The sequence below is a fragment of the Vigna unguiculata genome, chromosome 2 (genome assembly GCF_037176805.1).
Source record: "Vigna unguiculata cultivar grain cowpea cultivar isolate G323 ecotype 2 chromosome 2, ASM3717680v1, whole genome shotgun sequence".
Lineage (NCBI taxonomy): Eukaryota > Viridiplantae > Streptophyta > Magnoliopsida > Fabales > Fabaceae > Vigna > Vigna unguiculata.
The window spans coordinates 25,679,940-25,752,028 of NC_140793.1; the positions used below are offsets into that span (position 1 = coordinate 25,679,940).

The 72,089-nt window shown below is 29.5% G+C and overlaps 4 protein-coding genes across 4 annotated transcripts; 2 read left to right on the forward strand and 2 right to left on the reverse strand.

The window, feature by feature from the left end:
• The first annotated feature begins 4,678 nt into the window (after positions 1 to 4,678).
• Positions 4,679 to 6,237, forward strand: LOC114168732 (metalloendoproteinase 1-like). Its single transcript, XM_028053648.2, has one exon. The coding sequence runs from the start codon at positions 4,826 to 4,828 to the stop codon at positions 5,960 to 5,962; it is 1,137 nt and encodes a 378-aa protein (XP_027909449.1). The 5' UTR covers positions 4,679 to 4,825; the 3' UTR covers positions 5,963 to 6,237.
• Positions 6,238 to 11,502: 5,265 nt separating this feature from the next.
• Positions 11,503 to 12,648, forward strand: LOC114173995 (metalloendoproteinase 2-MMP-like). Its single transcript, XM_028058714.2, has one exon. It carries the CDS (start codon positions 11,539 to 11,541, stop codon positions 12,493 to 12,495), a length of 957 nt encoding a protein of 318 aa, XP_027914515.1. The 5' UTR covers positions 11,503 to 11,538; the 3' UTR covers positions 12,496 to 12,648.
• Positions 12,649 to 16,693: 4,045 nt separating this feature from the next.
• LOC114174074 (metalloendoproteinase 1-like) lies at positions 16,694 to 17,975 on the reverse strand. Its single transcript, XM_028058822.2, has one exon. The coding sequence runs from the start codon at positions 17,947 to 17,949 to the stop codon at positions 16,888 to 16,890; it is 1,062 nt and encodes a 353-aa protein (XP_027914623.1). The 5' UTR covers positions 17,950 to 17,975; the 3' UTR covers positions 16,694 to 16,887.
• Positions 17,976 to 37,501: 19,526 nt separating this feature from the next.
• LOC114166962 (metalloendoproteinase 5-MMP-like) lies at positions 37,502 to 38,823 on the reverse strand. The gene has a single exon (XM_028051845.2). The coding sequence runs from the start codon at positions 38,771 to 38,773 to the stop codon at positions 37,697 to 37,699; it is 1,077 nt and encodes a 358-aa protein (XP_027907646.1). The 5' UTR covers positions 38,774 to 38,823; the 3' UTR covers positions 37,502 to 37,696.
• Positions 38,824 to 72,089: the final 33,266 nt, after the last annotated feature.

Genomic DNA, 72,089 nt, shown 5'->3' on the forward strand with positions numbered 1-72,089 from the left:
CATGATATTCATGATGAGGAGATTGAAGTAATGTAATACGTTAAAACCCTCACAAAATGACTCTTAGAAGAAAAGAAAGTAAGGAGAAACAAGAGAAGTTATAGAGAGATAAAAGAAGAAAATAGAAATAGAATATAAATTGATTATAAGAGAACAAAGATATCGCTATTCATACATCTTCTTGTAAACAAAATTATAATTTACTAAAAAATGTTTTAATTCACTAATTATCATTTTTAATACCAATAAAAATTATCAGACAATAAGAAATTTAATTAAATTTTATTTTCAAACATAAACTTATAATTAATTTAATAGAGTATATTAGTAAAAAAATATTTTTTGGGACCTTTTCTTTCTTAAACATAATTTTATAATTAATTTAATATAAATATATTAGTACTAAATAAATTTTTTGAGGCATTTTTTCTTAAACACAATTTTATAATTAATTTAATACAGAAATATCAGTAGTGAAAAAAAATTTGAAACTTTATTTTGATAGAAACTTAAAACGAGTGTTTTACTCACTTTACCTTGAGCCGGTCTTTCATGTAGTTCGGTTTCACATAAATAACTTAAGCAATGATTTTGGTAGTCAATAGATTCGTTATTCTACTTATATAGTCATGACCTATTCATTTGCCATGGCTATGTTTTTCTTTATTTTTGTAATTTGTATTGCCTTTATTGTTCTCAGTTTCAACCTACTATTCATTAGACCTTTCTTACATGTCTGATTCTAGTTTTGATGATTATCCTGTTTTGTATGATTTTGGTGTGAAATCTTTGCATCTTTTTGTCCAGGTTATATTTCTTGTGTAAAAGGATTAGAACACATAAATATTATTATTATTATTATTATTTATTTATTATAAAAAAAGCAACCATATAACATTTATATTCACAGTAGTGTAACACCATGTAAATAACACAAGTAAAATATATAAAACATTAAATATCAGGACATGAAAGAAAATTTTGAGACAACCACATGACTGCATTTTAAGAAACTACGGATGTTATCGATTTTAATTTAAGTAAAGTTTTATTTTATTTATTTTTTAAATTGTGCTTGTAACACCTGTCAAGAGTTGTTTTTTTCCCTTTGTTTTGCTTTATGTATAGATGTATATTATAAATATTTTATCACAACTTTATATTTCAATAATGGTTAATATAGTAAATTTTTTCAAGTTTAGCTTTTGTTAATTGTGACATTTTGAGAAAACAGAAATGAAGTTTTTGACAATTTTTAAAGAATTATTGTGATTTTTTTTTCAAAAAGGAATATGTATGAAAAAAAAAGAGAAAAAAAAAATAGTATAAATGAAGAATATGACTCAAATATCACCAATATAAAATCAAATTTAATTGTAATAAAATTATCATCTAAATATTTGTTATTTTTAAGATTTTTATTTCAATTAAAATAGTATTTAAGAGCTCAATCTAATATCTGTTCGTATGCTTTATAAGTTAGCAAAACTGTTATTCTAATCAATTACTTGCATTAATATTAATGATTTTTATTTTATAAATTTCACTTAACAAGTTGATTTTGAAATAAATGCATTATAAAATATGTTATTAACATTTATTGTAACGTCCCATTTAATTATTAAACGAAATTAAAGGAAACGTCACGCAAACGATAGTGCAGTAGCGTAGTCTTGGGGTCTTTAACCCAACCCCTACAACCTGGGCACACCACGTTGCCAACGGAAACTAGATTCAAGTTTAACAAAGAGTGTAGAGAAGAAATGCATAAAGCGATACATGGGCCATAGCCCTAAAGAAAACATGAAGAAAATAACTCTAGTCCAGATGGCTAAGCAGCGGAATCATCATTCCCTTGTTGGCCACGAGAACCTCGCCGATCTGCTCCCATCAATCAAATTGATGATCATCGCAAGAAAGAACAACCACATACAATACAACCATACAACAAAACGAGTAAGCTAGAGCCAATAACATATTCATCATACAGTCAATTATATTGTCACCATCCCATATCCATACAACAACCAAGCATGTCATGACTCTTCATTCAATACATTACGACTCGACTCGACTCATCCGGATACGTATAACCTGGTCGAATTCAGTGGATGCTTGCACTTGTGGTGGATACCTCTGCTCACCCCCGAGCTATGTGTTACAAGTGTTACAATGAATCAAATTTTCCTCACCACAAGGTTAGCCCTTAATGAATTTCGGGCCTCCTGCTACTCTCACCACAGGAGTCAGTCCGCTCTAGGTGAGACTAACTGACTCCTCAGAGTGTCAGGATACAACCTTACCTTAAATCCTTACCTAGCTATACAGATGGGGCACCACCATGAACACCCACTAACAGGGGCCATGGAATTACGTCCCAGCGCGACCCTTAAAGTCTCACCTAGAGACCCCAAGGATTTATGCACTCACACAGACCAAATACTATCATACAATCACAATATTCACCATGCAAAGATACCCTAATTATATCAACCTTTAAAGCCGTTACCTTTCACATTTCCAGATCCAACCCATTTCGACTCATCATAATCCATCCATGTACATAGAATCCAACTCATCTCATTATCGTGCCACTTTAACAACACCACTCACTTAGTTCACATGCCATCTTTCATACCAAACCCATCATTTATAATTCATGAATCATGTTACGTGTACCCCATACTCCATTATATACATATCACTCATCATACATTCATACCCAACCAAAACAGATCATCCAGAAATAAACAAACATCCAATCACAGCACTGTCTCGCCCAGCACCTCGCTCAGGCGAGACAGTCTCACTCAGGCGAGTCCCCCCTTCCGCCTAGGCGAGGGCATAAAACAGGAACAGGGACAACGCGGGATCTCGCTTAGGCGAGACCCCTCTCGCCTGGGCGAGTTGTCTGCTCGCTCAAAATTAAAGAGTTGGCCGCCTGGGCGACCTTGGGCGAAAAAGGCTTGGGCGAGCCTCCGCTAGACTCGCTTGGGCGAGATTACCAGGTCTCGCCCTGGATTCACCTGCAGCAGATACAATTTTCCAAACCCTTTAATCATACAAGATATCCCACGCACCACAAATAACGATTTATCCATACAAACATCCAGTAGGCTCAAACAGATCAAAGGCAACCCAAAAATAGATTAAGGACAACTCAAACTCGAAACCCTAACTTCCCGTACCTGGAGGAAGGGTTAACGGAAGCCTTGGCGGCACGATAGCTAGCACTGTTGTCCTGGAAACGGCTAAAGAGCTGGAAAACAGCGGAGAAACAGAACCAAGGGGAATTAATACGAAGTCGAAGTCCTAACTGGAATAATGCCAAGGAAAAAATATACAAGCTAGAAGGGGCACTTACGCGGAATAGGAACTGAGTTTGAGCTAGCTCGAAGTGGACCTTAGGGCAAACCCTAGCAGAGCGTTCTGTGAGGGGGAAGGGAGAGTGACGGCTGTTGAATCTTCTGCAAGAGTGCAAAGTGAGGGTTAAGGCAACCTGAAAGGGTTTTATCAATTGGGCCAGCCCTAGGTCCAAACACAAGAGAGTAGCCCTTAACTTTAGGGCAGAAATGGCCCGCCAAACTTTGATGGGCTTTACATTTAGAGTATGGAATTCTTCATAAACACTTTTAAGTTAAAAAAAATATTTAAATCTAACATTTTCATAAGCTAATTGATTAATAAAAACAGGTTAACCATACAAATTTAGAAAAAAAAAAGATATTTTTTATACAAATTACATGTTTAAATACTTTTTAAAGGTGTTTGCTAATAGATCCAAAGTAAAATAAACAGAAGACATTTAGGTTCTAGAACTAACATTGTCAAAGCCCGCTCTGACCAACTGCAGTCAAACATTGGTCTAAGGGGCTGCCTCGTTGCTCTTATTTTCTAATTTCTCCTTCGCAAATCTATCTTTTCCTTTATTTTCTTCAACACGAGTATACTTGAGTATTAAAAATTAAATTAAAATAATCACCATACACCAGATATAAATCAAATTTGAAACTATTACTCAAAAGAAAAGTATTCACCAAATCTTCCAGAACTGAAACTGAAACTCGAATTAAATAAACCAACCACAACTCGGTCAATAATGAATTAAACTACCCTACCATCAGTACGTATTCGAGGTAGTTTACATTTGAAATAAATGATTATTACTTTCTTTCTTATAATCAGAAAAATAATTTATATACAAGAATAAAACTAAATAAACCATTTCTAAAATATTGTTCTGTTATCTATAGTATTTGTCTCTTTATATACCTACTTTTTCTTTATTTAGAATTCTAGAGAATATCATACACATACCATTACGCTAACATTAATCGATTTTGTATTATTTAATCGATAATAAAATAATGATTAATGACATTTGTAGGCATCCAAGCCGAACCAAATAATTGGAGGGAATCTTTCAAAGTCAAACAAAGCACTCCTCTTTATTTTCGTTATTCAATATTGACATTATAATGCATGTTGGTTCTTGCAAGTAATAAACTACGTGTTAATCCAAATTTTTTTGCAATTTTTTTTATAATAACAATAACTTTTAACCCTAAATTTCTTGTCGTCGACGAAAAACCACCAGGGTGCGACGACGTTTCCTATAGTGGCTTCTTCCGTGTACTTACCATCCCGCGGGAACCATTCACACGACTCAGAACTTTTCAACGAATCATTGTCAAACAATTTCGGTTGGCGAATACTTCAAGGTTCACAACTACCATCACCTTATATATATATTCATGTATCTGACAAACGTATTCCAAATCTTAAGATTGTTCTTATTTTTTTTTCATTGAAACAACAACACACGATGAACACTCTCCAACAACGTTGCTGTTTCAACTTTCTTCTAACAACGTTCGTAGTAGTTTTTCTCAGCACAACACTTTCACCAGTCTCGGCTCGTTTATTCCCCAACGTGTCCTCAATCCCAGAGTGGAACTCCTCCCACGTGCCCCCAGCCGGCGCGTGGAACGCGTATCTCAACTTCACCGGATGCAGTCGGGGGAAAGCCTACGACGGCCTTTCTAATCTCAAAAACTACTTCCATTACTTCGGCTACATACCCACCGCGCCGCCGTCCAACTTCACCGACGACTTCGATGATGAGCTCGAAGAAGCCATCAAGACCTACCAGAAGAATTTCAACCTCAACATCACCGGCGAGCTGGACGACGCTACGATGCAGCAAATCGTGCGCCCAAGGTGTGGCGTGGCCGATGTCATCAACGGCACCACAACAATGAACTCCGGTAAGTCGAACACCAGTTCCACTCCGAATTTCCACACAGTGGCGCACTACTCGTTCTTCGATGGCATGCCACGGTGGCCGGAGGGTACAGAAGAACTCACCTACGCGTTTGACCCTGACAACGGCCTTGGCGACACTGTGAAGGGCGTTTTCAGTAACGCGTTTAAGAGATGGGCAGAGGTTACCACAATCTCGTTCAGAGAAGCGTCGTCGTATGCGGTTGCGGATATCAAGATAGGGTTTTACAGTGGGGATCACGGGGATGGTGAACCGTTCGACGGAGTGTTGGGGACGTTGGCGCACGCTTTCTCGCCGACGAACGGGATGTTCCACCTCGACCAGGCGGAGGACTGGGTGGCCACCGGCGACGTCACCAAGGCCTCCGTGTCGAACGCCGTGGACTTGGAATCCGTGGCGGTGCACGAGATAGGCCATTTGCTCGGCCTCGGACATTCCTCCATCGAAGAAGCCATCATGTACCCTACGATTTCGGCGAGAACGAGAAAGGTCGACCTCGCCCAAGATGATGTTGAAGGGATTCAAGTTCTCTACGGTTCCAATCCTAACTACACCTTCACACCCTCTACCTCTTCGCGCGAGAACGAATCCAGCGACGGTGTTCGCCACGTGAGGACCACGTGCGGCGTGCTTTTCTCCTCTCTCTTGATCTTCCTAGGATTTGTATCGCTCCTGTGATTTTTCTCATGTTAGTTTTGTACAGAGGAGTGCGTTTGTTACACGCACGGACATACATACGGATACTTGTATAGGGTTTCGTTGTCGTCCGAGTACGTACGGTATACTTTGTACCATGATTCATTAGCATTCTTCATTCTTTTTTTCTTTTGTGATAGTTTAATAAAGAATGATGATACACAGAGAGCGTTAATGAATCTTTTTTTGATTCCAAATATGTTTTCGGATTCTACGAGTTAATGAATCTAACATGCGGCGTTGCATTCTATCTTCAATATGTGTCTTCTCTGCATTGATTTGAGTGTTTGGATTTTCCACTTAATCTCTTTCTGTTGTTTATTAAATTTACCTTTTATTTGTTGTACTCTTCTCTATGTGGAAAATATTCTTTCTACACTAAGAAAATAGTTTTTTTTTTTTAAATAAAGAAAACTTTGTTCAAAGTATATCATTCTTTCGCAATAGAAAAATATTATTTGCTAAAAGCTGACGCAAAAAATGAAATATCTAGGCTAATAAGAAAATTAGGTTAATATTTCGTCCAAAAAATAGAAGCAATGCAAACATTAATGTCCGCTACAATTATGGATGTCGTAGTTAATTACGTCACTATGATGAAGTTAATTTAATATTTGTTAAATGGGGTCGATTTAATGAGTGTTAGGTATATAAAATTTAAATATTTATAATATGTAAGGATAGTCAAATGACAGTAAATGTAAAATTTATAATATTTATAAAATGTTGTGTGAATTTAATCAAACGTTTGAAAGATATTGTTTAGTTGCAGTTAAATTAATTTCTTATTCATTAAAAAAAAGTTATTGTAGTATTAGTGTTCTAGTTTATTTTGCAGAAATGAATTAATACAATAAAACTAGAATTAAAAAGGTAAAAAATAGAAAAAAAAGTACAAAAAAAAAATACATAATAATATAATATTTATACCATTTCTAATTAAAAACCAAGTACCTAAAAATCCAATGAGTCCCGAATATGGAGATTGTTTCAGTTTGACAACATTTTATTAAAAATTCAACAGTTAAAAATCCAAGTCAAATGTCCATATTTTTATAATTTGACAACATTTTGGAGTAACTAATTAGAAGCTCCACTTAAATATTACAAAAGTAAATAAAGTGTTAAGTGATAAATATGTTTTGAATTTTACACACACACTCTAACATCCCATTTATTTAATAAAGTTAAATAAAAGATATGTCACACGATATAATATAAGAAGCAAGGATAAAAGAGTATAACGTCATTCCTACAGATATTCCAATTGCTTAGAGGACGAATAAAAGAGATACACCACGATGCCAGGTACAAGGTAAAGCAAAAAAGTGAAATGACTTAAACAAATTCTCGGAGAAAACAATACATGGGCCTTGGCCCTAAATGAAGAGCCCAATGGCAGAAGTCAACCCAAAGGCTAAGCAGCGGAACCATCACCTCCCTGTTGACCACGGGTGTTCCTCGCATCTGCTCACATCAACAAGTTGATGATCATCGCAAAAGAGAGTACCACACAGCAGGACACACAACAAAAACAAAAGGGTAAGCTAGAGCCAAAAGTGGTTTTGTCATGCAAATAGATATACTTCCACAGTCAATTATACACACGTCATCCAATCATGTTACGACTCCTCAAATCAATACACTAAGACTCGACTCGACTCATCCGAATACATATAATCTGGTCGGATTCAGCGGATTCTCGCACTTCTGGTGGATACCTCTGCTCACCCCCGAGCTATGTGTTACATGTGTTACAAATGTTGCAATGAATCAATTCCCTCACACACAATGTTAGCCCTTAATGAATTTCAGGCCTCCAGCTACTCCCACCACAGGAGTCAGTCCGCTCTAAGTGAGACTAACTGACTCCTTAGAGTGTCAGGATGCAATCCTTACCTTGAATCCTTACCAAATTATATAGATGGGGCACCACCATGGACACCCACTAACAGGGGCCATGAAATTACGTCCCGACCACTGAAGCACTACCATAGAGTTTCACCTAGCACTAGTGCAGAATTCCCATTTTACCTCGCCTTATATGCCTCGGTTGGCCAGGAACCGAAGCATATAATGGCGCGGTGGCATTTTTGCAATTACAGCCAAGTTTTAGGCCAAGGATTTACGTATTGACCACATACTATACATATTCAATCAATCATGAAATATTCACCACACATGTCAATATCATATCAATCTTTGTAATCATCCCTCATTCATATCTCATATTTAGTCAACCACAACTCATCCTTCCTAAAGCCATGAAAATAGAATCGTACATCATGCCAATACCATGCCAAGGAACATCATTCATTTTCCATGAATCCCTCCATATTTCATATCCACTCCATAACCAACTCATCATGTTAAATTTTTTGAACCAATCTCATACAAACATCATGCTCACATCATGCCAAAACTCATGAATCATAATTTCCATCTCATTCATACAGGGTCACTCAATTCATATAGTTCATACCCAAGATAAAGCATAACAAGCCAAACATACAATTAAGGCCCCAACAACATAAAAGGTACAGTTGCATAAAGAAATCCCGTGCCAGTCTCGCTCAAGCCACAGGGTCTCGCTTAGGCGAGACTGTCATTAGGGAACCCTGCGAGGCTCGCGGATTCTCGCTTAAGCGAGCCGCTACTCACCTGGGCGAGCATGTCCCTCGCCCAAAAGAAAGACTTCCTCGCCTGAGCTATGCCTACAGCACAAACCTCAAACCCCCACTCGTCCTCGCTTAGGCGAGCCTCTCTCGCCTGAGCGAGATGGTGTCTCGCTCAAACGAAAGCTCTCTGCCTGAGCGAGAGCTCGAGCGCGAGTCTGAGTCTGTCTCTACAAGTCTTGCCTGGGCGGGGCCTGGTCACCTGGGTGAGAGTGTCGGGTCTCGCCATTGTTCATCCTGCAAAAGCCATATTTCCACATCCAAACAATGATGCCAACCATACCATACATTCATAGCAACATATAAGCTCGAAAATCACGAATCACAAGCAAGATAACAACCATCACACCAAACAAGAGGGTTCTAGCTTCCCTTACCTGGACGAATGCTAGCGGAAGGTACAAGCACACATTAGAGGATTACTATAGATTCAAGAACTGATTTGCAAGCTGGAATACTGACACTAAAATAGAAAATGAGATTACTAAAAGAGCTCTAGTTGGAACTGCAACAACAGAGTTAGAAAAGAGGAATTATTAGTTGGGTATTGACTTACGTGTAATAAATGGAGTTCTCCTAGTTCAACGAAAAATGGGAGTCAAACCCTAGCAAAGCACTGTTGGAGGGAGAAGAGAGAGTGAGACTGTTGTTTTTCTGATAGGTGCAGAGAATGAGAGGAATAAGGCTAGTTTAGGAGTTTTGGGTACCCTATGGGGCAGCCCTTAGGCCCAAAAGTTAAGGCTCTGCCCTTTAACATAATACCAGAAAAGTAGGTCTTACACACACCACTTGAAGTAAAGCATAAAATAATGAATATCATCTCTATCATTTGCCTAGGACTTATCATCCATTTCAAATGTCATCACTTTAAACATGGATTTTAGGCTGCAAAACATACCATTGACAACAACAAAAACCAATACTAAACACATAACTTCAATTATCTCATTTGCACAAAGTGCAAAATATTTAAACAATTAATCATTTACAAAGTGCCCCTTGTTAACAATCACAAATTCATAGTATGCATTTTGAAAGAAATATTTCAATAAAAAAAATCAATAACAAACCTCAAATCAATCCGAGTAATTCAATGATATATATATATATATATATATATATATATATATATATATATATATATATATATATATATATATATATATATATATACACCATACTAAAGTATCTTCTATAATTACTGCTGCTGCCACGTTTGCTCCTCTGCTATCATCGCCTTTGCTGTGGAAGAAGACGAGAAGAGGAAGAACGAGGTAAGGAAAGAAAAAGAGAAAACGTAAAAAAAAAAAAAAAAAAAAAAAAACTCATTTCAAAAAGATTTTTTCAAAATACATTTTATAAATTCCAGAAAGTTTAATCTAAAAAATTGTTTCAGGCATTATATACATCCCGTAATGTTTGTTTTAAAAGTCCCATTATATAAAGTTTGTTCCGTAATGAATTTCATTCATTTCAAAAATTTTATTCTGGAAAATTTTTTCCAAAAATTTCATGAGGGGCTGTAAAAGTTTTCAAAATGATAATCCGGAAATCACTTTCACAAGCCATTTTCCAAATTTGGAGGGGTGTGCAAAGAAATTAAGGTGGGATCAGGAAGCAAAAATTGACTTGTGTACATCAGGAGAATATCTGGCTAACATGTATGTACAAACAATTTTGTACTTCCTGCACCTCCATCCGTAGTAAAGATAGAAAAGACCAAATTACCTATAGTTTTACCCCAATCTTCCTCCTTTCACCAGTACTTTGTCGCTGATTGCGGGTTTGCACAAGCCGCTGTCCGCCACCGTTGGAGTCAACATTGCCGCCGTGCATTGCCACTGCTGGAGTCAACATTGCCCCGCTATTGCACTGTTGTTGTCGTCGAAGAACAACTGTGTTTGTATTTTCTTTTTACATTCCAGAACGCATCTTCGGGGGAATTTCCCATATTAATTTGAACAGCACAATTATTAAGATTACTTTGTAAAATATGTTGAAAGTATGTCTTTTCATTCATATACTTATCATATACACTTGTTCTACAAAACTAAAAACTGGAGAACTTTAAAATTTTATTTTGACTTTTCATCTTCAACTCTAACTATCCATTACATTTGTACCAATTTTAGTAAAGATTAAATTAGAGATCAATTTCTAAACAGAAATCAATTTTTTGGTAACTAAAATTATAAGAATTAATGTTAGTAACCAATTTTAATATAAACTATTATTTAAGGATTTCTTTTAGTGTTAAAAGCTGCCCATTAAGTCTATAAAACACACAAATAAAATAAATAATAAATTAAAAACATGAAAGAAATTAAATGTTTGACCTGTGGCCGATTGATATGAAATTTCGTGTTGGTAATATTTAGAATTTATTGGTTAAAATGGATGAGAACAAATGACAAAGTCAACCATGATGTTTCCTGGTGATTTTGCACCCTATTTCCAGACAAATTTATTAAAAAAGAGAGGCTAAAATAAGGCACAAGAGTGCAAAACAAATACTTAAGCTGATGTACACAAGCATTGCAAACAAAGCACCATAATAATTAAAATGTCAATTCTTTGTATTTTAATTTTTTTTCAAACTACTCTTATGCTACACCTTCTCAAGCATAAAAAATATTTTTTAACATATCCATTGAGTATCCCACTTTTCTTCTGATAAACGTGTGACACTTGTACTAAGAAGTTACCAGCTAGTTTCGATGCAAAATATGCGCAATATTTTAACATCGAGTCAAAACAACATCATTCATATTTTACAAAGCACGTCTTTTTCAACTGCACAAGGTATGCGATTATCACCCATAACAGAGTTCTTATAAATTCTGGTTTCGCTCAAACCCTCTCTCAGACCAAGCCGACACAAACATGAGATTAAGAGCACTAAGAAGCTTTGTGTTCATTTTAACACTGTCTTCTCTATTTTTCGATGTATCTGTCTCAATATCTTTTCCACCAGCCCTTGGACAACAAATAGCAAGACAATTCCCGTTGTGGTTTAGATTCATCAAATCGAGTAAATTGTTTTCCTGGTTCTGGAACAAACTCAAGTCATTCCTCATCACCTTCAAGGACCTAAAGCTTGGAGATACATTCCAGGGTTTGTCTAATGTGAAACAGTATTTAGACCTCCTCGGCTACTTAAACTCCACTTCACATTCAAACTTCACCGACAACTTCACACTCGATCTCCAATCCGCAATAATCACGTTCCAGAAAAATTTCAATCTCAACGTCACTGGGAAGCTCGACCGAAACACCACCAAAGTCATATCAGAGCCACGATGCGGCGTTCCAGACATAGTCAACGGCACCACCACGATGAACTCGGGAGTATCCAACACGACGGCGTTTAATCCATGGTGGAAAGAGGGGAAGAGAGAACTGACCTACGCTTTTGACCCCGAGAACAACGTCAGTGACGGCGTCAGGTTTCTGTTCCGAGATGCCTTCGAGCGGTGGTCGAATGTGACGGCGTTGAAGTTCACGGAGACGGCGTTGTTGAATGGTTCGGACGTGAAGATAGCGTTTGTGGTGTTCGACGGAAGAGGTGGAGCGGTGGGGGTTGCGGACACGGACTATAGTGAGCATGTGGGGAGTGTGTATTTGGACTCGGAGGAGGAGTGGGTGGTGCGTGGTGAGAACGAAGATGGTGACGTGGACTTGGAATCTGTGGTGATGCACATGGTGGGTCACGTGCTAGGGTTAGGGCATTCCTCTGTGGAAGAGGCTGTTATGTACCCTATCGTGTTGGAGGAGAAGATTGATTTTGCGTTGGATGATTTGCGGAGGATTCACCAAATATATGGTGTGAACTCTAAATAAAACTGCTGCATATTAGGTTTTGTTCAGTTATGCGTGTAGAACTAAAAATTAAAGAAAAAGTAAGAGAGATAGAAGAATTATAAATACGAACACTTAATAGGTTTTGTGTATATTTTGTTGTTATTGTGAGGGATATGTAAGCTTAGAATTATATTGGGTTATATTTTATATGAAATTTTAAATAATTATTAGATTGTGTAAAACAGAAGAATAAATGTTATCTAAGACTTAAGAGGATATCTCGTCTAATTTTTTTTTTCTTGATAATGATATCATGATTCTTATTGTTTTTAAGTTCTTTTTCTTATTTTCTGATGCAGCTTAATGTAGGTCATTGACTATTATTTTTTTTTAAAGAATTAATCCAAACTAAGTTAAATCAGAGAATAAAAAATGGAAATTAAAGTTTAGTTTTTTTAAATGATTTTTGTAATGGAAAAAAGATACGGAGAAAGGTAACCGGTTAAAAGCATTTAGCTTTAGAGAACTTGCCGTTGTTGAATAATTTCCTTGTGGCATTCTTTTCTTATATATTATTGAAGGTGAGAGTGTTTGGAATTAACATTTGAAGGATCTAGCGCATTTGGAATGATGATCGTGGCAATGGTGTTTACCTTGGAGAAGAAGTTGGTTTGAGTGGAAAAAAACAATGGTAAATATCCTCATAAGATATATATTTAAGTAGAGAAAGGGAGAATGAGTGGCAATGGAGGTATGATAAAACACAAGTTTATACTGTGAATTCAACTTACACAAAGCTTAAAAACAATAACTTTGTTCAAGATGAGTTTAGCTATAGTGGATTTTGGAAAATCAAAGCACTTCCTTCTGCTCAATTTTTTGTATGACAGTTATCATAAATAAAGTAGTCACACGAAATAATTTGGAAAGGAGGGGGAATAGAGGTTGGTAGCAGAATGTGTGTCTTATGCGGCACTAATGAGGAAACCATCAACCATATGTTCTTTAGTTGATGTGACTTCATACTTTGGAAGATGTGCGACTCTTGGGTAGGGAGATCATCAATATATCACATGAGTGCTCAAATTCATTTTAGTCAATTCAAATTCTTAGGTCTTCATATCAAATATAGTAACATGTGGGGTTGTATGTGGATGGCTATTATTTGGGTTATTTGGTTACATATAAATGGTGTTATATTTAAAAATGCAATAATAGACATGGAGAAAATTTTTATGTTGGCTCAAACGAAAGCATAGACTTCGATCACCAATAAGTATCCATAAGCAACATTCTCTTATTCTGATTGGTGTTTGAGTCAAATTACATGCCTCCTCTCGATCTAAAAGTTTCAATTTTAGGATGGTTTATCACCTTTTGGCTCATCATGATATAGTTTCTGTGATTGTTGTATGTTGGCACCAACTAGAGGTGGTATTATTTGTACACTCTAGTATTCATGTTCTTAGATTTCATTCACTGTTATTTGTAGTCTTGGTTTGGTTTACACCAACAGTATTGCGGAATTACCTCTTTGCATCATTCTGTTTTATGTTGGCTCAAACTAAAGCATAGGCTTGGATCACCAATAAGTATCGATCAGCAACATTCTCTTATTCTGATTGGTGTTTGAGTCCAATTACATGCCTCCTCTTGATCTAAAAGTTTCAAGTTTAGGGTGGTTTCTCACCTTTTGGCTCATCATGATATACCTTCTGTGATTGTTGTATGCTGGCACCGGCTAGAGATGGTATTATTTGTACACTTTAGTATTCACGTTTTTAGATTCCATTCACTGTTATTTGTAGTCTTGGTTTGGTTTACATTAAAAATCTTGTGAAATTAGCTCTTTGTATTGTCTTTATGTGTCTTCGTAGTTTCATCTTTTTACAGGATAAATGATACTACTAGAGAAGGACGTTTAAGCTTTGTATTCAAAGCATAATCATGAAGGATATGCTTCTTAGTTGGATGTATATATTGTTATAATCTTTGTTTCTATGCTTTTGTGATGATTATGAGATACTACTCTATATAAAGAATGATGAAGGAAAATCATAATATTTATTATTATTATTATTGTTTATGAGTTGAGGTAATTTTTTTATCTTCTATTAATATATTAATATATGTGTTCTTACTGATGAAAAAACGGAAGATCTTAAGCAATTAGTGGAGGAAGACTTAAATCCATATACACTTCTACAACTAAAGCATAATACTAAAACATACGTAGCAAGTTACAAAATTTTATATTCCATAGATTTTGACGGCGAATTTTTTTTTTTTTAACATCCCATAATTATAAATTTCCACCTTTGTAATAAAACGTTAATATGTTATGAATGAAGCTTGGTTTGACAAAATTGTAAGGATAAACGAATATGAATTTGTTTCACACTTTATACAAGACACACAAACTTAAGGTTTTGTATGATATTTTAACAAATTTCACATAGAAAAACAAACTAAAGTGTTTTAAATCTAATTTAAACCCATAAAACTAATTTGTCAAGTAAAATTTACATCTATTTATGCACATAGAAATCAATTTAATATTGATTTTTTCTTTGTATCTTTTATCCTTTTAATAATCCATAATATATATATATATATATATATATAATGAGAATTAAATACAATATTAATGGAATTTAAATTACTAATAATACTAAATATTACTTATTAAAAGTTAATGTGAAATATTTGAAGTATTGTATAATGCATCTTATAAAAAACTATGCATTAATTTATAAGTATAATTACTAATTTAGTCTCTTAATTATTTTATTTAATTTAATTTGGTCTTATATTATTGATTTTTAATTTACTATTCTATTCATTTAGAAAGATTCAATTTGATATTTTCGTTAAATTGAAATTAATATTGTGTCTGTAAAAAAATTATTTATCCTTGTTAATCACATAATGAATGTAATGCAAGAGATAAATGTAATTAGATTTTTTAGTTTTACTCTATTGGAAATCCTCCAAATATAAATTACTAAATTACTTTTTACAAATTAGTTGACATATTTATTATTTTTTCTATTACAAACTGTTTAGTTATGTTATTTCTATATTATAGTTCTTATTTACGTGGTAAACCCTCTGCACTGAGATTTTTATCTGGGTAATTCCTCACACGAATAAATGTTGCGTTCAAGCCCACCAATCCATGAATCTCTTGTTGGGCCTCTTCGTTGGCCTAAACCAACTTCAAAATTTTGTTTTTATCAATAATATCCAATAATATTACTGTTACACCTTGTTTTTCGTGGAATTCTTCGATATCCTACTTCACATTATCTGCACCAATGAACCTCTGCTTGGTCTATATATAGAAAAAATTGTAAGAGAATAATAGAAAAGTTAGCCTTTCACACAATATATTAAAGAAAATGTATGACAGAAAAAAAGTTAAAGTACTAAAATATTTCTTTTAGAAAATAAAGAATGGTAAAAACACGTTTAACTTAAAGAATACACCTACAAACTCCCTCCATTCGACTACAGTTCTAACCATCTACAAATATTTCAAATTGATTCATATTTTTATCTTCCGATCAAGCGATACATTTTTTTTTTTTCTAAATTGTACCTCGATGAGCCTGATTAATCACATTAATTAATTTATCTAATCATTTGCGTATTCGTTGAGTCAAAATTTTCTATTGAATTTTTTAATGCTATCTTTTACTAAGTACTAAAAATATACTGTAGATACTTTAAAAATATTTTTAATATATTTTGAAATTTTGAAATCAATAACAATCAAAATATTTTAAAGGTATAGTAAAAAGAACAGTACAAAAATCTCAACAAAAAATCCAAATTGGTCTTAATTAGTTTTGGTCGAGATGATCTCGGACTAGATAGCCATGATGCTTTTGGGGTATGTATAGTACATATGTACATAGCAAACCATCCAATTCAAAAATATTTTTATTTTAGAAAAATTATAATTTGAGAAGATAAAAGATAACTTCTTAATAATAGAAAAGAGTTATGATAGGTTAACAAAATTTTTTTTTGAGAAATTTTTGACAAGCTTTCTTATTCAAGTAAAAAAATATTATTTTATTATTTTATTTTAATTAAAAATTAAAAATTTAATCTTCTTTAATTCCATTTTTAAATCTTTCTTAAGTTTGTTAAAATTTTTGTTGTCAAAGAAGATAATTTTCCAATAGAAAAAAGACAATAATTAAGCGAATAGAAAAAGACTAATAGTGTATTTTCTTTTTTGAATTATAATTATATCATTTTTATTTCCATACATGCAATAACATACATCCACACCACTCAAACGAAAAACATCTTGGATTTGACTAACACATTCCTCAATCTTATTCCAAAGGAAACTACTTCCCACTAAGCTTATAAATCAACAACACACCAAACGTGCGAGTACAAGACTAACGAGGAGACTTAATAATACATAAGAAGCATGTAAACAAATCCCAGAGACAAAGTGATGACTGAAGGCACTCCCAAACACCTACCACCGCCAGAGCCAACGTTAGCATTCTGTTGCAGAAGGTTTTTCTTGTCGGCGTTCGAGAGTTCTACCTTTCGTTGTTGTGATGGCAAAATGTAAGGGTACATAACAGAGTCATTTACGAAAGAGTGGTCAAGTCCAAGTAAATGCCCTATCTCGTGCATCGCCACACTCTCCAAGTCCAGAACTTCATCCTCCCACGACAAGCTGTTATTTTCACTGGGCAGTGCCCAGAACATGTTCGCGTTCAGACGTATCTCCGCCGTCTTCACGTTAGACGGAGGTTCCTCCCTTATAAAGCTGTAGCCAAACACGTCGCCATCAAAGCTGACATTGAAAATGTAGAAACCAACCTTAATGTCTGCGTCATCGTAGTTTGTCATGGTGAGGTTCAAACGCCCTGTGGCATTCGCCCAGCGCGTGAATGCCTGTTCGAACACTTTGGTGGCATTGTCGGGGATTTCACTTTCGGGAAGAAAACCGTAGGTGAGGTTGTTCTTTTGGAACCAGTGATTACCGGCTTTGGGCCACGACAGGTTTTGGGTGAAGCCGTAGGTGAAATTGATGTCGGGGACATAACATCGTGGTAGAGAGATTAGTTGTAAAGTCTGGTTGTTTAGGTCGCCGGTAACTTGGAGATTGAAAGTTTGCTGGAAGGTGCTGATGGCTAATACTGTTTGCTGGTCCAAATAATCGTCGAATGGGTCAGAGTATTGAAGGTAGCCATAGTTGTAAAAGTATTCTTTGATTTGAGACAAGCCTTTGATTTGCTGTGGTGTTTGGTTTGGTTGTGGGGAAGAAAAGTTTTGTTTGAGCAAAATGTCCACGACGTCTACAATCCATTTTGAGGGATATTTTCCCCTGAGGAACGATTTGAATACGTTTTGGGACCCTTTAAGAAAACCAGCCTTCGCGGGAAGGGATTGGTCCAGAAGGAGAAGGAACAATAATAGGAATGCACAAAGGTTTGGCTTCATTTTGATAGATATCATCAATTCGTGGTGGATATGAGGGGAATTGAGGGAATAATATATAGAGGAAGGTGAGTATGAGGGTTTCGACTTCCACTTTATTTTCATGAGAGAATCCAAATTCTTTTTATTTTCATGTGTTTAATCGTATATTCTCATTTTTTTAAAATGATGTGGTTATATTTGTTAAAAGGATTAATATATTTTTTTTTTATTAAATTGATATTAACAAAGTTTAGAAAGTGAAAATATAAATTGTTTTGTAATATGACATTAAACTCTTTGATGGATCTTTCGAAGAGGATTAATAGAAAAATATAACAAGTCTAATTTATAGGGGATTGACATCAACTTCAACCCAAAATATTACAAATTTATCAGCCAATTAGTACTCCTATTTGTATTCCTTTTTCATTTTAATGAGTATCTGATCCTCATTAAGACTTTCAATACAAGTACTCGTTTGAACTAATAATTAAGACAAATTTTTGGATCGGATAACACTTATAAGTCTTTTGAGAAGGAGAATCGTTATAGAGATCCAACATTAATGTAACATGAACTCATAAGATATGATACCACCTCAACCCAAAACTTTAAAACAATATATTTTTCTTGTATTAAACTTTCTGATTTTTACTCAAAGTAAAATTTATGCTTAGGCATAAAAAAACTTTAAAAGATTGATATCGGTTTAAATGACCCAACCACATTAGATAATACTAAATAATCACCTTAAAACATTATTTATACCAATTTAATAGAAATAATCATATTGATTCTTTTTAACTAATATAAAAAACAAGTTGAACAAAAATATTGAATCATATCAAAGAATTATAACAAATATTGGATGAAATGTGATATTACTTTTTTTTATATGAAGAGTCAACGTTATGAGGTTGTTAAAATGTTTAGTACTAGTAACTTGGTGTCTGAAAAATAATTTTCTTAGTATAAAATAAGGTTTGTGCGAGTTTAGGACTCAGGAAATAGAAAGTCGAAACTACAGTCAGATTGAAATAGACGCGCAACATGGCATGTATATATATGATCTTATAAAATTCTGATAGTCTAAGAGATTTTAGGAAGATACCAATGAGAATGCTATTACGAAAGTCAATGGAAATTACAGTATAAATAATAAATGGCACTTGGTGGGAAAAATAATTATAGATATTACATTGTTGATATGATGTGCAATAAAACTTATAATGTTTAGGTATTTTAAAATAAAGGGTGTCAATACAGTACTTTGGATAGAAACTTCGTGCGACTCAATCAGAATATTACTTAACTAAGGATAAGTAAGCTTTAATTTAAACCAATCACAATGTAGTATATTTTTATTATCCTTAAACAGTTATAAACTATAATTAAAAAAATTTAAATATTTTTCCAAATAATCTTTTAAAATATATCAGAAGATAAAATATAAAAGATATACGAGGATAGTGATAATACTAAAAGTTGGCATAAATATAAATATTTTTTACGAAAAAATTGTTTTTGTTTAAATTTTATCTTTAAAATTTGAAATGGTTGATTTTGTTTCCTTTTGGAATGAATAATGTTTTAGTTGATCTTTATAAAATAAATTATCTCAAATTTTCAAAACTGTGATTAATCCTTAATTTCAAATATTTTTTAAACATAAACATTATTTATAATAAAAGTTTAAGCAATCTAAAAAGTATATCTTAATTCCATCACATACGTATAAGAAATTTTTTAAGAAATGAGTGAATTATCAATTTATAGTGTTTTCCTGCATCACTTAATAAATTCATCTTATTTCAATTTATGGTTTTTTATGTTTTTGTTCCCTGTAGAAATATATATTTTTCCTTTATGTGTTGAGCCTTATAATCAAGTTATGTTGAATGCACCAGTGCAGTAAGGGCTTTCTGTCCCGGTTATTTTCCACATTTTGCCTCGGGTTTGGAACCGAGGCATATTGGGACGAGGCCTAAAGGTACACCTTTTGGTCTCGGTTATCACCCGAAGCCATAGACCCAATTTTATGCCTCGGTTGTTTTAAAACCGATGCCATATACACAGTTTTCTGCCTCGGGTCAGTTAGGACCGAGGCCATAGGTGATAAATATTTTTTTTTTAATTCAAATTTTCGCAGGCCACCAATTTTCACCCCAGCTTCGTATGCATACTCACCCTCTCCGGCAACATCCCGTAAAACGCCGCCTGCGCGCCCTGTCTCATCGTCGCCGGCGCGTGCAGGCACTGCTCCGCAAGCAAAACCACCTCCGCGTACCTCGCCGCAAGCCCCGCTTCGCCCACTGTTGACGGCGGCGCCAGCCTCAAAACCCTATTGGTAACTCCGTTAAAGGAACCCATGATAATATTAATTAAAACCCAAACAACATTCAAGCAATGGGTCCAAGAATGGATAAAACAGAGAAAGGAGAAACGGGGTTGAACCTTGAAGGCACCAGCGACCAATGGCTGTTTAGGGCTCAGGTGCAGTCAACCCTCTTTGGTACGCCGTGAACGAGAGAAAGGATGCGAAACGTGCAGAGACTCTCGTCTTTGAGCTTGGTGCAGAGAGAGTTTGGCGGCGCAAAATTGCACAGTGGTCACAGTGGCGCACAGTAATGGTGAACGACCAAAGTCGGTGCTATCGTCGCCGTTGCAGGTTTCGTCGGAAGCTCGCCACGGGATGCGGGCGGTGAAGGAGGAAGAAAGGGAAAGTGAAGGAAGGGCTTCGCGGAGAGAGAGAGAGAGAGAGAGAGAGAGAGAGAGAGAGAGAGTGGAATTGCAAAGGCGCTGGCGCGGGGAGGAAGAAGGGTTCGCGAATTTTGAACCCTAAATAAACCCTATGGCTTCGGTTGTTAGAGGAACTGAAGCCATTGACCCCCTTTTTTACACCGGGTCTCCTTGGACCGAGGCCTATACCCTTGACTTCCAGCCACTTTTTGGCTTCGGGTCCTACTGGACCGAGGCCTATACCCCTCTTTGGCACCAGTTTTGAGCGGACCGGGGCCTATACCGCTCTTTGGCTTCGGGTATTTGGAGAACTGAGGCCTAAAACTTGACTCTAATTGCAAAAATGTCATCGCGCCATTATATGCTTCGGTTTCTGGCCAACCGAGACATATAAGGCGAGGTAAAATGAGAATTCTGCACTAGTGATGATAATGTTAATATCAATAATTAAAATTAAAATTAAATTATGTTGTGAAGGAATTATAAAGAGGTAACTTAAACTTCTCAAAAGTTTGATCATAATATAGAGTTTCAATTGTCACATATTGTTGCTTCTTTATCCCTTCACAAGAGTTTGTCCTTCAATAAAGTTTACATATATTATTCTTTGTGCATATTGATGGTGGTTTTTAGTCCTTCATAAATTCATCTTATTCTTTTAATATGAAATTCTCTTGTTCATCTTCATTGTCTTCTTTTACTTTTTCAATCAACACTTCAATTTCATTTTCATGTGTAGTTATGTTAGATTTTTCTTGTTTTATTAACATTATTGTTAAATTTCTTGGACCTATTAAAGAAAAGGGAAACTTTAAGAGTATAATAACATTTATGGTTAGTTTAACTCCACAAATTTGATGTTTAATAAAAAAATATCCCTATCCTTTTCTCAGTAAAAGCACCCTTTTCAAAAGTAAATCATTCAAGTATATTCATCCATGAAAAACTATTTGGTAAACTAGCTTCACGGTTCTAATAATTCTCTCACAAGATTATAAGTATTTTGTATCTCGTCTCTACTTTCTTATTTCATCTTGTTGAAAATCTAAGTGTGAGTTTAAGTCCTACATTGAGTAAAAATGAGAAAGTTGGGCACCATATAAGGATGAAGACCTCCATAAACTCATTATTTTAAGGTTTTGGGTTAAGAGTAGTATCAATCTCACGTGTGAGTTGAGTTCATATTTTATTAATATTAAATATTTTCAGTAATCTTCTTTCGAAAGATCTAAATATACATTTAGCTTCATCCAAAAGAGATGCATATTCAAATAAAAGACCAGCAAAGCAAAAGTTACCATATAAAAGAAATACATTTGAAAACCAACAACGTAGAGTTGACTAAGTCAATTTTAATTCATCTATAATTTTTTAATTGATTTTTAATTAAAATAGTTTAACATTGATGAAGTTGACATTGACATTTTTTATTTTAAAATTCATTTAACTTAGTGTCGAATAAATAGTTGCTAAATAAATTTATTTTTAATATTAATCTAATTTGTGTTGGTTTAATTGACATTTATGATGGTAATTTAAAAAATAAATTTTTTTATACAACATCCCACATTCCACAAAATAAAATACAAACAATAAATAACAAAATAAAAATGTTGTAGTGGATAAAATAACTAAATTGTGAATGAAAAAGATGAGGAGGAGAAAAAATGTAGATAATAAAGATGTGTGTGAGTAGAGAGATAAAAAGATAGAATGGATAGAGTAAATGAATAAAAGTGAAAAAGATAATTGTGCGCATAATAAATATATAATAAATATACGACATTATGAAACTGTTAAAAAGTTAATACTTTTTTTTGTCAATAAAAACATCGACCTTTGAAACATTTTGCTACAAACTATTTTTGATATACACAAATCTAATAATTATAAAAAATATTATGATTTTTAATTATTAGAATTTATAATTCTAATTTTGGTAATATATTTTTTAAGGGTATCTTACAGAGTCATGTCGCATTAGTACATATCAAATGGATGGACAAAACATGACAAATGGGCCAATCTCTTCCATTCTCTTACGTGCATTTCTTTCTGCACCTTTGGCAACTCTAAAATTTCTTCCTGCACTTTCATGCATTTTAAATTCCACGTTTACGGTTTTTTTATTTATTTATTTCACAATACACAATATGAAAATATTTTGGAATACATAATCTGGAACATATAATTTATATAACGGAATAAACATTTCAAAATATAAAATTTGAAAAACAATATAAAATTTAAGATACAAATTTTACAGATTATACTGTTTAAAATATATATTTTTATTTTATATTATGAATTATATAAATTAGAATGTTTTTTTAATTTTTATATTATATACTGTGTAATCTAAAATAAGTATATTTCGAATTATATAATTAAAAATATACTTTTTATTTTGTATTTTGAATAGTAAAATCGAAAATATATGTTTGATAAGAAAAAACAAATGAAAAGTGGAAGAGGGAGGTGTACGTGTGGTTAGAGTAGGGAAAGAGGCTATGCGTGCGTGGACCAGAAGAGGTGGAGGATATGTGTGTTCAATCAATGTGTTTAATCATATTTTTACACCTTTTTAGTATTTTCTTTCACTTTCTTTGTAACTTAAAAAATAATTAGCCCTTAAAAAAGAATTGGTAGGAGATGCACATAGAGATAGAAGTTTATAATGAGATTAAGGGTAAAATGGTCTTTTGTATTGACTTATATGTACGGAAGAAATGACCTTCTCCTACATAAGGTGTTGGGCCTAGAAAATCCTTACAATTTAAAAGTTAACATTTATAGTGCTTTACAATTTCTATACTGTTTCCAACCGAGGAAACATATTGGAAACATAGAAAATGGAGAAAGGCAAAGAAATATAAAAAGTAAAATGTTAGCATACTAGAAATAAAACATAATATTACAAATATTACAAAAACTGTACATAAATAATTAAAGACATAAACGATTATATTACAAATATTGAATTATATTTCTATGAATATATTAAAATATTTTTATTTAGTATAATATAATAAGAAGTTTAATAATAATAAATAAAATAAAATAATTTAATTTTTTATATTTTGTGAATAAACTATTTCAATATTTAGTATAAATTTTATGAGAATTTTTAAATTTAATAAATTAATTTATTAATTAATTTTACTATATTTTAATTTTTAAAACTTATATGTGAAAAACAATTACAAATAGTTTTCATTTAGTTATTTAAATAAATTGATTTCAATTTCAAATAATATTTTTTTAATTTTGTAAATATAAATACTTCATAGTTAATTATGTTAAATTTTAGTTCATATTCATTCTTATTATATTATAACCAAAAATTATTTTCATAATTCATTATATTATCCAATCAATTTTCATAATCAATCATATTCTTCGTTATTTTTCTTTTACCCATGCTCACTTTCTTTTATTCTGAACTGTTTTTTTAATTGTTATACATATTTTATTCAATGTTTTTATCCATATAATTTTAAATGATAAAAATTGAAAATAAATTCAAAATAATATATAAACTAGTACGACAAGAAAATAAAATGTGTGATTTCATGTAAAGATAAACATAAAGAAAATATGATTACAAAGATAACATAATATTTAACTACTAAAATTTAAAATTGCATGACTGTAAGACTAAATACAAATTGTGTGACTATATATTAAATAACAATAATGTGATTCAATATAATATAAAATCATTTGATCTTTTAGAGGGTCTTCAACCATTTCTTTTCTTTTTTTCTTTCATATTGATTCCCATTAACTTAGTTATTTCATAATTCCTATAATCTTCATCCACCTTATTAAAATCATTATATATATATATATATATATATATATATATATTATTTTCTATAAATACACAACTATAAGTAAGTTTGAAGTTATTTATTCTGATCAATTAAATTATTTTTCAAATATTTAAATAAAAATATCTAAAATATCAAATTATTATTACAAAAACAATGGATATTTGTGAAAATAAAAATTACAAATTTTAACGGTTAAAAATTATTACAAACGAATGTTTTAACCATTTAAAAAATATCAGAATTGCACATGTAAAAAAGAGTTTGTGACAAAAACAATTTAATCGTCTGTATTTTTTTAAAGAAAAGATTATTAACAATAAAAAATCATTACAAAATTTATTTTTATTATCGTTAAAAATCATCACAAAATATATTATGTTATATCATGTATTGATGTTTAAGAATTACCACAAAATATATTATATTTTGATAGTTTTTAACCCTCACTAAATATATTATTGTTTTCACATTTAAAAACTATTATAAAATATATTATATTTTAATAATTACAAATCACAAAAAACATATCTAAAATATTTTTAAAAATTTTCAAATATTTATTAATTATTTTTCATGATAACCGATATTTTAATTATCTATTTTATTTAAATTATTTATTTATTTATTACAGAAAAATATTCTATCCTGTCCTATACCTATCAACAAATGAAAATCACTATCTTGATGATAATCAGCAACAGAAGACTATAGTTTTTTCCATTTAACAAATACAGTACCCGTTCTCAGTACAATGAATACTCAAACTTTACTTAGTTAATATATATCTTGTGACTCTGCTAATCTATATAGGGTGAACATGACTGTTAAACAAATCCTCTTCTTCTAATTTTGTAAAAAAAAAAAAATTATTATAATTATATAGAAATTAACGGGCAAGATAACCAATTAGACTAAATTTATTCATATATATATATATATATATATATATATATATATATATATATATATATATATTAAGGTGCAACGAAATATAGGAAGAAAAAAAAAAATAGAGACAACTCTATGTACACACTGATAACTGATAACTTATGTTGCATATGCAGGTTGGTCTGACAACTTGGTTAATTATGCTCAAGTGAATTTCTTCATAATTTGAAAATAATACAATGACATATTAAGACCACATATTAACTAACACAAGGTTAAGACCATATAGAACTGATTAGATTAATGACATATTAATGTAAAAATTCTTAATTAAGCAGTTCTTCAATAAGTTATTATCTCATATATAAGATTGTTTGTCATAAATTTGAACACAAAAGTAACTGTAACCGATAGAAGTAACTGACATAGGCTAATAACATCGTCTTTATACCTGATACCTTCAGCAACACTAATACCAACCAACTCCAACATCAGTCTCCTGAACCATGCCAACATCATTTACTCCAACTTCCCCATTCCCAATTTTACCAACCTGGTAACCTGCATATTTTTTTGGTTGACATGATTATAACATTTTAACAACCCAAGCTATGGTTATATTATTTATGTGACCGAAACTGAAATTACATACCTACAGTACTCACGAGTTTGATTGTCCCCTTGTTTTTTCAAGTATAGGATATTTGAGGAATCGAGAGTTATCAGTATTTTTTCATGTCTGGTCTAATAATTATTACTAAAAAATTTTATATTATATGGATTTTTTTTTTCAAATCTGTTAAAAAATTGTAAGAAAAAAAGTTTACTATTTTTTTAAATAATTTTAACTGAAAGATGATTTTTTAATGGATAATTATTTCCTATAAAATTATAAAATTCATAAATATTTTTTATGAAAAGTATTTTATACAAAATATTATGAAAAAAATTGACAACAATTTTCTTTAAATTTTTTTTATAACAAAATTTATAAATATTACATAAAAAAAATTCAAAGTAAAATTAACATGAAATATAAATGTTTTTAGAAGTGTTAATCATAAACATGCTTGTAAAAAAAAGGTAGAAAATAAATTCATTTTACAGGACCTTCTTATAGAAAGAATCTAGAGCAAGCCCTGCTAATGTACCCTATGTTAGCAGTTTCCATCTTGTCTCCTGTCAATACATATACATTTTTCCTTCAAATTCCGATTTTTCCTTGTGGACGTGATCTTTTATATATATACATTTTTTTAAATATCATTTTCATATTTTTTTTTTCATTGTCACTTTATAAAGAATTCTATAACATTAGTTAGACAATTATCCAGTGTGGGTGAAAATATACTAGAATTATAATTAAGGATTCACATAGACAAAGAGACTAATTATTATTACTGTTATTTATAAAGTTTGAATGGACAAATTAATACTTCTTCAAATTTGTTTTCAAGTGAATTTATTTCAACATTCTAGGTTGAAATATTCAAAGTTTTCTTTATTGTATTAAGTCGTGGACTCATAATACCTAGAAAAAAAATGTAGTGATAATGGATTTGTTTGAATATGTATATATTGACACTATATATTTAATCTAATTTTGTGTTAAAAATAAGTTAATAATATCTATAACAATATATAAAAATAATTTCCTCTTTTATGTTCACATTTCAAAATACCAATTTTATCCTTTAAAATATAATTATTTATTAAATTTTTGAAAATTAATCGTTACTTTTACAAACTTTTTTATAAAATCGTCTATCTCTGTTCTTCTTTTTTTCTTTATTTATCAACTGTTATTCTCTTATATTTTTTGATATATTTCACTTTATTTTTAATAAATATATTTTTATTTTATATATTAACTTAATAACATTACATTATCATCATCTACTAATATAATATCACGTATATTTAACAAATGCGTACATAGACGCGATAGCGCCTGTGTGTATGCTAGTTTATTCAATAAAGAAAATCAGCTGAAGTGGATTAGTAATAAAGAAAATGACAAGTTCTAATCTTAAAAAGTTTGTTGTTATGCTAAGATAATTTTTTTATAAAAGTTTTTATAAAAAAGGAAAAATTAATTAAACTTTTTGAAAAATCATACACAAATTAAATTTTTATATTTTTAAAAATATTATCTTTAACATATGAACAATTTTTTTTTATGAAACAATTATTCTATTTTTTTAACCAAATAAATTATTCAAATGTAGTCGCAACGAAAGAATTTTCACAAGTTTAACTACACAACTCATAAACTTGTGTTTTTATGCATGTCCAACGATTTAGAGCATAAATTTTTAGTATAAGGACTATAATCTATAACAAAATAATTATATTAAACAAGTGAATCGTTATTGAACTCGTTTCATTTCAATTTTATTCTCATATAATTTTATAAAAAAGAAAAGAAAAAATAACTCAACTTATTGAAAAATCATACACAAATTACATTTTTATATTTTTAAAAATATTATTTTTAACATATGTATAAATAAATTTTATTTTATAAAAATACTATTATATTTTTTTAACCAAATAAAGTATTCAAATGGAGAGTCACAACAAAAACTTGTAACAATTTTACAGTGCAAAAGACGTTTCACAGGTTTCATTACACAAACCATAACCTTTTTATGAATGTCCGTCCAACGGTTTAGAGCATAAATTTCTAGCATAAGGATTATAATCTATAATAAAAACAATTATATTGATTCAAGTGAATCGTTATTCAAGTCGTTTCATTTCAATTTTATATTCTCATAAAATTGTTGGTTTGTGGTCTATTAATTTGTTTTGTTAATTTAATATTTTTTTACAGTTTTATAGTTTGTATTTATTTGACATTTAATATTTAATAAAAATGTTGGAGTGACAATATAAGTGCACGTAACAAAAAAAAGTTGGGAACATAAGTTAACTCTTCCAACAACAAAAAAATAATAGTGGAATGTAAATGAATAAGTTATTGTATATTTTCTCTCTGAAATAAAATATTTGGACAAATTATTTTACAAAACTTGTAAAAGAAATATAAGAAATTGTATCTCAATTATATCTATTATTATTGTGCTATTTCACATATAACATTTTTAAAAGAAAGTTGGTGTAGCAATTATAGGGATGACTAAAGCGATATGTGTAATTGAGATATTTAAAGTTTGGATTTAGATTACATATAAAGTTTCAAAGGTCAGATTATACATATAATCCTTGAACAGTTTTATTTGAAGATAAATATATCAGTTATCCAAATTTAATAAAGTATTACATATTTTTTTAATCATTAACTGAAAAGTCTAAAACTCTAACTGTATAAGAAAAAAAAAATGAAAATATCGTAAGTAAAATCTGTTAATAATAACAAACATTTAACAGTAAAATAAAACTATAACGATAAATTTCAAGGTAAATTTTATTGACAAATAAGAAAAATTTGTCAACAATTATTAACGAATAATTATAAATAAATTTTTATTGTATGTACTAATTAAAAGATTTTAATCATCAATACTTTTAATTGCCGATAAATATAAGATAATTACAAATAAATTTTTATTTTTTATAATTTTGACAGATTTTAACCGTAGATAATTATTTGTCGATAATATTGCAAATTAATTTCTTTTTCATTTTTCTTCTAAATTTTTTTAAAAAAAAAAAAAATCAATTATTAGCAATTTTAACAAAAAAATAGATTATTGACAAAATTTAGTAAAAATTTATTTATTTATGTATGAAAATACTTTTTTATAACTTAAAATATTATTGAAGATTATATTCTGTTAACATGTCTTAATAAGAAACATTTTATATGATTTAGATTTGAACTTTTTAAATTTTATATTGAAATATATGTTAAGAAATCATTGAAACTTTCTATTTTCCTCCTAGTTTCCCTATCCTGTCCCACTCTCTTCTGTCCTTCGCTGTCCTAATTGCCTTATCTGTGCTTGGTTTTGGTTCACACATGCATGGCACCAAAATATCTACGCGTGGTTTTGGTTCACAAAAACATGGTACGACGATGTATTCGTGGTTTTGGTCACTGGTGTGAGGCAAGTGGGTCTATCTATTATTGGTGTGCTTAAAACAACTTGCTCACAACTCACAACCCAACATTGCTATCAACGTCTTTCTTATATGTGTCATCCATGTTTGATTCTATGGATTTTAAGAGAAGTGAATGTTTTTAAGTTCACATTTCAAATCATAAGAAAGCCATTGTCAATTTATACTTCTCATTTTATTCTATTTTATTTTATTCCAACATTTATTTTAACAATATATATAAGGTACGTAAGGTTGATAGTTAAACGGTTAAACACTTTAGCATCACACATTCCGAAACACAATTTATATAGCAGAGAAAAAAAAATCTTATTTTTGGACTTTATCTATACAAAATATTGTTGGATTATAAATAGTAATCCCGTGAACAATAGACTACAGAAGTAAAACGAGTTTTACTTAATGGACTGCACTTTTAGCCATCTGAAAATATTTCAAACTGACTGATTTTTTTATGAAAAAGTTTGATGAAAAGTTAATAATTGAGTTTTCTATCTTTATTTGACACTTACTAGAGATATTATTTTTACTTTTTTTTACGTAGTTTATTTTAAATTATTTATATTTTAAAGTAAAAATATTATTTTATAGGTGTGGATAGGGATTGAATGAAAAGTTGGGTGTTTGTCTATCATTACCTTTTTTTTTATATCCTAATAAATCATATAAATTTTTTTCTTCCTAAATTATTTTCAATCTAATTACTCTTTCTTTTTCATTGAAAGTCGTGTATTTACTAACAGAGAAGGAAAGTTTTTCCAATTAAATTATTTTAAAATATTTAAATAAGGTCATGGGCATCACTATTAAAATATTATATATTATTACTTTTAATATAAATAATATGACAACAAAAAATATTATAATTACTATCTGTGTTATTTCTCTTTAGCATTGATAATATGTATGTGATATTTCCTCTCTTCCACAACTGTAGTAGTTTTAGTTATTTATATAAATTTTTTATTGTTTTAAAATGATATATATTGAAGTTATATCAATAGGCATAATTTCAATTAAAATTAAGAAAAAATAACGAACTAAAGTCGTACTAAACTGATACGGCTTCAGTTTATATTATAGGAAATTGTATCAAATTATCATAATTTTAATTAAAATTTAAAAAAAATTATAATAAGTTAAAGTTATATTAAAATGACATGATTTTTTCAAAATAAAATCATATCAAACTAGAACGATTTCAAAATTACACAATTTTCATAATTTTAAAGTCAAAATGAAACTATTTTGATGATTTTGTCGTGAGTTATAAGGAACAAGAACTTTAGCGGTAAATATAAATTTATTAACTACACGTTTCTTTTATAAGGAACACAAAAATTATATAAATATTGATAGTAATTACAAGCATACACATATTAGACTGGCTCTAATAGACCGTCAAACAAACACTACAAGAAAAAGTATCTATAGTGATACTAATATTCATCACTAAAAATTATAAATATGTCACTAATATCATCTTGTGACAATAATTAAGATGTCACTAATAACTTTGCCACTATTGTACTTGTGACAATATTTTTATATATCACTAAAATTAAAGTATATTGTGACAAAAATAATTATCACTAATAATTTTTTATAATAGTGACAAAAATACACTATCACTAAAATTAAAGTATATTGTGACAAAAATAATTATCACTAATAATTTTTTATAATAGTGACAAAAATACACTATCACTAAAATTAAACTATATTGTGGTAAAAATAATTGTCACTATAATAATTTAATATAATAGTGACAAAAAGACACTATCACACATATACGATAAATTAGTATCACTAATATATATTTTATATATAATAATAATATCAATTAATTGTCACTCTTAATACTCTAATTACTATTATATTTGTGACAATATTTTAAAATTATGTTATTAATTCAAATATTTTAGGATAATTATGAATTATTTTTATAATTATTAATTATTTTTTATAATTATCATTAGAAATTATGTTAATATTTAATTGTCACATTCCTTCCATATCATAATAAATAGACAAATAATTGAAAAGTGTTAAAATAAATAACAAAGAAAATAAATGTACATCAAATATAAATATTAAAATATAAAGTATTAATTACATTTTAAATGATAATAAAAATACACTATAAATATATACTAATGAATCCAAATATAATACATATGATCATTTATAACTCTATTTCTAAATTAAGTGTTCTTTTTTGTGCATCTTCATCTTGACTTCGAACAAATTGTTTCACCACACCCTTTGAATGATTCAATTGTATTCTAACACAGAATAGTGTTTTCCTCAAAGGACAAGTTATTTTTCAATTTCTTCTCTGTGCACCTCAATCCCCTTCATCAAATTGTCCTGTAAAATATTGAAATAGAATAATTAACATCATGAATATATCTACAATGCCAAAACAATTTTAATCAATTGTATTCTAACACAGAATTAAAGTGTTTTCTTCAAAGGACAAGTTATTTTTCAATTTCTTCTCCGTGCACCTCAATCCCCTTTATCAAATTGTCCTGTAAAATATTGAAATAGAATAATTAACATCATGAATATATCTACAATGCCAAACAATAGCAAAACAATTTTAATCAACTTTAAACTCACCTACAAGGTAATACGACATAAAGATTCAAGATTTGTGTACTTGTTAGTAAATATGAAAACAATGAATTAGGATGACATTAAAGCAAAATATTAACATCTAATGGAAAGAAAATGAAACTGCATATTTAACTTGTTTTATCAATTACCATGAAAAAGAAACAAATAGATTCTATAGTCTCACCATGAGAAAGGAACAATTAGATTCTTGAGTCTCACGTGAAATAGGAACAATAGGTATTTCATAGACATGACATAAACAATTATATAGCGTTACAAATAATTGAAAAAAGAGAAAGAGAGAAGTTAATACGTATATAGACAAATTAGGTTCTTCCCTCATGGACATTTGATTAAGAATTTGAGTTGGAACTTCAATATATTTCTCTGTGTGTTGTGGCGTAAGCGTATGAATTAAAAACTGATGCTTTTAAAGGAGGTGAGAACTATGGAAAGAGAAACTGCATACAGTTATACCACAAAAATCTCACAAATTTTGAAAACTAACTCCCTAAATATCTGACTAAAAATCTAATATTACATTAATATTTCAAATTTTAATAAAACTACCTGTCAATTTTCTAATAGCGCCAACTAAAAATTTCTAATAGCGCCAAATAAGAGCGCTTATAATTTTTGTTTACTAACCGAACTTTCATAATAAAATCCTCGTATATTAAAGAAACAATTTCATATTTAAATTTTTTTAAACTGTTTGATTTTATATAATAAAAAGTTTAATATTTAATCGAACAAAATTTATAATTATATATCTTTGTATTAATATAACTTAATAATGATTATGTAATAATATATCCTAATAACACTAGCAAACAAATTTTATAATCTTTTTAAAACAAATCAATTATAATATATATATATATATATATATATATATATATATATATATATATATATATCATAAATAAGAATCAATTTTATTTTTAGAGATATAAAATTAAAGATAAGGTTTAATAAAATATATAAAAAAAAAGTTTAGTTCATACTTTATAATTAATTTATTGATTTAATTTTTAATTTATTAAAATATTATTTGGTATATTTAATTAAATTTAATAATTTAGTATATTCAAGTATGTAAAATATTGGGTATCTATTGATATTTGAGATATATGTAGATCATAAATTATATGATTTTGAAAATTATTTTAATGTTAAAGACTAAGCTTTTTATTCCTTGAGTAGCAAGAAAAATAAAAGAACAAATTCTTTATCATGCATTCATCTTAAGGTTTTGACACCTAATTCAAACAAAAAGGTTTCTATATATTGTGTTGGTAGAAGAAAATAGAAAACAAATTTTTATCCATTCATTTATGTGTTGACATAATCATGCATAATGTACATATTATTCATCAAATTCAAAAAGGAAAAGAAAAAAATAATTTCTACCTTTCGTATTGAAACTCTCTTCAGTCATACCAATGATTATCAAATCATTTCTTCAGAAAATGAAAAAAAAATGTTTAGTTGGTTCTTTAGGTTAATGATCCTCTTCATTCATATGAAATGACCTATATACCAACCTCAAATTCTTTAAAAAAATATGGTTTCTTTACATACGACCCTCTTTATATGAATTGTCACTAATTTCATTTTGTTCCATTTACATTGACAACACCCTCTGTGTGGGAATGGTAATCGATTTGCTTGTATCAGGACCCTCTCCAAAGAAATAGTAATTGGTCTCTTTATGTTTCATTTAATTCGAGGTCTCTTCTGTTGGAATGGTCGTTTGCACCTAGACTATGTCCATGAGATTTGCCAAATATATTTTTTCAAATCGAGACATTTACTTGGTATTTGTTAGAGCTGTCAAAACGGGTAACCCAGCCCGATCTGGCTCGATTGACCATGGATTAATCACTTAGTAAGCCAACCCAACCCGGCTCACTCATTAGCGAGCCAAAAAAAATCCAACCCGACCTGGCCCACTACGGGTTGGTGGGTTAAATGGATTGGCTCACAGGCTCACTTAATTAAAAAAATACAATTTTTTTATTTTTTGTTTGAGTCAAAACTAGATTTTAATTCTAATTAAAATCTAAATAAACTTTAATACAATCCAAATACAAATCAAAATCATAAAAATACAAATTATCTATGTGTTAGCTAAAAAAAATCTAACATGACCCAAAAACAAAGCCCAACTTAACACAAAATACTTATATGACCCTTTATTTACAAGTTGATAAGCCAACTCGGTCTACCACGGGTTCAACCCGGGTGAGCAGGGTTCTAGGTGACCCAGGTAAAAAATCAACCCGTATTGAAATTTGTAAAAAAATTTCAACCCAACCCAGCCTGAACTCATGGTGAGTCGGGTTGGCTCGCGGGTTCCAACTCATTTTGATAACTCTAGTATTTGTAACCAAATCTTCGTAAATAAAGATCATCTCCTTGGAAATGATCTAATCCATCTTTCAAATGATAGAAAAAAAATAAATTGGAACCCATTACATGATAATGTACTATCTTTTCGATAAAAAAATCTTATACTTATCAATAGTTGAATATGTAAACTTCAAATTTTAAAAAAATTAAAATTAGAAAAATATGTTAAATATAGACCTACTATATAATTTAGATATTTCAAATTTAATATGTTGAATTTAAATTTAAAATGAATATATTATTTATTAATATCATAGTATAAAAGTATGTACAAATAGATAATTTAATGTATTAGTAAAATTAATTTTATAAATATGAAGTGGCGTAGTGGAAATACAACTAATTTTTAAATAAAAGAACTAGAGTTTAAATTTAAAATAAAACAAATTTATTATTATTTTTAACCGTTACCGATAATATAATGAAAGTTAATATTATATTTTTATACAAAAAATAATTTTGTCATAATAACTATGATATTTTGTTGTTTTAAATAAAATTTTTAAAAAACGGTTACATATATAAATAATGACAAATTTCTATCTCTATCACTATTAATTATATTGTAAAAAAAACAGTTATTTGTGACATATATATTTTGTCATTTTTAATAAATTTTTTGTTTCAAATTAAAAGATAATTATAAATTATGAATAAATGGTGACAAAATTTATATTTATTATTGTATTAACCACGTTGTGACAAAATGAAAATAATATCTACTTATAAAATAAAAATATGTTACTCATATCTGAACAAATAAGAATTTAATATTTTTTAATATATATATATATATATATATATATATATATATTATTTTAAACATAAGAAATAAATTTGTTATACATTATTATTATTATTATTATTATTATTATTAATGAAACAAATATTTTAGTATTGTAATAATTAATAGTTTATTACTAATAAAAATAAAAACTAAGTTATTAATATTTAATAATTTATATATTAATAATAATTTTATTTAATAAATTTTTTAATATAGTTTTTGTGACATTTTTTTTGTTTTATCACTATTATGATTAATAATTGCGACAAATAAAAATTTAGTCACAACTAATATATAAAAAATGACAAAATTTATATTTGTCACTAAATTTTTGTCACTAAAATTCATTTTTGTTGTAGTGAAACATCATTCAAATAGGTTTGATCACTTCTCGGAACAAAAAGAATATATTTATCAAATTCAACCCAAAACTTCCTAAACATTTTTCGAGAAATGTAAAGAATTAAAACTCTTGCAGAATATTGTTCCTTACGGAAAAAAAGAGAGCCAGCCACAATATTTACATTAGCATAATTACATCTCTAATATATGATAAAACCTGTTTTGGTTCTTTTTATTGTTGGATGATATCACAAATGTGTATGAAACACTATAAGAAAAAAAAAATATTGACGACTATTATTCATAATTAATAACAAATATTTATCAATAAAATACAATTTTTGATGACCTAGGATTTGTTGGTAGAATGCATATAGGTAAATTTTATCAAAAAATCTATCAATAATCACTATCACATATCGCCAACAAATTTTTATCATTGATAATTATTTATAATTTTATTCATTGATAATTATTCATTGATAATTTGATTCTTGTTTTTTCTTCTCTCCTCCTTCTCCTTATAAGTTTTTAAAACAATTTAATCATATAAAGATTTTCAAAAAATAGTCTGACAAACATAAAAAAAAATGTTATATCGATAAATTTTATTGACAAATTTTATAAAAAATTATAAAAGTCTAAAGCAACAATTTTTACATTCATTTTATCAACCAATTTGCTACCAAACGATTCATTGTTGACATAAATATTTATTAATAATACAAATTCAAAATTACTAAATTTTACTAACAAATATAATACTAATAAACATGTTATTGGTGAATATATTTATTGATAATAAAATTCTAATTTATCAATAAATTTCTTATGATAAAAATATTTATTAATAATAAAAAATCTAAAATTTATCAATAAAATATATTTTACTACCAGAATTTTTTTTTCAACGATAAAATTTCATGAATAATAATGAAGAAATGTTCTGTAGTGAAATAAAGCTCTCTAACTTCTAAGTAGGAATAGCTTTTTATAATCTTTTGATTATAAGTTTTGATAAGGATTTTTAACTTACTTTAGGATTTAAAGATTTATCCTCTTTGTGTATTTTTTATTTTTATATATCAGGGCTATTCAAATGCTCCGTGGTAGAAAAAAAAAGAAAAAGACTTGGACAGAGATCAACCTTATCCAAAAAAAATGACAGTTGTATGTATCTCGGGATTCATTTGATTGACTGTCTACTAACAAAATTGTAGCATTCAATTGTTATTTCCTTCAAACTTAGATTCTCTTATACAGTGTTCCCCCGGCATGATGAGTTGTAATTGTCGTTTTCCATTTTTAGTTACAAGAACAAATATATTTAAATAAGGTATTTGGCTCCCATATAATTATTTTCATTCACGATCTGTTATATTAGATATTAATATTTGGGATTTAAGTCGGTGTAACTCTCGTAAACGAGATCTAAGTTTAATTATATAAGATATTGTCAATTTAAAATCTTAAGATAATATATTTATGAGTCTTATTTTTATTTATAATTAATGTGAGATTTAAATTTCAACAATCTCATTCTTTAAGGATGAGTCTCTTCTACCACATTGATACATTTTCTCTCCAGTAAAAATATTTCTAACTATACCCTTTCTAATATGGTCGTTCTTAAAAAGACTTTTCGATACAATGACATTGTACTTGTCTGAATCATTCACCAAAATTAATCATCAACTCTAATTTCATTTGTCGGACTTTTTCCAAAAAAAAGATTCATTAAAAAGAAACCATTCCAATAAAGCTTGAACCTCACCAAATAAACCATTAATATCACCCGAAACCCAAAGTTAAGACGATTTATGAATGTTTAATCTACAACATTAATTACAATATTAAGGTGTGAAAAACGATGTACAGAACTAAACATATAAACATCTTTTATTTCCATATTCAGACGAGAGGCCAATTCGAAACAATCACACTACTCAAATGAAAGACATTTTGGGGCGAGGAACATATTCCTCAATCTTCTTCGAAACAAAACTATTCCCTACAATATAAATCAAGAACAAAATCAAAGTTGCGAGTGCGAGAAGTAGGAGGAGGGTTAACACATAAGAAGCATGCAAGCAAATCCCAGAGACAACAACAAAGTGGTGATTGAAGGCACTCCCAAACACCCACCATTGGCAGAGTCAGCGTTAGCAAACTGTTTCCTAATGTTGTTCTTGTCAGAAATGGAGAGTTCCACCTTTCGTTCCTGCGATGGCAAAATGTAAGGGTACATAACAGAGTCATTCTTGAAAGAGTGGTCAAACCCAAGCAAATGCCCTATCTGATGCATCGCCGCACTCTCCAAGTCCAGAATTCCATCCTCCGCCGACAAGAACTCTTTTTCACTGGGCAGCGCCCAGTACATGTTGCCGTTGAGATTTATCTCCGCCGTCAACACGTCAGACGGAGGGTTCTCCGTTATAAAGCTGAAGCCATACAAGTCGCCGACAACGGAATCGGAGAAATTGTAGAATCCAATCTTAATGTCCGCGTCGTCGTAGGTTGTCTCCGTCAGGTTCAAACTCCCCGTGGCATTCGCCCATCTCGTGAATGCAGTTTTGAACACCCTGGTGGCGTTGGGTTGGACTTCACTCTCCGGAAGAAAACCGTACGTGAGGCTTCTCTTTCGGAACCACCGGTGACCGGCTTTGGGCCACGACACGTTTTGGGTGAAGCTGTAGTTGAAATCCATGTCGGGGACAGCACATCGTGGTAGCTTGATTAGTTTGAGGGTGCGGCTGTCTATGTCGCCGGTGACTGGGAGATCGAAAGATTCCTGGAAGGTTTTGATGGCCGATAATGTTTGTTGGTCGACAGTGTTGTTGTATGAGTCGGAGGATGGAAGGTAGCCAAAGTTAGAAAGGTATTCTTTGAGTGGAGCGAACCCTTTTCTTTCCTTATTCAGTGGCAGGTTTGGTAGTTTGGGATCTGGCTTCACATAGTTATAGAATTCGTTATCCCATTCTGGCTTTGGTGCTTTTTTCCCCTTGACATAGTTGATAATTTTTTCGCTGTTCAGAGACTTGAACCACGACGCAACAGAAGACCCTATACCAGCCTTCGCGAAATGGGATTGGTCGAGAAGGAGAAGGGACAATAATAGGAACGCAGAAAGGAATGGTTTTTTCATGTTTATCAGTATAAGTTCTTGGTCGATTTGGTGTATGCAGTGGAGTTGAGGAATAATTTATAGAGGAAGTATAAAAGAAATATGATTAAAATATTGATTTATTAAGTTGCCAAGTTGGAGAAAGTGTGTGTAAAGAAAGAGTTTTGGCACAAGTTGGTGATCTCGAAAAACGCAACGTTGGTATGCCATTATTGGCATGATTATAGCAACTTGGTGATGACGAAGCAAATTGCTAAAGCCAACATGTGAAGTGAAGAGTGGCTAGCTATCAGTGTCTGCAATCCATGTTTGATTCTATGGATTTGAAGAGAAGTAAATGATTTTACGTTGACCTCAAGTCTTCATCATCCTTTCCATGATAAGAAAGCCTAAAAATGACACATCAGCCATTCTGAAAATGCATTTTCGTTTTTATTCAAAGATTTATTTTAAGAATATATAACAAGGTTATAGGTTAATCTCTCCGGTCTAAAAGGTATCGTGTACTTGATGTGATAGTTGGACAATTCTTTCCGAAAGATAACTCATATAGCAAAAAAGAAAAACTAATTAATTTATAAGTTTAAGTAGACATATTGAATTCAAATGAAAATCAAAGAATAAATTATAGAAATCGAAAGCTTTGTAGAATTTATTAGTTTTTCCACGAAAGTGCAACCATCACTCACAATGTGACCAAACAACACCGGTAGCAAGTCCAATCTGTGGTCCAACAGCGAAACAACAATGCGTCTTCGTTCGAACGAAGGAAGAAGGTGCAAATGCGTCTTCGTTTGAACGGAGGACAGAATCAACGTCGCCACCCAGTATGAGTGTGAATGCAAGATTAATAAATAGATTTAAATATTATTTTGATCTATTTTAGTCCTTGTTTATGAAATAAATAATAATATTAAATTGAACTAATTTAATTAAGATGAAGATTAAATTGAATAAATTTAACCAAGACAGAATTGAACAAAATACAACTAATTATAATATGAAGAGTTCCACATCATATAAACAATGCAATAATGCTATTCTGTATATTTTATCGTTATTAATTTAAACAGTCTTAATAAAAAGAATAAAATTAAATATAATTTCATAAATCAGAGGCTAAATTGAATGTATAAAAAAATACTAAATTAAATAAATTGAATTAAAGAGAGATTAAAATAGTATTTAAATTTAATAAATAATATGTGAGAAGGTAATCTCAATGAAGTTTGAAAGCAAATCAAAGAATAAAGTTTGCAGTTCATTATGGAAGACATAATCACTTAGATTGCTTGAAGGTTTTAAATGCAATGCAAAGGTTAGAATTTTAAGTTCAAGGCTTTTTCACCGGGTGCATTTCTTTTTCTATCATCACCCATACCTTTATGTATCTAAAATTATACTAAATTTCATTTAGGTTTAAAATAAATATTCACTTTTTGCTTAATTTTTTAGTAAAATAACAATTGCTTCACTTCTAGTCATACACTTTATGTTTTTAAAAAGGTGTTACTTCATTTTTTTATTTAAAAATAGTATAATATACATAAAAAATAATAAAAAACTATTAAAATAAATAATTAAAGTTTTAAAACATAAAAAATTAAGAGGCTGTTATAAAATATAAACACTTTAATCAATATGAATTAAATATATATATAAAAAATTATATTATCACTCAAGTAAAAGTAAAAATAAATATTTTTAGAAACACATAATTTTCATATAAAAGTAAAAATACTTATGAAATACATTATTAAAACTATTAATTATTTTTTGTAAGTTAAAGTTTGCACCTCATATATATATTATAAAATTGTTCTAGTCTGAAAATTCTAATAGAATGTAAATAAAATAAGGAGTATGAGACTTATTTTATTAATAATACAGTGGTTTTGAATGTCTATTTTATATTTAGAACATAATATAAATATAATTTAAAAAGTTAAATATAATTTTCGCATAAATAAATAATGTTACGGGAAGGCATTTTCGGATTCAGAAAATCCAATCCGAAATATTGGAAAAAAAAGTTTCGAAATGAATATTTCAAAAATATTTTTAGATCTAAAAATATTCTTCAGAATACTTGTTTCAGAATTTCTTTTTAACATTCAATCAAAATACAAAACAAATTTTAGAACAAGTATTTTGAAATCACTTTCAAATCTAGAAATACATTTCAAAACTCCTATTTCAATTTTTTTTCTTTTTATTTCAAAATAATTTTCGAAAATATCTTTCGAAATAATTATTCTAAAATATGAAAAGAAAATTTCAGAATAAGAGTTCCAGAATGTGGTTTGTTTCTGAACCTGGAAATGATTTCCAGAGAGTACATATGGCTCAAAATGACACTCTTAAAATGAATATTTCAAATTAAGAAAGAAAGAAAGAGAACCGAAGGTCAACTGTATTATTAACTCAAAAGGGTAAAATGGACATTTTAAAAATTAGGAGTGCAGGAAAAAATATGGAGTGTATGAAGTAGCATCCGAACGTGCATATGGCTCAGAAAGGGGGCTTCTCCCTGTACCTCCAAAGACTTCTACTGCACCCCCAAATATTAATTGCACGATCCATTTTACCCTTCTGACTCACCTCTCTCTTAATTAGGTAAAAGTAATTAAAATATTTACTGAGGTAGGTGACCTGAAAGTTGAGACTCGGATTTGGTTGTTGCGCCTTGCGCCCTTCTCCCCCTCGACAAGTCACTTTCATTGCTGTTTTTAGAACCTCTATTGCTTTCACTGTGAACTGTGTTTGCACTTTCGCTGCTCAGGTTTATCGAAACTTTGTTTCATTTTTCAGTTCTTTAAGTTATATCTTCTTAAGGTATGTAAGTTATTGTTGGACGTCCATCATCCATCATTTTGAAATACTATATTATGCATTCAACTTTCATATATCAACCATTTTATACAATAAGCTTTGTATATATGGAATACCAAATACATTTTTTGTATATAGTGAATGCATGTTTGTGAATGGTTATGAATGGGTGATTTGTGTTTGAAGATACTGATAGATAACGACATCGAAAAGAGAAAAAAAACTTAGAAAGCATAAACCCGACTTTCGACATCCGGTTATGCCTGATTTATAAATCTGGTTAAAAATTTAAACAGATTTAGAAATTCGGTTAAAAATTTAAACGGATTTAGAAATCCGGTTAAAAATTTAAACGGATTTAGAAATCCGGTTAAAAATTTAAACGGATTTTGGCATCCGGTTTTCCATGTACACATACACCGGTTTTCGAAATCCGATTACGCAAAAACGGATCTACAAATCCGTTTCACACATTACATGGATTTCGATATCCGGTTAAATTTTTAAATTGTTTATATTTTTTCTGATTCATTATATATTTTATTTTATTTATATTTCTTTTTCCAACTTTTAAAAATAAAATCTTTTGTTAAATCTTTTGTTAAATCTTTTTAATAAAAATATAAAACAAATCAGTGGTAATGATAACCACGGATTTCATTTTACACAAACCGGAAATCGAAATCCGGTATTGATTTTGGATTTTTTTTTATTTAGTTTTAGGTATAATATTTTATTTATTTGACATATTTTTTTTATATTTTTATTTTTAATTTTATTAATTGGTTGAAAATTTAATTTCCTTTTAATTTAATGTTAAATAGTTTTTTAATAAATTTTTTATTTGTTATTTTTTTAAAATTTATATTCAATGTTTATTGTTTTAATAATACTTTTTTTATGTTTTGTTTATTTTTTAAAGTTTTTTTTATTGTGTATCATATAATTTTTTCTATGTAATGTTATTTTTCAATTTTTTTTTAAATTAAAAAATATTATTCATTTATAATTATTTTAAATTTTTATTGTGTATCATATAATTATTTATATGTATTGTAATTTTTTATTTTTCAAATTTTTAAAAAATTTATAAATATTATTCATTTATTAATTATTTTAATTTTTTATTATGTCATGTAGGTGATTATAATCTCTTCATATATAAAAATGGAAGATTTTCATTTGAGTTATTTGGATTCACAAATAAATTCGAGCTTGATGTCATATTTCTCCTTCTTTATTAATGATATATGTGAAGAGGATTATACAATATATGACTAAAAATATATGAAAAATAAAATTAAAAATAAAGTAATTAAATGAATAAAAAAATTAACAAATTAAGAAAATAAATAAATACATAAAAGCTGAAGTTTAAAATTCAAGAAATAATAAATATTAATAAAATATATTTTAAAAACAATTAAACAATAACTAAATAATATTAATCAAATTCAAATTAAATTTTATATATAAAGTAAATAAATAAAGTAAAGGTCGGTGACTTTAAAAAGAAATTTAGTTTAATGATTGCCGGTATATAATTTTATTTAATATAATTATACTAACAACAGATAAATAAGTAAAATTAACTTTAAAATAATTAAATATAATTAATCTAGATATTATAAAGACAAGTATATTAAATAAATATTTATCATTCTTAATTAAAAATTAACAAAAGTAAAAATAACTATAAAATATGTAACTAAAAAAATATACAAAAAATTAAATTAAAAATAAAGTAATAAAATGAATAAAAAATTAAAAAATTAAAACAAAAATAATAAGAATAAATACATAAAAACTCAGAATTAGAAAAATAAAAAAATATTAATAAAATATATTCTAAAAACAATTAAACAATAACTTAATAATACTAATGTGAAATTAAATTAGATTAAATTTTACATGTAAAATAAATAAAAAAAAACTAATAGAATTGAAATGCCGGTATACAAATATCAATTTTAAATAAAAAAATAGTTAACGTACCAGATTTCTATTGCCGGTATATAGTTTTATTTAATATAGAATTAAAATTAAATAATTAATATATAATATAAAAAATTTGAAATTAAATCTTATAAATAAATAAAAAGGTAACAAATAATAAATAAATCAAAATTATTCGAAAATTATTAAATTTTATTAATCTACATATTATAAAGTAAAATATTTTAAATAAAAATTTATCATTATTAATTAAAAATTAACAAACTAAAAATAACTACAAAATTTAAAATAATAAAATTTTATTTAACGTACTTATATAAAATGTAAACGATCTAAAATTAAATAATTAATACATAAATTATAAAATAATAGAAATTAAAACTTATAAACAAATGAATAAAAAAATATGAAAATTTAAATTATCAGTGGATTACAAATGCTGGTTAAAAAGAAGCTGATTTTGGATTTCTTAACCGAGCTTCGATTGTCGGTAGAAAATTAAACCGGATTTCGAATGCCGGTAGAAAATTAAACGGGTTTACAATGCCGGTCCACAAATAAAATGGAGTTTGAATTCCGTTTAATCACTCACCGGATTTCAAATGTCGGTGCACCATGGGTTACGAAAGTTCAAGTTTTTACTGGGTTTAGAAAGCCGGATAAATATTTTATCGGGTTTCGAAATCCGTTCTACCCAAATCCGTTTTTAACTTCTACGAACGATGCTATAAATGATGTTACACGATATATTTTTTCCATGTTGAAACAATAAGCATATTCATCTACATCTCCAAGTATATTCAAACAATAATCATAAATACAAGTATATTCAAACAATAATCATAAATAGAAGAATAATGCTTACTGAAAAAAGAAAGTTTCCTTGCAGATTTTCACAGCGGCTGGTGCGGCTTTGGATGCAAAGGGTCTCCCCTAACAGCAGAAGCTTTGCTTTCAATTTGGGGGTGTGAGATTAAAGGTAACTTTTATTGAAGAGAAACTGGAGGACGGATTTATGACAGCCGTGAATTAAGAGCAGAGAATCTTTTTTAACTTTTTTTACCGTTTAACAGTAAAAAGTTCAGAGGATATTATTGAAATTTTAAAATTTTTGGGGATGTAGTAGAAGTCTTTGGAGGTGCAGGGAGAAGCGCCGGCTCAGAAATATAAGGCTGAAATAGAAACTGGCCCAGTTTAGACACTAATAAAGAGCAGGATACTACTATTTACGTTCCCAGTTATTAATAAATGCACTTCCTACCTTTGTTTTCTATAAAAATTTACTGAAGCAACCTTTTTTCTTTTCTTTCTATCTCTTTTTAAGATCACCACCCCTCTATTTATTTATTTATTTTTTAAATACCCTCGTTTCTTCCACACTTTCACCAGCGATTGCAATCAAGATTATATTATAAAGTCTTTTGCAAATTAATGTTAGCATATAAAAAAATAATTTACTTTTTCTTGTTATTGTTTTTCTTAAAGCTTGTGCAACAAAATATATAATGTGGTCAAACAAAATTATTGACCTTGTTTCTAGTAAAAGTTTAGTACTGTACCTTGTTCTTGCATTGGAGTTAAAAAGAAAGTTAAATTACAAACTATATTTTCCAATAGTTTAAAAGGTTTCTAAAGTAATATTTTTAATGGAATATTTGATTTTGTAAATTATTTCTATATGTTATGAAATAAAGGGAATAACAGAGAACATAATAGAGAAGAAACAACAGAGAATAGAGAATAAGAGAATAGGGAGCAACTCATCTGTGTATTATTATTGATAGGAAGAGTCCTATTTATAGATACAATATGTAATCCATAAAGGAAACAAATCAACTTAGTTAATACAAATATTTACCATAAAGAGTAATGAATCATATGAGTAAATATATCAAATCAATGGACAATCATTAATTCATAACACTCCCCCTTGAGTGTCCATTGATAAAGAATGTGCCTCGTTAAAACCTTACTAGGAAAAACCCTTTGGGATAAAAAAAAACCTAGTGAAGGAAAAAGAGTACAACATTCTGTATTCTTTAATACAATATTGTTCATCACATATTCTATTTCTCCCCCTCATGTAAACTTACATCATTAAGGTGAGTCCGAATTTGTGAGTCATTTGCTCAAAAGTTTTTCTTGGCAAAAACTTTACAAATAGACTTGTCATATTTTTAGATGAACGAATTTTTGGATATCTATATCATCCTTTCAATTGAACAATACACTATTGTCTTCATATATGGTTGTTGATTCCATCTTTCTCGGGGATAGTCACAAGTTTCTTGCACATGTTGAATTATAAACCTTAACCAAACATATTCACAACTTTCCTCGTAATTTGTATGATTAGACGATGTTGCTACTATGGTTTGTTTCATATACCTTCATGAAACTATTGTGCTACCACATGTGAACAAACATTTTGTTTGTGATCAACCATTGTGACATTGTAAGAATATGTAAAATAACATGCATATCCATAACCCATTGGTCTGAATCTGAATCATTTGGATGGAATAAGCTCATATTCGTAGTACCCTTAAAGTAAAGAAGTATATGTTTTACTCCAAACCATTTTCTTCTTGCAGTTGAAGAACTATATCTTGCTTAACAAATTTATAGCAAATACAATATTAGATCGAGTATAATTCGCAAGATACATTAGTGTTTCTATGACACTAAGATATGGTGCTTCTAGACCAAGAAGATCTTCATCATTTTCTTGAGGTCTAAGAAGAGTCTTTATCAACATCTAACGACCTCACAACTATTGAAGTGCATAATGGACATGACTTGTCCATTTAGAACATTTTAAGCACCTTAATCATATAAGCCTCTTGATGTATAAAAATACTTTTATTTAAATACTCAATTTCTAATTTCAAACAAGACTTTGCCCTTCAAAGATCATTCATCTCAAATTCTTTCAATTGCCTTGTGAGCTCATTAGTAGTTTCAACGATGTTTATGTCATCTACATAAACAATAATTATGAAAAATTGATTTTCTAATATTTTCATATAAATACAAGGACAGAAGGGATCATTTCCATATCCTTATTTTAATAAGAACTCAATAAGATGGTTATACCACACACATCCTTGCTTTAATCAATAAAAGAACATGTTCAATTTTATTGAATAACCCTCTTTAGAATTTGTCTTGTTGGGCAAATAAAATCCTTCAGGGATTTTCATATAAATATGATTCTCAAAAGAACCGTACGAATAGGTTGTAACATCATCCATTAGATGTAAATGCAAACCTTGTTGTGCAACTAGGATAATCGAATATTGCAATGTTGTTGCATCCAATACTAGTGAACATGTTTTTTCACTAATCAATACAAGGTTTTGTGAATAACCTTAAGCAACCAATTATGCTTTGTATCTAACAATTTCATCATTTTTAATTTGATTTTTGCGCAAAAATCCATATGTACCCAACAAGTTTCACAACTTCAGGTGTGCGAACTATACGTCCAAAAACCTTTCGTTCAGTAAGCAAATACAATTTGCTTCTTTGCATATTTTCATTTTGGCCAATCTTTTCTTCGTCGACAATCTTCAATGATCATTGCTTATTGATCCTCATTGTCATTCATAACATTCATCGCTATGTTATAAGTAAAATTTTCGTCAATGTTAACTTTATTTTGGTTCCATATTCTATGATTCATGACATAATTTATTGAGATCTCATCATTTCAACCATTTCAGGTACTTGAGGTTCTTTTGGAACCGAACCATTAATTATGTCAAATGAATCTTTTGGGATTTTAACCTTTTCGATTAGGTCATTTTGCATTTTAGCTCCCTTTCTCATTCAAGAGTTTTTATATTTGGAACCAATAGGTCTATCACGCTTCAAACGTGTCCACATGAGTTTTTCAACCCTTTTTTTTTCGCATCATAATAACTGATCATGTCAAACAAGGTAATCATTTTGATTTGTAAACTTCTGGTTTACCATGACATGCATTTTAATTGTACTAATAAACTTGTAGTACAAACTATAAGAGAATGTTGATAATTTCTCCAATACACTTTCTTTTTCAACTCAATCATAGAGATATAAAGATATTTCATATCTTTTTCATTGTTTGTCTCAATATAATATCCATTCAGACAAATATCATTGAAACTTAATAAGTTTCTATTCAACTTCTTGGTAGAAGTATAGTAGCTCTTTTAGAGTCTTCAAATATATTTGTAGTACTATAAATAATACTAACATCGATGTCTCACATTATCAAACAAGAGAAAAATTTATTACTCTTGAGAATTGTATAAGTTGTTGCACTATCAATAAGACGCATATCTTTTGGTACTAGTGCAAAACATTCGTTTTTCATATAAACGTAAATATCAATATGAGATTTTTTTTTTCAACACTCTCATAATCAATTAGGTGATCAATGCTTTCATTTGCTTTAGCAAAGAAAATAACAATATTAAGATGAGTAGCATCCATATGGCCATAATCAAAATCACCATCTTCATAAGTAAAATATGTTTCTATGTTTTTCTCATTATTTGTAAGATGCTTTGGTGTACAATAAGTACAACTCAAATGGCCTTTACCACCATAATGATAATATATACTTTCATCTTTTTGTCAGCATTTTCACATTTTTCTTTACCCTTTTTCACATTATTGTGTTACTTCTGGTGACAAAATGTGTCTTTGAAATTTTCTTTATAACCATGTCCATAATCAATATCATGATCACGATCATGAAAATATAAATCAAATGTTGCAGCATTCACTTCTGGGAATGGAGCAGAACCAATTTGGACAGGTTTCTTGATTTTCTATCAAAAGCTCATTGCTTTGTTCAGCCATACAAAGGCATGAAGTAATGAAATAAATTCATATATTTATTGCTGCATTCACTTCTGGGAATGAAGCATATTAGGCGGATCTCATGATTTTTCATCAAAATCTTTATTGCTTTGTCCAGCCAGCCATACATAGGCATGAAATAAATCCATAATATTTGTGAAATCTCTTTTCACAATATTTTTGTCGCATGAGCAAATTAATTGCTTAGATGCTTTATTTCTTTATTCAATGGTATCCCAATATCAATTGCATATAAATGTATTTCAACATTTAAAATTCCAATATAAGGAATTCTTCCTTGTAATATCAAGAGTCACAAATCCAAATTTTGCAACTTTTCGCGTGTTTAGAACTAGCATATAACATAATAATATTAATAATAATAATAATCACCATAATAAAAATGAAAATAATAAGATGAAGATGAAAATTGATAAAGTTAAATAATTCTTATCACAAGAGGAAGAATATAAGGTAAAATTATAATTTGAGAAAGGATTAGAAAGAGCCTGGATTGAGACACGCATAACATTGTCGTTATAGAGAAAAAAACTTCCACTAGTCCTCAATTGGTTGGAGCATCGTGCTGATAACGTGTTATGAAATAAAGGGAATAACAGAGAACATAATAGAGAAGAAACAACAGAGAATAGAGAATAAGAGAATAGGGAGCAACTCATCTGTGTATTATTATTGATAGGAAGAGTCCTATTTATAGATACAATATGTAATCCATAAAGGAAACAAATCAACTTAGTTAATACAAATATTTACCATAAAGAGTAATGAATCATATGAGTAAATATATCAAATCAATGGACAATCATTAATTCATAACACTATAAGTTTTTTTAAATTACCATAAATATATTTCTTATATTGCTAGGCTAATTTTAAGCTATTAAAAATAATTTTGAGATGTACTTTAGCGTAAATACGTAATTGAAGGAAATAAAATTTATAGAATTATGTGAAGATTTGTAACATGTAAAGAACTTCAATATGATAAAACAAATTTCAACCAATTTTCGAACTTACTAACTAACATTGGACACTAATTAAACCTCATATAAAAAAATTTGATTCCAAGTCGATGATAGAATCGTTGTCAAATAATTCTGTTATCGGGTCCACGATAGGCGTCAATGTTCCAATCCTAAGTCTGATGATAAAATCGCTATCAATCACAATACATCTAAGGTATTGTCCGCTTTGAAGTGTCGATTTCGTCACAATTTTGTTCCTAAAAGGCCTCTTGGAAGGTGGAAGGAGAAAGAAGTATTTAAACTGTCTTAGGTCTCAAGTTCTATGCGATGTGAGACTATTGGATACGACAATATGAACATAAGCCCCCAGTCGAGGTCCAAAGGGGATGAGCAAATCATCCCCAATGGAGGGCTTAAGAGACCAATGGTTCGTCTTAAAACTTCGTTATCGACCCCATGATGGGCTCCATTGTTTCGATCCCAAGTCCGTGAGTCATCGTTAGGGTCAATCATCTGAGGTATTGTCTGTTTTGAAATTTGTGCTCCGTCACAGTTTTATCCTTAAAAGACACTTTGGTGAGTGAAAGGAAGAATGGATAATTAAACCACCTTAGGTTGAGTTCTAAGCGATGTAAAATTCTTGGGTGCGGTAGAAAAAAAAAATATTCACCAAGTCATTCTCAAGTAAATCATTGAAAGTTTATCATATAAAGCTTAATTAGAACTAGTAAAATTATTATCAGCTTAATTTATTACAAATAAGAACTAGAATGGAAATTGAGTTTCACAATACCAATTGAATTGCAATATTCTGAGTCACAGTTGAAGATCCCATGTGACTATCACAATAAATTGTATTCCATATACCAACTATTGAGTTATGTAAAAGAAGAGTTGTGTATTTCTCATTGAAAATTAATAATAACTTATTTATATATATTTTTTCTAATAGCATCATAATTGTTTTGCAGTTGGTCTTGCCTAATGAAATTTCTATTATCTCAGTTTAGTACTTTTTGAGAAGAAAAAAGAGTGTGCTTTGTTTGACATTATTCTGTACATGTTGAAGTGTGATATACTAGTTTGATTACATTTAATTGTGTTTCAGGAAAATTGTCTTTTTATTATCTTATGTTTATTTATTACATTATCTTTGACTGTCAGTAAGTTACCAAGACTAATAATGATTTTTATACAATCGATGAGCAAGAGATTCATTTCAAGAAAAATAATACCAAAAAACATAAACTTAACCCTAAACTCTAAAAATTAACACTACTTTTAATCCAACTTCTCAAATCAAATAAATTTATAGGTTAATACTCAACTCTTTTATATTTATTCAATATGGAACTTAACTTCATACACTTAAATTTCAGAAAAAAAATGAAGTCTTTCTTATAAATTTTCTATGCTTTACAAAATATATATATATATATATATATATATATATATATATATATATATATATATATATATATATATATATATATATATATATATATATATATATATTAGTTTATTCGGAAAGCACTTTGGATAATGATCATGTATGTCATGTAATGGAATTCTTTTCCTTTTTTCTTTTTCCTCCAAAGTTTGGTAAAAGAGTAATCTTGTTTACAATATTATAATTTTGGTTGATACGATAAGATATGATAGGGATCTACCGTATAGAGCACAAATTGTCCCCTACATAAATATTTTTAAAAATGTACATCAGCAGATAATGAATTTGATTCTGGTTTCGTCGTTATATATGAAAATCCGAGAAAGATTGAGTTTGCTTTCCGAAAAAAAGAAACTTTTCGTACTTGGTTTAAGCATTCATCGGATTCTTATTCCAGTAGGTAATGTTCTGGGATTGGAACACTTGTCTATGGAAGAAGCAGTTAAGTAACCTTTTATATTGCCCTCACACCCAAGACAGGGAAATAGGTGTAGTTCTCAAATGAAATGATGTAATAAAGAGAACACAAATCAACACACATAAGAACTCTAAGACAGTGGTGACTATGAATGTGTCGACATCCTAGTTTGGCTTTGGTTGGGGCCTCCTAAGCATTCTGCATTTTGTCTTTGTTTTTATGGTTTTGTTGTACTATGTCTTGGTCATCGTGTCGTGTGATGGTGGTGCCAAGGCATATAAGATCATCTACTGTATAGTATTCTATCATTATAACTGCAGCAATTCTCAATTACAGTTTTTCTGGTTGATTCTTCATTCAGCTGTTTCACTTAGCTATGCTTTCGACGTATATATCAACTTATTGAAACTCCTTTCAATTAATCCATGTGATAGTTGAACCTGGTATTGTTAACAACATTGCTAGCTTCTTATATATATGGGTTTAAATGTGAAGAAAAACATACAAAAATCTAAATAATTTCAATAAATATTTTTTTTTCTTTTTTATGTTCAGGTGCGGTGACCAAACGATCAGAATAATGTGTGGTTGTATATGGAATTGTTATTTTTCTTCTTTCACACTTTTAACGATTATTTTAATACAATTGTCATTGTTTCCAACACTTATCGACAATTCTAAATGCAATCACCATTGGGGTTCTCATCTCTCTCACACTTTAAACAACATTTTAATTATATATTTCTTGTTAAAATCCAAAATTTGATTTTCCATGATGATCCCCAAATAATTAACGATAAAAAAATCTCAATTACAAAATTGTCATCATATATTCTTTTACAAGGGTGATTTTACAATTGTTATTAATTATGGGAAGTGATTTTGCACTGGTTATCACAATAATTTGGTAAATATAACCATCTAAACAAAAACATGAATCAAATTATTGAAGTAGTTCAAATAGTATTTTCTCAACTTGTTAGACTTATAAGACCCATGAATATTCACAAACAGGATGAGATATGTGATAAGAGAACTTATTATTGTCTCATTGGAGAAATTTTTAAGATGTCTAATTAATGATCAATTTTAGTAACAAAAAATAATTAATGAGTATAAGTGATCAATTTAGATATAAACTCATAAAGTAAAAATTATTGGTAACTAAATAGTTTCTAAATGGTCACTAATATTAACGACCAAAATACTTATATCTAAATTGGTTATTAATGGAAAAATTTAGTAACTAATTTTTTTGGTAGCAAAAATCTTGGTAGCTAATGTTAATGACCAATTCATCATAGTAACAAATTTAGAGAACAATTTAGAAATTTTTTTAGTTTCCAATAATTTTTAGTTTATAATTTAGTATATAAATTGATCACTATAGTGACTAATTATTTTTATCCATAAAATTGAAATTTTCTCATAATGTTTCATTAAAGAAATAATGAGAAATGATATTAAAAACATAAAAATAAGACAGATGAAGAAAAAGAGAAGTTGTAGAGAGAAAGGAGTTGGAGTCACGAAGAAAAGTTATAGTTTATCGTGCTTCTCTCAAATATTATATTTCTTTACCTCTGCTCGTGCATGGAGGACTTTCTTTTCATGTAATATAAGCCAAAACTAATCTATCTTTTTCTTTTATCGACAAAGAATTTTAATTAAATGAAGCATTTGTGATGCTCTAACCCATATATACAATGCATTAAGAGCTAATACGCAAACCTCAAAATTTACATTACATTCCTATCAATCTCAAAGACTTTACCCAATGATTTTTATAAACCTGCTCTATAATAGTGATAACCTTGTTTATGTTTGCTATTATACACCTTTTATGGTCCTCTCACCTAAGATACTAACCTTTGACTCGTCCCGTCTAAATTACTTTAACAATGTTTTTATACAATGGGCGAGACATAGACACCAATCCAAGTATCACTAGTGCAGAATTCCCATTTTACCTCGCCTTATATGCCTCGGTTGACCAGAAACCGAAGCATATAATGGCGCGGTGGCATTTTTGTTATTAGAGTCAAGTTTTAGGCCTCGGTTCTCCAAATACCCGAAGCCAAAGAGGGGTATAGGCCCCGGTTCGCTCAAAACCGGTGCCAAAGGGGGTATAGGCCTCGGTCCAATAGGACCCGAAGCCAAAAAGTTGCTGAAAGTCAGGGGTATAGGCCTCAGTCCAAGGAGACCCGGTGCCAAAAGAGGGTCAATGGCTTCGGTTCCTCTAACAACCGAAGCCATACCCTTTATTTAGGGTTCAAAATTCACAAACCCTTCTTCCCCCCGCACCACCAGCGCCTCTCTCTCTCTGCGAGCACGAGCCTCCCCCACAATCTTCCACACGCTGTCACCGGCGCCCGAGCCCCGCCGCCGCGAATCCTCCCTCGTCGACGCCGGCAACTCCTTCCTTTCTCTCTTCCCGCAACTCCTTCCTCTCTCTCTTCCCGCAACTCCTTCCTACCTCTCTTCCCGCAACTCCTTCCTCCCTCTCTTCCCGCAACTGAACCTCGACGAGTATGGAGGCGCACAGAAAGGCGAGGGCGGCGGTGGGCGTTGAGCCGCTGCAGTGGAGCGAGCAGGTGGTGCAGTGGAGCCGCTGCAGTGGAGCGAGCAAACCAGCTTTGGGCGCACGGCGGTGACGGCGCGCATGGTGGTGGAGGAGTGGGTGAAGCAGAAGCGACGTGCGTGAAAGCGATTGCGAAACCTGCGACCACCTCTACCAGATCTGTGATTCTAAAACCTGCAAATCAAAAAACCAAATCTGTAAACATTGTCGCGACCCCTGCAGATTGCGCGGCTGAGCCACCGTTGACACAATGGCTTCGGTTCACAGTAGAAACGAGGTAGAAGAGTAGTTCTACGGCTTCGGTTCACACCCGAGGCCAAAAGCCATCCCTTTTGGCCTCACCCTAATATGCCTCGGTTCTAGAACCGAGGCAGAATATCAAAAACAACCGGGGCCAAAAGCCCTTCCTGCACTGGTGTATGAAAAATTCATATTTAAGCTTTTACATTTTAGCCACACCCATACTCTCAATTGAGCCATGTAGAAGATCTCTTCAACATCAACCTTTGCATTCTTAAACACTATATCATTCCTATGGTTCCAAGGGCCCAAATTAAAGCTATCCAAACCCCGCACCAAATCATGTTCTCATTGTGGTTAAGTTCTATTAGGTGAAAGTGTTGAAAGTGTTCACTTGTCTGGTTGTGATGTACATTCATGATCCTTACTCATCTATCACACATGTTCCACACTTTTACCGTTACTTTACACATAAAGAATAAATGCCTTATTGTTTTTTCCTTCTCACCACACATAGGGCACATGTCATTTCCAAGTATTATTCTCCTACATTTTAGGTTATCCTTTGTGCCCAAACTCTTTACCATAACTTGTTAGGCACAAACTTATTTAGAGGGGGTAGCTTTAACCTGTCACAATTTTTGGAACATATATTCATAATTAGTACTCCAATTACCCTCCAATTTTTTATATGCAGATTTCACTGTATATTTTTTATCCTCTTCATGCACTCATACCCATGTATCCTCTTTTTCCTTGTCTAATGAGATCCTTCCAATCTCTAACAAAAAAGATATTACTTGTGATTTTTCCCATTAACCATTCTCTCCTCCAAAGTAGTTCTCATCCCCAATTATTATCCTTCCACTTTCCAAAGTCAACCAAATGTTCCTTGTTTTATATTTGTATTTGAGTATAATCTAGGGTACACGTGCTTGAGTGGCCTATTTACAATCTAAACATCTTCCCAAAACTTTATCCTATTTCCTGAACCTACTCTCCACATGACAATCTTCTCAAACCATGTATTCCCCTCCCTTGATCCACATGCTTGACGTAAATCAGTCTACCAGTAGGACTTTGCTCTCCCACTCTTCATTTCCTCTAAGCTTCTTCAAGATCCATATTTGGATTCCATGATGTTCTTCCATAATTCTTGACTTTCTATATTTAATCTCCACTTCCACTTAGCTAACAACGTTATATATATTGAACAATTTTATATCTTTGATCACAAGTCCCCCTTATCCTTAGGTTTACAAAGAGATATCTATTTCACCCTAGCTATTTTTCTTCCCTCTGAACCTCAGTCCCATGGAAAATTTCTTTGGATCTTCATGATTTCTTCACAAATACAAGTTGGGGTCTTAAACATTAACATATAAAAAACATTAACATATAATAAAGTGGTAAAGCTGTGAGGACGGATTTAAGTAAACAAACTATGCCAAAACTAATTTGTCTGATAGTATGCTTTGAAAATGTTTTCACTAAAACAAATTGAGGTCATCTTAATGGGTTAAGACATAATTAGTGTTTATGATTTTATTAAAATAAGGTTTGTTTCTTATTTTTTCCTAAAACTATTCTTCTATTTTCAGAAAGCTGCACTATTCCGGTTGATTGTATTTCGGTGCTGACAAAGTCCTGCTATAATCAGCTGGAGCATTTGGGTTAAACTATTTTCTATACCTTTTTTTTTTTAATTTATTAACGTGGCCCTTCACAATGTTTAACTTAAAATCAGCTGAAGTAAGTAAAAACTAAGAATTATCGGCAATTTAGATAAACTTTTTCAGCAATAGATTCAGACAATAACATGAATCACAGCTGAAATAAAATTAATCAAATTAAATTCCTCCCTTAAAGGTTGAAATAAAACATTGCATTCACTGATTTTCATATATGGAAAGAAATTTGACATATGGTAGTAAAAATATGACACTTTAATGTTATCAGCTAGAAAACTGATAAGATATTTGAGATCAACAATTAGTAAGTAACCAGGTCTACTAAAAAAATACCCTAGGATAGTCAAAAAAATTTATGTAACTATGAAACCACTCACCTTAGAAGGATCAACGATATATGAGCATCAAACCATTACTAAAATTCCTTAATCACGTGTGTTATTGTTATGCAATTACATGATTGTCGTTTTATTATCAACAAATATTCTAACCTGTTTTCTCAAAAACCTCAGGAGTATCTCATCAGTGTTAACCCTATTTGGATCGACCTGGCGTTGCAACAGATAATTAAACTTCCAAAACACAATTAAACTATCAAAATGAAAAGTTCTTCAAACGATACAGATACAATTCATTTATATTTGCAGCAAGCCCTACAAGGGAGAGAAATTAAAATTAAAATAATTGCAGACCCCTCCCTCGCCAAATTATTCTGCATCCTAAACATGAAAAACCCTAAATTTAAATACAATAGAGAGAGGATTAAATTAAGCTGATTACAAATATCCTCTCTTGTTTTTTTCACCTTTACTAAAACAGCCAAACCCTAATTTTAAATCCACATACAACGACGGAACATTTAAATTTCTTATACCTAAATTATTTTCACCTTTATTAAAACAGCCAAACCCTAAATTCATATATATATATATCTTACATCCCAGCCTCCTTATTAGAAGAGAGAGCTAGTCTCAATTCTAGATCGACATCATCGTCAAGCCCTACTACTGATACTTGTACGTTACGGTGGCGCGTACCTGGCGGCTCCGCCACAGGTGGTGTCCTGAACCGGGTTGCACCACCGAAAACAGAGGTCGGTGATGCTCCTTGTGCAACTACAAGAGGTGTTACCGCTTGGAATATATGGTTTCTTTGATGTTCACGCATATACTCATATTGGGCCAACCTAGCCATTTGTCTTTCTCTTCTATGTGCGTTCTGATGACCCCCCATTGCCTGCAAGTTCTGAAATTTGCGATGGCAGAACGGGCACTGAATTTTCTTACCCCCTTTGTCATGGTCATCGCTGCTATCCCTGCAAGAAAAACCAAATAGTTTCAACACCGAAGAAGAAGAAGCAGAAGAAGGAGAAGATTTGTTCTCTGAGGATGAACTCATATATGCTATACTACTATGTTTATACGAAGGAATATGTGCTAAATTAATTCTCTTTATAAAGGGAGGAAAAAGCGTTCGAAAAGCATGTTTGTGCAAAATCTGGGACTGTGGAAGTTGCAAGTTGCAACAACATCTTGACGTCTGGCGAGACTCGAAGTGGTTTCATTATTGTCCATTGTTCGAATGTCGGACAAATCGACCTAATCCAGGTCACGCAACAATACTTTACTACTAGAAGTCTATTGCTGTCTATTTTGCTATCATTATGCTTTGTTGCTACCTGTGAATATACAAGCTTGTAGATACGATACGATATACATTTAACAGTTTCTAATATACATTATAGTTATCGGAAGATTAGAACAAACAGGGTTTAGGCCAATCACCTCTAGAATCTGCAAATATGATAATGGCTATGGTAGTAGTTCCATTTAGGCTTGTTATAGATAAACCTTTGGTTAAATAAACATTCATACAAGGTACTTTGCTGTTATATTAGATATTTCATTGTAAGTATTGTTAAAACAACCTAAAATATCGGATACCATACATGTCACACATAGATATGTGATTCAAATTGAAGTATCAATGAATCATAAGTTTTCACTAATGCGAAATTGGGTTTTGCGTAAGACGTTTTACAACGGACCATGAAGAAATCAACAATAAAATTTGTGATTACATCTTTATGAATAAATGCAAAACGTGATAACTCCATCGCACCACCTCATAGTCCAACGTAAATATCGTCTTTTAAGTTAGAGTTGAATGAGTCCAACATAAATATGGTTAAATTGGTGCTTTATTACACTTCATTTTCCTTGCATTTTTGACAATGCAAACCTCCATTTTCTTCATGTCTTCTTAGGCAACTCGGTTTCTACATGTTTCCAAAGGTGTTGGATGTCGCTTTGAAAGTCTGATTCAGTTGGTGTGGGTCTTTTGTCATATTCAACTTTCATTTTTTTGGCTTAAAGTGGATTATTGAGTGGTGTTTCATATCTCCATTATACTATTTAAATTGCAATTGTTGTTTTTGGAGAACTCAATCACGAGAATGAATGTTTCCATTGAATTTGTTTGTTGTGTATTTTAAATTGTGATATTTTGTTTGTTAATTTTAATTATTGAAAGTACTTTTAATAGGAGTTAGTACTATTATGCGAAGATTAAAATTATAATTTGTATTTTATGAATATTAAAAATTATAGACTAATTAATTATTTTCGTCCCTAATTTATTTAAATTGATAGAGATTAAATTGTAAGAATTCAACATATAGAAATGTGCTTATTCACCGTCTATGCAGAAAGTAACTACAAGAAGAAAAAAAAACACAGAAATCAAAACTTTTGTTTCGCTTTTAGCTTTCTTTTCAACATACCTATTAATTTTATTTTTAAATGAAGTTAATTTTTAATATCAATAATAATAATAATATAATATTAATATTAATATTAATATAAATAATAATTATAATAATCAATATAAATAATTATAATTTTTTATTTTTATAAATTAAAATATTTTTTTAATTTATAAATTTATCACATCAGTAATTTTCGTAAACTTTCATCTTAAATTCCTTCATTTCTTATCATCTTTCTCTTAATCTAATCAATTCTCTCAAATTCACTCCATAAATTCATTTTCAAATCCAAAGACACCTAAATGTAATTTACATTGACGGTGTATTAAATATATTTTTAGATGATATGATTTTTTATTAATATGATTTAAATTAAATATATTATTCATGTATTCATTATTTCATAATTTGTTTTTACAAACAAATTGTAAGTCTATATGTAAATTTGGATGCATACTTGACTTTGGTGCTTTGTTAACACTTTTATTTCGTGCTACTTAAGACTAATGCGATATATTTTCAAACATTTTTCAAATTTAAGATAATAGACTTTTTTTGTATGAACTAGCGACTTATGGAAAATATTTCTCAAATGGGTAAGGTCTCATCTTCAACTAGTGAGAATTACACATTGAATATATGGTTGATGATGATTAAGTTTGTAACCTACATGTCATGTTAGTAACAAATATGTAAAGGAAACTCACATATTCTTGTACACTACTAAGAATTTTTATATTACATAGAATTTTTTAATTTGTTAAAAAATATTACGAGAAATTTTTTTTTACCTCTTTTTAAGAATCTTAATTCGTAGATAATTCCTTCATGGGTAATTATTTCCTACAAAATTATAAAATTTGCAACTATTTCCTACAAAATTTGTTGCAAAAAGTGTTTTATACAAAATATTTTGCAAAAAATTAGTAGCAATTTCTTGCAAAAAAATTTTCACAACAAAATTTGTACGTATTTTCTACGGAAAAAATTTCAAAACAAAATTGGCAAAAAATATAAGTTTGTTTAGTAATGGTAATTTGCTCACGAAAACCGAAAACCTATTATTAGGATATATGTAATCATTTATTCATCTTTGGTAATGAAGAGTTATACAATATGAACTTGACAAAAGGAAATATTTGAAATTTCTATAATGCCAACAACAACAAATTTTGAAAAAGGGATGGACAAACATTTAGAGAACATGATATGTAATGTTAGTAAAGAAATTTGTTAAAGAGCTTATGTGTACGATTTCTTGAAGTCAAATTTGGAGCAACAATTGTATCCAAGATGAAATAACTTTATATAATTATTAACAACTTTAAGATTGTTCGGTTTAAAAACAAGAAAATTATGGACACATAAAAATTTCACTGAATTATTAGAATTTTTGAAGGATATAATTCTAGAACATAACATATCTTTTGAGTTTTAGTTTTTATTTTTTATCAGTAAAGAATTAAATTAAATTAAAGAGAGCACTTAAAGGGTGTTCTAACCCTTATACAAACAATTATGAACAAAATAATGCTCTTATATAACTTTACATGTCCAACAAAACATAATTTTCAACCTAAACCAAACCCACATGTACCATCTTTGTGATTCTCAATCATAGATTTGCATCTCCAGTGAATAGAATTTTCAACCATAACTTGATTCACAATCATAAAGGGAGAGCAATATGTAAGCATCCTTTTGAGTTTTAGTTAAGCTATCATCCATATACTAGTATTTTGATATATATATATATATATATATATATATATATATATATATATATATATATAACTCAAGGTAGATGATACTGTACTTTTGTAAAAGGGGTAGAGCACTCCAAATACTATGTTCTTTTATTTATTAATTCTTTGATGACAGAAAAAAAAATGTTACATAATCATAAGGTGAAGAATATATATATTTGATGGGTGTATAGTATAACAAGGTACACACATACTAATGATTGTGCAATATACAAAGATAATTTTACTTCAAGGGTGTGTACAATCTCCCATTGTCTTCTATTCTACTGATGTTTTTAACTTGATGGTTAAACCCTTCTATATTTGTTTCTCATACTGATAATAAGTTATAAAACATTCATTAAGCGTTTATGCTGCATCAAACAACTAAACTTTCTACACTATACAAAAACTGAAAATGATAAACTTATCCTAAACATTGATAGGATTAGAAAATATGATAAACTGATATCGACACAGAAAAGAGGTTTACAATACCCGAACAAACAAACATAATAAGATACACATTTAAAGATCACTCTTTGCTAGCCTATAGATTAGAGAATAGTTATACTTCCCACTTAGCTTTTAATTGCATTGGCCCTATACTACCATCGGTTTCAAGGCTGAATCTTCATGACCTAGTTAGATATAAAACCTTTGAGACTAATTGGTAGATCATATTATAGTATGTCCTTTTATATTTGTATACCAGGAATATGTCTTTATTATATTCACCCTTGTTATAAGTGCATTAATTAAGTGAAGATAATATATCGCATTTAGGATAAAAATATCAATAAAAATAAGAAAGGTTAGCTCCCTGAATTTTACCAATAATCTAATTTAATATCTCCATTTGTACAATCCCAAAAGTTTTCAATATGTTTATCTTATCACACAATAAAGAAATGTGCTATTAACGATTAATTTTAGTGACCAAAAGTTATTAGTTAATAAAATAGTCTATATTATGAATAAATAATTGGTGACTAATTAATCACAGACTAATTTAGAAATCAATTTCTTTAGTAGCAAAAAATTGGATAACTAATGTTTAGTGACCAATTTCTTTTAATAGCTAAAATCTTAATAGTTAAATTTTAGAAATCAATTTAAAAATTAATTATATTTTTTTATTCATAATAGTGATTATTTTAGTAATAAATAATTTTTTATTTTGTAAATTGGTATATAAATTAATCACTACATTTACTAACAACTTTTAATTATTAAAATTGGTTGTTAAAGAGACATTTTCTTGAATTGTAATTTTCAGTAATGATGTTATTTATTTGCTATATATATTCTCACCAAGGTCATTAACATAACTTTCTGAATCTAATATCTAGATTAATTAAATCAGGTATGGCAAACTCTTGTAAATTATAAAAAGTTCAGTTAATGCGCATGTAGAAGTACAACAAAGAGCCTGTAAAAGATATAAAAGAGCCCGACGCTTGTTTTCAATAATAGATGATAGTTAATTAGATGCATAACCAGCAAACGACTCTGTTCAATTTCTTAAACTTCAAAGAGGTATACTATTTGTTCACTTAATAGGTTTTTTTTATCAGTAAAAACAAATTAAATTAATGATGTAATTAGGTTACCTAAACTCATACACAACATAATCAAAAGAAAACAAAAAATTATTAACACTTTATGTGGTTCCTCTCCCACACTAAGTTTATTAGACACAAAGCTTGCATTCCCATATAACCAAAAAGTAAAGAGTATTATGTGTCATACATTAAAAGCAATTCAAGACGTTACCAAAGTGCTCTTATGAGACCAAATATATTCTTTGGAGATTTCAAAAGCACGCTTGAACTTCAATTTCTTTATGGGTACTCGTCCTCCTATCCTCCTAATGATTAATGAAAATGTAATTATTTTCCTCATCTGACATATTATTTATTATTATTTTTACTATTTTTTCTAGGTCGTTATGTACCGTACATGTGAACATATCATCAGTGTTTTTGATATAGATATCTTGAATGCTCTTCTTCGTATCTTTCTTGGATCTAATCCAAATTTGGTGGATTGCGTTCAATGAACTCTGTCTGGGCCATCACTTTTAAAGCATTGTTGAATAATAATAGAGCTATGTCACTAAGGTCTCGCACTATCATACAAAACACTGCACAGGCTTCCTAGTAGGGGCCGACACAGTATGATTTTTGGTAATTTCTGCCTTTCAACCACCAAGTTGATGCTCATTTTTGTACTTTCGTGCTTATCTATACCTTTTAAATTTTGTCACTGCATGTTAATTAATACAATCTTAATGTAAATTAAGGTCATATGGATTAAATATGTTTTTATTTTTTTATTTTTTATTTAAAATTAAAATTAGTTAATTTTCTAAACTTTGTTCTAATTTAGTCTTTCAACTTTAGAACTCCGTAAATTTATTTTGTTAAATTATGTCAAACAACGTAAACAACTTAAATGATATCATGAAATATATTTGAAATAGGACTAAAATCATATAATTTTAAAATTGAAAACTAAATTTGATCAAAATTTCGAAGAAAAACTAATTCTCATTTTCACTGAAAATTAAAATATTAAAAACATATTTAATCCGACTGACGTACGGTTCATCATCAATTTAAAAATGAACTAAATTATAGTTTTATTATTCTTGACACGATATTTAATTTAAATTTCATTTTTACACATAGACCATATTATAACGGTAGCTTAGAATGTTACTATTTGTAAAGTTTATATTCATCAGCAGCATCCCAAAAGAATATGACTTATTCACTTTATGCATACAGTATAACCAATAAGATTCCTTCATATCTATCTACAATTATGCAGAGCCATTGCACATGAAAAGAAATTTTGGTTTGTTGTGCCTGCATGATGTATCTAGCTTAACTATACAACATTCTAACTTACTACTTGATTCCCTTATATAGATCAACACCCTACCAACCACTCTGTCTAACCCATCTTATTCCTACATCACTAACAATCATCATTGCACACAACTTCTATTCCTCTTTATCTACCAATTTTTACACAACCATTAGGGGCATTCTAGTGTGTCTTTTTCTTTACCTCGTTGCCTTACACCACAACATTTGCAGAACATACCTATTTCTCTGTTTTTTTATCTACAATCAACATCCTATGATACCTCTCTTACTATTTATATCTTATCCCCAAGTTGTAAAAATATACAAAAGTTTCACGTCACATCAATTAAGATAAATAAATATCAATTTTATTTTGTAATTAATTTTATAAAATCGAATTAGATTTAAAATTTAATATGGTTAAAAATTTATTAATTATGTGGACTAATATTTTAATTTGTGCTCAACAGAATTCTTTCGACGTCTTTTTTTTCTCCTTCTTGCTCACTATCTTAGTTCCTTTATTATTGAATTTTAAGAGTCTAAATTGTTGGAAATGTTGCTTTAGTTGATTTTTTTCACTCTACTAATGTGAATCCCCTCAATGCACATATCCTATACCCTAACGCTAAAAAACAAGTGGTAAGTTATTTCATCCATTGATCCACATATGGTGGACAACTTACTTTCCAGCACTATTCCCTTTTAAATTAATTTGTCTCTTGTCATCACTTTTTTTAACACTATCTTCCATAATATAAAATTAAATATTAAAAAACAAGCATTTCTTTTGCGAGAAAAGCTTTAGCGTTAGTTGATATAACAATATTATTGAATTTTATGTCGGTTTCTGTCCCGCTCACTAAATAATAACAACGTTTAAAATTTTAAAATATTAAATTTATTCAGGCAGTGATAAATTCAGTCAGTATCTATAACAAAATATATATATATATATATATATATATATATATACTCTGACCGAATTGTGTGTTATTTTTTATTTTCTAATTTTAATCTTAATTATTATTTTAAAAATTAATTATTTTATAATTATTTTAAAATTTATTATATATTTTAAAAATAAATATTATTGATCTTATAAAAATTAAATAATATGGATACACAGATACAATAACATTTGTATGTTCGCTAATAATATATTATGTCGAATCCTCGTTTAGTTATGAAATATTAGTCATAACTATTCGGTCAATAAACTAATTTTGATAAATTATTCATGACTAGTTATGAACTACAGTTTAATTTCCGAACGATGGAATTTAATAAAAAATAAATAAAGATGAGAAGAATAATTAAATATTAATGTAGGAAAAAAATGGGTTAGGTGTTTAGAGAGACACACCAATCCTGTGATTACAGAGCATTGTAGCTGTTTGTATGCAGTGGAATAGTAGCACCTTTCTAATCACATAGTTATTCTTTGTCTATGTGACTCCACTAGTAACCAACCAATTTTCCATCTAAATAAAATGATACCGAGGCCACTCTCACGCTACTGTGAGTTGCAGTGACTATGTCTGTATTGTCTCAGTGTCACATAGAGTGAGTTAGATTCATCTTCCAAAATTATTTTGGTCTGTCAAAAAAAAATATTTTTTTTTAAGGTTTGAAACATATTAAATGGGTCAAAATATTTTTTTTTTTTTGTCTCTTAGCTTATACGGCATTGGAATTATTTTTTTTTAAATTTTAATACAAATTGATCATCAAAATTAAAAAATGAACAAATATAATTTTTTTAACTCAAATGTGTTGAATCTTTTTATATGTCAAATTACATTTTAGATAAGTGTTTAAACTACGTACAACATATAACATCTTTTTTAGCTCAAACGTTTTTCAAGAATGTTGTTTAATAAGTTAAACAAAATTTAATGTCATTTGATTAATAATCATGTTCATTTATATTTAAATGTTAGAAAACAAAATTTATCAAAGTTTGAAATATAAACAAATTACAATTTCACGTATTTAACTATATTAAATATATTAAAACTATAAAATTTTATTTTTATTTATATATTAATTTATTTATTTGAAAAAATTTAGGGGTCATAATCCCCTCACACGGTACTAAGATCCGTCTTGATGGGATCATATGTGAAATGTAAAATAGCGAATATATATATATATATATATATATATATATATATATATATAGATTTAAAATATAAACCAATAATATAAAAGAAATTAAAATAATATATTTAAAATTTATATTTTTAGTTATTCTTATTAAAAAAAATAGAACATAATTTAGTATGATTATGATTATAAAAAAATTATACATGTTTAAAATATTATTTTTTATTTTTCATATTTGATTTTTTGAATTTATCAATGATTAAATCAAAATTAAAATTTGTCGTTATTTCATAATTTTTTTTTTATCTTTTTATCACACATAATTTTACCTTTATTCATTACTTATTTTTAATATAGCTTTAATATTTAATTTTTACTACTTTCAAAATTTTCTTCTTATCTTAAGTTTTTTTCTTCAAACTTAGTTTTCTAAGATTAACTACTTACTGCTCCTTTTTTTTTTCTTTCGTATTTATCTTTACACAACTCAGCTACTATTCTCAAATTTATTAAAATGTTTGATTTTTTTTTTCAAAATCTAAATTTTTCATTTTTTTTCTTACTTTCACTTAATTGTCTTTGTTTTCTTTAACGTTTTATGTTTTCTTACGATTTGACTCGAGTAAACAATATCACTAAAAAATAGGGATTACAATTTCAGACATGATGTGATAGGTTTGTTTTATATGTATGAAGTGTTGTTTTCGAGATATTTGGAATGGATTTTCCTTTCTTGGTGGCTAAATAATATGAGGATAAAAAGTATCACACAATTTTATTGTATAACAAGACATACAATATAAAAAGATTATAGAATTTGTGATGATATTAAATTGATAATAGAGGAGGAAGTAAAAGGTTTAAAAATATAGAATAATGATGAATAATTATGTCTCAATTGTTGAATGGTACGATGAAATCTCCAAAGATATTTGATCTGATATATGTCCACATTATTCTTACCACTTTCTATTGTATCTACCATACCTTATCACGCAAATCTTCAATCAGAGTCTCTTTCTTCGTTGACTTAACAAGTTTTGTGTTGAAAAAACTTACAATAGCTTTTTTGTTTTATGCCTTCTTTGTTAAAGGCTATTTGCTTTTTCTGAATATTTGTGGGGAATGATTCGAGAACACAAAAGATGACTCGGAAGAGTTGTGTACATTTAGGGCTTGTTCGCTTGCACTGATTACACTCTTCAAATAAATTAGCGAGTGCGGATTGATGAACATTGAAGTGTTCGATTGCATGGATTTAAACGGATAAGCGAGTGCGGATTTGAGGGATACCCAATTTTTTTCATCCACCATAGAATGAGCAGATTAGAGAGTGATACGAGCACATTACCGTATTTGCCCTCGCTTTTCATTTCACATGTGGAGGATGGGAAGGCACCGGTGTGGGCACCGGTGTTGTGAGTGGTGTTGCAGGGGGCATGGCAGGTGTTAGGGTGGTGAGTGGATGACACTGACAGGTGAGGGTGGTGAGCGGGGCACGGTGTCTTGCAGTGGTGGTGAGGTGCTCTGGTGTTGGGGTTGGATTGGATGGCACCGGTGTGGGCACCGGCGTTGAGGTGAGTGAGAGAGTGATGGCACCGGTTACGTAACCGGTGCCTTGTTTTTCAAAGGGGCGACACCGGTTACGACACCGGTGTCATTGGTTTTTTTTTTTTTACCTTTTTCTTAACTTCTTTTGATTTTTTTTTAAATTTTGTTTAACTTTTTTTAACATTATTTAACTTTAGTTTAAAATTTAATTATATAATTTTTTTAAAAGTTTAATTATATATTTTTTTTACATTCATAAAAATTTAATTTTTTTTTATTTTAAAATTTTATATAATTTTAATATTTTTTTTAATTCGTATTAATTAATTATAATTATTTTTATAACATCAAATTACAAAATCATTCTCTTTTTTACACAAGGGTATTATGGTAACTTAATAAATATATCTATTTTAACATAATTTTATCTATCACATCAATCAAATCTTTCACTAACTTTCATACAAATTATTTCTAAATCCACTCACTTTACCCTCTAAATTCACTCAAAAAAACACAAATATCCATCCACCTAAATCTACACAAATTCATCTTCACACTCTCCCCCATATCCATCTACACAAAGAAACACACCCTTAGTTTAGATTATTGGAAGAAACAATTTAAAATATAAATATATATATATATATATATATATATACTACACATTTGAAAAGAAGAAACTTAAAAAATAAAGAAAATAAAAAAGGTCATCAATAATTCGAACAAGGTATTAACCTCGATTAGATCAAAACTCAAAATTGCATATCCGAATAACTGTTTTGCCAATGATGGATTTCTTGTCGCAGAATAAATTAATGAATTAAATACATTTTCAATACCTAGAGCAGTTTCTGCTGAAGCAATTGTAACAGCTCCTACACCCATTGATTTTGCACCTTCTAACATCTCGAATTGAGAAAGTCTATTCACATTATCCTTACCGTTGAGGTTGATCCTTACGAAGGGGCTAACTTCCATGATGATGCCATATATTGAGTTCTACACTCCTCCAAGAATATTTAAAATAGATATTTGCCCCTTCTTTCACAAATGCAACCCTTTCCAGTTCTTTTCGATCTTTATGATACATATACAAGACTAGAAAGATATGTAGTAGAAATAGCTCCTGGATACACAGCAAAAACCAATAAAAAAGAATGTCTCCTTTATTTAAAGGGTTAAATATGTTTTTGGTGCCTCAAGTTTCAGTGAAATTTGAAATTAGTCTCTCTTCAAAACTTTTGACCAATTCAGTCTTTGATCTTTAAAAATACGTGAATTTAGTCATTTTAACCAAATTTTGCTAAGTTTATCTGACGTTTCAAGCGAATTTCATCATAGTATGTGAATTGTTTATACCGTTTGAGACATTTTTGCTTCAATGTTAACTCAAATATTATCATAAAATGCGTTTAAAATGTCAAATAAACTTAACAAAATTTGGTAAGAAGGACTTTTATATATATATATATATATATATATATATATATATATATATGAAAGAAAAAAAAGTCATTAATTTAAAGGAATTTTTATTTACCTTTCTTTACAATGTTTATGGACAGTTAAAAATAATATTTTCAAATAGTTTATATTTTTTAATTAATACTCTTTTACTTTTCAATAAAATGTATTGTAACTAAAAAATAATCTATATGAATTAAAAATGAATTAATAAAATGGTTAAATATACTTTTTAATTTTTGAACTTTGACGCGAAATTATAATTTATCCTTATTTTAATTTCGAAACTTTAAAAATAAATTAGTATATTTCTTTTAGTTCATACATTAAACCTTTTTTATGTAATAAAAAATCTAATGTATACATTTTAATTTTTTAAATTTGAAATCAAAATATTTAAAAAAAAAATTAATAAAAATGAAATGCAATTTAATATCAAAATTTAAAATTTAATATATATATATATATATATATATATATATATATATATATATTTCGAATGTCGAAATTTGGTTATATAATTTTTTTAACCAAATTTCGACATCCGATATCATATTTTTAGGACGGTAGATTCCTTATCAGGTCAAAGTCGAAAAGGGTATTTTTAGTATTTTGAAAATTATGAGGGTGCTAAAATAATTGTTGGTGGGACAGAGAGAATCACCCAAAAACCTATTGGATATCGGCCTACACCGTAAACAATTGACACTAAATTGGATCCATTTTAACCTGGGTCGATAGAAAAGCCCGCTTCCTTGTTTGCAAGTGCACGACGAATACCATAAAAAGGAAGACAAATCAAATGAAAAGATATACTTATTATTTTTAAAAATATCTATTTGACTGTATGAAAGTATTAATATTGATTTATTTTAATCATGAATAAAGACTTGTTCAGCCACCCTAGACCTTCCCTTTCCCACGTTGTATCTTTGGCAGAAACACCCCAAACTTGAAAAATCATATGAAAGCACTAAGAAAACCTAAATAGACATGGGGCCAGGCCCTAATAGTCACTACTTTCTCTTTGAAGGCTTTTACTTCCTTCACCCCCACAATTTCTTTGTGCACCACAAAAATTCTCTTATTCTTCTTCTGTAGCGGCGTGCTGGTGTGGTAGAGTGATGAAAGATATTTTAATGTGGGGTGTGGTTAATAATCATGGGGTGCAGGAAGCAATATATTGAATTGAAACAGGGAGAGGTTTGTTTAGAAGTAGAGTTGTCACAATGGGTAACCTGGCTCGGCCTGGTCCGACTCGACCTACCACAAGTTGATCATTTAATGAGCCAACTTTACCCGGCTCACTTATTTGCAAGCCAAAAAAATTCAAACCCGACCCCACCACAGATTGGCTCACGGGCTCACTTAATTAAAAAAAATACAAATTTTTTATCTTTTTTATTCAAAACTAAATAATAATGCTAATTAAAATATAAATAAACTTTAATACAATTCAAATATAACTAAAATCACAAAAATACAAATTATTTATGTATTGGCTAAAAAAAACAACTTAACCTGACTCAAATGCAAAGTCCTACTCAACAAAAAATACTTGTGTAATCCTTATTTGCACCAACCTGACTCATCATGGGTTCAATCCAGGTGAGCTGAATTATAGATAGGCTGGATAAAAAATCAACCCGTATTAAAATTTGTAAAACAATTTTAACTCAAACTAGTCCAAACCGATGGTGAACTAAATTAACTCACAAATTTTAACCTATTTTAACAACTATACTTAGAAGGAGACCTAGTCCATGATAATTGAACAACTAATTTAAGTTTAAAATTACAGTTACATACACTTAATTATTAAAGTCGAGTAAGAGGTGGACGACTTCTACTCCAACCAGACACATACTGAAGTCGGGTAGAGAGGTGACGAGTTCTTTCAAAAGTCAAAAACACTTAACATGCACTGACAACTTCTTCAATTTTATATTACTTTATGTTTTTCTAATAGAGGTTGCTATTGCTATTAAATGTATGCATGTGTGATGTGTTAAGTTTTTGATGATGCGCATAATAACATGACATTGGTTAATATGACATGTATGTAATATCCTGAAAATATCAATCTGCTGCCCCGATAGTTGACTAGGCTACTAATATAGTTAACTACGTATATCCTGGAACTTGGTGTTGGACTCTGTCATAATATAGTTGATTAGCCAACTAATGTAGTCAACTAGGTTCGTGCCTGATAGCAACTGTTATATAAAAAATAGTTTCTGCACTTTTTGGAAAGAAAACAGTTCAACCAAAAGAAAGAAAGAGAAGTGTGAAACAAGTTCTGGGAGCTATTTTGGAAGGTCCTCTTGAAGAATTCCATCAAGACACATCCAATTTGACTTGGCAAGATGAAGAAATTTCAGTCTTGGAAAAGGTGTACTCAATCCAATTCGTAGGCTTTGTTCTTGTGTTTTGATACTGTTTGAAACTGTTTGTTTCTGTTGTTTTCTGCCTAAAGCAAGTGTGTGTGATAGCCTTGTTGTTGTGTTTGTTTGAGCAAGTGTGTGGAAGCCTTGCGTGTGTGTTCCTTTATCTTAGAGTTTAGATTTATCAAGTGTATTAGTAAATCTTGAAATTCTTGAGATATAGTGAAAATTTCTAGTTATGGTTTGCTAGGTGAAACTGGATGTATATTCTTAGTAATCGAACCAGTATAAAAACTTTGTGTGTTTTATCTCTTCTTCTCTATATTTTAACATAGTATAAATACTTCAAACATTAAGCATTCAATCACACTATTTCAATTGATTCAACAAGCAAAGGGTTTATCAAAACAATTTCGAAATTGCTAAAACTGAACAAAATTTGTTAAAACCAATTCACTCCACCCTCTTGGTTGTTAAATATTGGTGCATCAAAACTAACTGTTGCTCCTTTTGCAAAACATCTCTTTCCTTTCTTTAACTTTTTTTTCATTTTTTTTTTAATTTTGATATACATAATTTTTTAATTTTAAATTATATTTTAATAATTTCATTAATTGATTTAAAAAAAATTAAACATTTTAAAACTTTTATTATAATAATGTATTTTCTAATTTTAAGATATTTCTTTTAATATTTTAAAGTTTTTTGATAACATTTTATATCTTAATCTTTTATAATAATATGATTAAAAAATTATAACTTTTCATTTAATATTTGCGAATCAGATTATTAAAAATTATCTCACAAAACCAAAGTCTTTCCATTCAAAAATATTTCTTTTAAATTATTTTTTAATAATTTAATCAATCGAATTATTAAAAATCATCTCAATTTTTTTTTTAATTTTGGTGTAAACTTTTTTTCTTTGATATGATTTTTAATAATTTGATTCACAAATTAAAATAAAAAGTTATAAATTTTTTAATCATATTATAACAAACTAAGATATAAAATGTGATCAAAATTTTTAAATTATTAAAAGAAATATACTAAAATTAGAAAATATATGATTGTATAGAAAATTTAAAAATGTTTGAAATTTTCAAAATACATTAACCAAATTATTAAAAAATAATTTTAAAAAATTATGTACATCAAAAGTTAAACAAAAAGAATGAAGCACGAATTTTATAAAAAAACAAAAAATTAATAATAAAGTTATATGAAAATGAAGACGTTGTTAGCACCATGTACAACTTCAGTGTTTATGAGCTTTAGAAGAAGTTGTTGTCGCTCTATAAGTAAAATCGTCTATTTGCTGTACGACTTTAGTTAAGTGTATGATTAATTTAATTGAAGTCATGTTTAACCCTAATGACTTCTGCATTTATACAGAAGTCGTCCTGTATTTGTTCGACTTCATTTTGTTTAAT

Bases quoted from the DNA above. Each gene is read 5' to 3' on its own strand.
- LOC114166962 (XM_028051845.2), bottom strand. From the start codon at position 38,773: ATGAAAAAACCATTCCTTTCTGCGTTCCTATTATTGTCCCTTCTCCTT.
- LOC114173995 (XM_028058714.2), top strand. From the start codon at position 11,539: ATGAGATTAAGAGCACTAAGAAGCTTTGTGTTCATTTTAACACTGTCT.
- LOC114168732 (XM_028053648.2), top strand. From the start codon at position 4,826: ATGAACACTCTCCAACAACGTTGCTGTTTCAACTTTCTTCTAACAACG.
- LOC114174074 (XM_028058822.2), bottom strand. From the start codon at position 17,949: ATGATATCTATCAAAATGAAGCCAAACCTTTGTGCATTCCTATTATTG.